This window comes from Chenopodium album, chromosome 5 (genome assembly GCF_948465745.1).
Source record: "Chenopodium album chromosome 5, dcCheAlbu1.1, whole genome shotgun sequence".
Classification (NCBI taxonomy): Eukaryota; Viridiplantae; Streptophyta; class Magnoliopsida; order Caryophyllales; family Amaranthaceae; genus Chenopodium; species Chenopodium album.
Window position 1 is genome coordinate 25,400,600 of NC_137838.1, and position 72,089 is coordinate 25,472,688.

At 41.8% G+C, this 72,089-nt stretch overlaps 1 protein-coding gene and 1 non-coding gene across 2 annotated transcripts; one reads left to right on the top strand and one right to left on the bottom strand.

Moving 5' to 3' along the window:
• Positions 1–10,484: 10,484 nt before the first annotated feature.
• LOC145630615 (uncharacterized) lies at positions 10,485–18,874 on the top strand. Its single transcript, XM_081682842.1, has 5 exons — positions 10,485–10,638; positions 16,543–16,697; positions 18,286–18,344; positions 18,422–18,514; positions 18,637–18,874. Exons 1-5 carry the CDS (start codon positions 10,526–10,528, stop codon positions 18,649–18,651), a joined length of 435 nt encoding a protein of 144 aa, XP_081538968.1. The 5' UTR covers positions 10,485–10,525; the 3' UTR covers positions 18,652–18,874.
• Positions 18,875–48,894: 30,020 nt separating this feature from the next.
• On the bottom strand, positions 48,895–49,000 carry LOC145633563 (small nucleolar RNA R71). Its single transcript, XR_014112875.1, has one exon. It is a non-coding gene; the product is annotated as a small nucleolar RNA R71 (small nucleolar RNA).
• Positions 49,001–72,089: the final 23,089 nt, after the last annotated feature.

A 72,089-nucleotide genomic window follows, 5' to 3' on the forward strand; every position in this document is an offset into this window, starting at 1 on the left:
ACCCTCGTGCCTTAGTTTTCCTCACACTCTCTAAGTGTTTGAAGGAAAGAGATTGAGTTGCAAGAGAACACAAGTGCTTTGGAATGCTTTTTGTATTGCTCTCAACTTAAATGTACAAATGATGCCTTGGAGCCTATTTATAGTGCTCCTCCCTACTTACAAGCTATCTCTAGAACGTTCCTAACCTCCTCAAATGGAGGGTTCTAGACTACAACAATCTGGAAAGTTCCCACCTCCAAAGGAACATAGATACATGGAGGTTTCTACATACATCTAAGCCTAGAATGCTAAAGACTAACCTAGAACATTCTAGAACTTTACATACATAGAAGACCCTAGAGACTTATAAGATGCACTATATGAACCTTGAATATTCTAGATACATCCCCTCTAGAATACTCCGCCAAAAGAACCTCGTAGATAGCTCCGGAACCTTCTAGAAGCTTCCCGCGTTTTCCGGGCTACCTGCTGCACAATCTTGTATTTTGGGACCTCATCTCGAAAAACCGACACCACCATCGTCTTCCTTGGCCCAAAATACGGTGGACCCCCAAATTTGGGCCCATTTGGACTTCATTTGTGTCTCCAAACGACCCATTATTGTGTTACTGTCAAGTTGGTGTTCACAAGGATTTTAAGCAAGGTGCAATATAAAGCTCTTTAGGGGGAAGTGCTTACCTGAGCACCAAGGCAGGCCCCCAGCCCCGAATGTTGCCTTGCTGCCTAGTGACCCTCTTGACGCCCATCCTTGGTGTGGGAGTTGACCCGTGACATTCTCCCCCACCCAAATTCTTGCCGACCTCGGCAAGATTGCCCGATGGGGTACGTGCCCGCGATCCGGTCTAGCGCACCACTCGTCCCTTGGATGCTTCCGTGCGCCGCTACCCCGTCCCTTATATTGACTCCACACTTGAGCCTTGTTGTCCCATCCCTTGGAACACCATGATGCCTTGTCCCTAGCATCTTCGTTGCCTTGATCCTCCCATGGACCGCCCCTTGACGCCTTTGCCTCGGCGCCCACCAAGCTTTCAAGGCCGAGACCCTCACGTCTCGCTCCTTGAGTTGAGCGAGCTTGATCCCTATCTCGCTCCCCTTTAATGTGATGGTTATCATGCCATCACTTACTCGAAAAGGTAGGACCTTCTGCAAGAACTCCATGCCTAGCACCACGTCCTCATCATCAATGTCGACCACCAAGAAGTCGACTTTTCCCTTCCACTTCCCCAAGCGGACTGGAACTCCCCACGCCCTTCCATACACCGACGTGGCCTTTGAATTGATGGCCTTCATCTCGCCATCGACCCTTGTGAATTTCACCCCTAAGGCTTTGGCTTCCTCTTTAGCCAAGAGATTGTGCGACGCTCTCGTGTCCACAAGCAGCCTTGTCGGTACCTCGTTCACTTCCCCATCTATGGCCATCAAGCTGCTCCTTTGCTTGACGCCCGTTCCTTCATTTGCTGAGGATGCCTTACCCTTCAGCACATCTTCATCATTGAGAAGCCTTATGCGAGCAAAATGGGCCCTCTCACCCATGGCCATTGCCCCCATACTCATCTCCGGAGCTGGCTCCTCCTCACTTGCGACCATGGCATTCAACTTTTGTCGTACCGGGCAATTCCTTGCTAAATGAGGACCCTCACAAAGGAAACACTTTAAAGGATTTGAGGGCTTACCTCCATCTCGATCTTCCCCTTTGGACTCCCACTTGGACTTGGCCTTGTCCTTGCCATGATCCGCATGCTTGGCCTTTGGATGCGATGCCTCCTCAACCTCCTGGTCGCCTTCCTCGACCCTTTTGCCCCTGTCCCTTCTCGATTCCTTCGGTATCTCGATCAAGGACTCCACCATGGCTATTGCCTCAGCAAGTGTCTTCACGTTCCTTCGTTCCACCTCTTGCTGAGCCCATCGTTGTAAACCTCCGGTGAAGTAAATGAGTTGGTTCTCCTCCGATAAATCATCGATCTCAAGCATGAGGGATGTAAATTACCTGATGTACTCCTTGATTGTGCTAGTGTGCTTCAAGTCACGTAGCTTCATCATGGAGACCTTCTTGGCATTCTCCGGGTAGAACTGACGCTTGAAATCTTTCTTGAACTCGTCCCATGTGCTGATGGAACAAGTCCCCTTCTTGATATCCAACTCCCGACGCTTCCACCAAAGGACAACATCCTCGCCCAAGTACATTGTGGCGGTGTTGATCTTTGATGCATCGTCATCCACCTTCATTGCGTCGAAGTACCTCTTGACGCCCCATAGGAAGTTGTCAATTTCTCGAGCGTCCCGCTTCCCATGGTATTTCTGTGGCTTTGGGACCTCCATCTTTGGCCCCCGTTGGATGGTGACACTCCCAGTCACTGCTGCCTTCTTACATAAAATGACATCCTCCTTCACCGACTCCACCTCGGCTCGGATGTCCCTTAGTTGCCCCAGCAACTCTTCCTTGAGTTTCGCGACCTCCTCGCGAATGGTTGCTAACGCGCTATTGACGAGCCCAAGAGTCTCGTCCCTCAAGTCTTGGGTAGCAGTGTGTGCGGCCTCCACGTTTCCTTTGAGCCCCTCCACGGAGTCCGAGAGTAGTGTGATATCATCGTGCATGTCCGCCATAGTACACTCTACCCTCATGAGGCGGGGTTCCAACTCAGAGGGCAAGGTTCTGGGCACCGATGGTTCCCTCGACGGGTCCCTCGTTCCCTTCTTCTTGGGCCTCCTCGTTGGTTCCTCTTCCCCTTGAAAAACTTGGCTCACCGGAACTTCTTTGTCACCAGCCATACTTATATCCACAATAAGAATGTAGTGACTTACCTTGTTGCCTAGCTACCGTCCTTCGTAGCTCCGAACAGCAACGCCTTGGATTTACGACGTCGATCCCACACGACAATCGTAGCCTTGCTCTGATACCACCTGTCACATGCCGACTACTTTACCCTATTCATGCACCGTGCGCCACCCGCTTATAGTCCGTCGTAAGACGAGTCAGGCTTTCTCCTTGGCACTAACTCCTTGTGCCCACGTAGCACAACCCTTTGTGCTGCTAGAATAAGTTTGCTAGCACGATCCCTTGGTGCTAACAAGTCCCTTAGTTGAACTAAGCACTCTCCCTTAGTGCCTTAGTCCGAATTTACAACTAAGTGTCGTAGACAATTGAGCACCCAAGCTATCACCCTTGCTGGTATCCCCGATCACTCACTTGGCACCCTCGTGCCTTAGTTTTCCTCACACTCTCTAAGTGTTTGAAGGAAAGAGATTGAGTTGCAAGAGAACACAAGTGCTTTGGAATGCTTTTTGTATTGCTCTCAACTTAAATGTACAAATGATGCCTTGGAGCCTATTTATAGTGCTCCTCCCTACTTACAAGCTATCTCTAGAACTTTCCTAACCTCCTCAAATGGAGGGTTCTAGACTACAACAATCTGGAAAGTTCCCACCTCCAAAGAAACATAGATACATGGAGGTTTCTACATACATCTAAGCCTAGAATACTAAAGACTAACCTAGAACATTCTAGAACTTTACATACAAAATGTACATACATAGAAGACCCTAGAGACTTCTAAGATGCACTAGATGAACCTTGAATATTCTAGAGACATCCCCTCTAGAATACTCCGCCAAAAGAACCCCGTAGATAGCTCCGGAACCTTCTAGAAGCTTCCCGCGTTTTTCGGGCTACCTGCTGCAAATTTTGTATTTTGGGACCTCGTCTCGATAAACCGACAACACCATCGTCTTCCTTGGCCCAAAATACGGTGGACCCCCAAATTTGGGCCCATTTGGACTTCATTTGGGTCTCCAAACGACCCAGTATTGTGTTATTGTCAAGTTGGTGTTCACTAGGATTTTAAGCAAGGTGCAATATAAAGCTCTTTAGGGGGAAGTGCTTACCTGAGCACCAAGGCACGCCCCCTAGCCCAGAATGTTGCCTTGCTCCTAGTGACCCTCTTGACGCCCATCCTTGATGTGGGAGATGACCCGTGACAAGCCGCTCTTCACCTCTAACACCACCCTTTTTCAATTAACTTCGCCAGCTCGCTATCAGCCATACTAAGCAGTAGCCATCGCACAAATCAGCCACCTTCCCCTTCTCCAGCCGCAACAAACACAAGACCAGCACCACCCTTATCCCGCAACAATTGCGCCACCATATAAGCAACCAATTTTAGCAATCAACTAGAGCAGCCCAACACCACCGATTTCACCACGCAACAGCCACTCACCAACATCAATTTCCGGCAGCAGCTTCAAACGCATCTCACGCATACGCACTTCAATTCGATCCCAACTTATCGCGACCGTGCTCACATTCATCGCGGTCGCGCGTATCTGGGTGTGAGGAGATGCGAAGCAAGGGATTAATTCCCATCCTTCAAGAGCAGCTAATTTCGAGTCTATGACTTGAATTGGGAATTTTCATTCCTTTAATTTCCTTTTAATTTTCTATCTTCCTTTTTACTTTCGTTTTCTTTTCTTATTTTATTTTATTTTTCATTTCATTTATTTTTCTTTTGTTTTCTTTTCTCTTTTATTATCTCTTATTCTTGTTATTATAAATACCCGTTTTTGGGTTAGAGAGAGAACAAGAAAAAGTAGAAATAAAATTAGAATTAGATCATATTTTTCTATCTTAGCTTAATTGTGAGCTTCTCTCTCTAGATTTAGGGTTAGTTTTAGGAGTAGATTTTTTAGAGAAAGTGAGGAATTTCAATGGTTATTTGAGAGGTTGAAGATTCAAGATGACAATTGTATTGAAGATCTTCATTATCAATCAATGAGGATTTCTCACTCTCTCCCCTCTTTATTGCTTTGTTTGATTTCATACTTGTTTGGTTTGATTTTGATGTTTCATTGTTGATTAGTGTAATTATTCTCCATATTTTGTTGATTCTTAATTCCTTTAGTTGTTAATTGATTAGATGATGATATTTGAGTAGTTGTTTGGCTAGGAATTGGGTAAATCTTTTATGATTGATTTATTGTGCTTAATTTGGGGATTATATTGATCTATTGTTGAGATTAAAGTGATTAATGGAAATTGTGCATGTGTGTGATTCGATATGCCTTGAGAATGATGCTATTTTGCATTGTAAGTCTACATTGATATGGACCATTGATTTGTAGCTTGTAATTATCGATTGAGTTTGATTTGTGATGTTCCTAGTTAGTGTCTCTCGTAGTTGGCGCTAGTTAGACCTCTAGGAGATAGCTTGTCAAGGTCTTTTGATTGCTCTTACTATTAGTCTTCACAACCATTGATTTGCATATTGTTCTCGAGTTGCTACAATTGTCATGATTACTTGTTGATCCCAGTTCATGGTGTTTTATTTGATTGGTTCTTGTTTGTTAGTTGTTAGTGTTCTCCTTTTATCCTTAGACTTCGACCTAGCTTAGACACATAATTGAGAGCGCTTTAACAATATAGTTCCTTTGGGTTCGACCCTTGACTTGCCTCTATACTAGTATTTAGGTTGGTTAATTCTTTATAAATTTAGTTTGACCGAGGGAGGATTAGTTTCAACGACCTAGTTCACCCCTTGTCATTTAGTTTATTATGATGGTTAGTTTCTCTTTCCTAGGCTATGTTTTTAGCTAGGGGAAGGGGGTTGAAAACATGTGATAATATTGATGATTGATGATGATTTGATTGAACTCATGCTATAAATTGATGAAAGATATGATTTTTGATAGCTTAAGATTATTAGTAGCACATTATTTGATGTTCTCTAATTTAAATGCATGAGAATGGTTTGAGTTAGATTAAGATCACCTTTACTTTGATGATTGCATGAAAATGAATTATTTCAGTAGAGTTTTATGTATTGTGCACTCTTAATCTTTTGCATGATTAGTGACAATTGGATGCATGGAAGTGATTCAATTAGGACAAGACTTAATTCGTTGATTTGCTTGAGAAATTTCATAAAAGTGAGTTGTTTGAGTAGAAATTAGCATTTTATGGCATGTTCTTCATGATAATCATCATTGTCCATCTTTGTTTGATCATGTTTGACGCACTTGTACCCCTAGCGTTGTTTATCTTTTGTTTAATCCTTTTTATCTTTCTTTCTTTATTGCTTTATTTTACTTAATCAAGAAAACCGTACCAACAAAAATATTCTCCTATTTACTCTTGCATTAGTGGATTTGATGTTTAACTTGTGTGCTTCCTCGTGGTTCGACCCTATACTTGCCACTAACTAGTTTAGTGAGAGGTCTAGGTTTATAAATAATTAATTTGATTAGGGTAGTAGTCCCAACGACCTACTCCACCTTGATCAGTCCAGACTTGGGTCTATGCCTGACATCTCATGTACTCGAATGCAAAAACATCATTGAATTCTCTCAGAAGCTTTATCAGGCCATCTCCAAGCAAGCTCACAACCATAGTACCAGACCATCCAATCATGCTGATCCGGGTCGAGCACTATGTCCGTGTGATCGCCAGCCGACGGTGGCCTTAACTCTTCTGGTTGGCCGACGACCATTAGTTGGTATGCCTGATCTTTCTTAATGCGCTTCTGGCATATTTGATGTGCATGGAGTAACCCTTCATCCAAATTTGGCTTAGACGATCGTGGTTGTCCTCTAGTTGTTGGCTTAACGGCAAGCTGATTACACTCTTTCGCCATTTTCTGATTACCATGAATTGTACCAATTTTCCCGTCCGTCTGTCCGCTCAAACTTCATCAACATCAAATGAGGGACTATTACCGTCTCGGTAGCTGTTAGAGTAGGACGATCGAGAATGACATTATATCCTATAAGTTCTTTGACTACCAGGAAGCGGACAACCATGTCCTTTCCCTGTCCATTCTTCCCGAATTAAACGGGCAAATTAATTCGTCTAACCGGGTGCGTGATACTCCCAACAAATCCAACAAGTGGATGGGAGATTTCTTGGAAGGCATCCTCTAGGAACTTCAAATTTTTTCAGACATCCTAAGCTGATTATGTCGATTGAGCTGCCAGTATCAACTAGCACCAGGCCAACCTTCATGATGAACATCATGGGGTCATTGTTAGGGGCTCTTATCTTGCCTCGTTCTGATTTACAGACCGTCACTTCCAAGAAGGGCTCGTCCTTCACCCCCTCGGCGTGCATAACATTTTCCTACTTCCAAGAATCCTGCTTGATTCCCTTCATGGTCAGGCCACCTGTAGCAAAGTCGTCGGATATTACGGCGACAAACCCTAAGTCAGTGCTATTTCCATCATCTTCCTTGTCATTTTGCTTTTTCTTCTCGGATTTGTTATTTGTCCGAGTGTACGTGAATTTTAACTTCAAGACTTGCGAATTCAACATGCCCTTCTCGGCTAGTTTATCATGCAATCTTTTTAAATTGATGCCTTTATTCGTGTCCTGTCCCACGTCCTTGTGGTAATGGCAGTATTTGTTTTTGGTTGCGGTACTAGGCCGAGCCTCTCAGTGGTTAGGGCTTCCAGAACTCAAATTTATCTTTGATTTCCATCAGGATTGAGAAATAATCCTTGTTGAACTCATACTGGGGTTCATACGTCTTAGCCTTCTTTGATTTTGTCTGCTGGCAATCGGCCACCTAGACTTCTTTTCGCTTGTTGTTTCCTTGTTTTTTCTTCCCGGACGAGTCTTGCTGAGAAGGTTGCTTCTTCTCAGCCCCTTTTTCCAGTTGTTCTGCTTTAGTGAGGGAACAAAAATCAAATGCTTCGATATAGGCTTCGGCCTCCCGCAACACACCTGCGAACGTCCGAACCTTTCTCATGACTAGATCAAACTTGAAACCATAATGCCTTAATCCCCGGAGATATTCAGAGTAGGCCATTTCATCCGACAAAAATGGTTGAATCTTTTCCCATATGAACGCAATCCTTCGTTCTTCCCTTGAACAATAGTGGCCAAGTTAATACTAGTCTTGCGAGGAGGTATGTTGTATGAAAAGTTTCCCACAAATAACAGACTAAGTGTAGTGAAACAGTTGATGCACCTGACCAAAAGGCTGTTAAACTAATCCTGCGCCACGCCCTTCAGGGTGGCCGGGAAGCATCGACACCACATGAAATCATCCACACTTTGATGATACATTAAGTTCCTGTACAAGGTGACATGCTCTTCTAGGTTTCCCGTACCATCATAGGTATCCACCAGTACACTCTTCACCTTAGCTAGTTGAGGAGAGTTGGGAATTTCTTGAGAAAATGGAGGCGGCTTGTGTTTTGGGTGGTTTTGTCCCTCGGGAGAGCTACAGCTCGCTGACTAATCTGACTGTGCCTGTATCTGCAAAACAACGGAGACTCCGGGTGTTTGGAGCTCCGCCTCTGACGATCAAGTTAGTACTTGAATATGAGTGGGAGAAAGTGCGAAAAATAAAGTGAGATCTTCTCGGATTTCGAGATTAGGTGTTTCTCTGATGTGAGAGAATGTAGGTTAGGTGTAATAAATGATTGAATGTAATGTGTCCCCAAATTTGGGGAATATCTCCCTATTTATAGGGTCATTGTTGGACGTGCCCTTTTCTAGGTCATTTGACCTAGATTTGGTGGGCTGCGCCGTTTTACGACGTTCTTGGGAATTGGGCCTTGAAGGCCGCAATTCAGGAAGCATCTGAGGTTGACACGTGTCAGCTAGAAATTGGCCCTAATGGACCTGCCTAGGCTTGACACGTGGCCCTCTCTGATTGGTCCACGTGGACAGGGTAATTTTTCCCAAAACAGCTTGTCATCAAGATTTAACAGAAGCATTTGCCAATCAATGGGCTAAGGTTGTGCGGCCGGTCCGTCCAGGTAATAAGCCTGGTCGAACGGCTGGCCATAATGCCTGTATTGTCCGAAGATAGGAAGGTTAGGCGGCAAAATTGCATTAAAATTCTAGGGGTCTGATACTGAAAAGGTTAAACTTGAATTAGAGTTTGAGTACGATGAGTTTGACTTATGCTGGTCCTGGCCAGACTAGTATGCTTGGAGGGGTATGGTTTGAGAAATCATCCAGCATGGTTGGTATAGAGGCGGTGTCCGAACAGGCTATTCGTTCACGCTGCTCATGCCGTATGTACTCCCTTGCATCCTTCTAACGTCGAGACGACTCAGTTATCTCCTTCTGAGGCTGTTTGGTCTCCCCCCTCCCCAACCGACTGCGTTTTCTCGAGGAGCCTAGACATATCCGTCCGTGGCATCCTCGGTGAACGTTCATGTCGACGAAATGGGGTATTCCCGGCATCTTCAGCACTGGTCGCCTTGTCTATGTCTTCTTTTTAGTGCCCTCTCTTCCTCTTATGGGTGGCGTCCTAGAAGAAGAAGGCATCTTACCTTCAAGCTCCCTTTGGAGCTTGCTTAAGGCTAGCTTAAGTGAACCAACTGTTACCGGAGGATCCTCGGCCTCATGAAATAAAGCGGTATGAGGATCACTATAATTGATTGTTGTGATTATATCTTCTACATGTCCGTCCTCATCAAGACCAAGACCTGTGTTAGGTGTCTGACCATCTATTGCCATAACAGACGAGTAAACCCACAGACGGCGCCAAATGTTTCAGAGTTTTTTGGAATCCCTAAGGATACTGGTTGCGTTCCTCGGATAGAGTGGCTTGGACACCTGCAAAAGAATGAATGTTCTGTTGCCGGAATATTCGCCTTCGACAGTTAAGTTAGTAAACGGAAATCGAAAATCTAGAGAGAGAAAGTAAAGAGAAGTCGGAGCTGTTTTTATGCTATATTGAATGTTATGTCATAATCCTCCCCTCCCATCATAAATGATTGGGGTATTTATAGGGGTGGGAAATTGTGCCCCTTTAGGGTTAGTGACCTAGGATAACATGCTCTGATTGGCGGCGTAATCAGGAGAGGGGACGTGTCCCTCGGGGAGCGCTGTTTTGCGACTGTCTAAGATCTTGGGCCTCCTGATGTAAGGAGGTATTCATTCTCTCTTTTCAGGTGCTCTTATGCTTGATACGTGTCACCTTCCTATAGGAACACGTGTTGCTATTTAATTTGAGTCGCGTGTCACTATGGGGTTGGACTACGTTCTTGAGGTATTTTTACCCTAAATAGTAATCATGCTCAAAAGTGGTCTAAAATTGCAGAAACATAAAGGAAAGAACCAAACACATAATCACAATTAATATGTCATTAAGATTTAAGGTTTAAAAGATTTAAAAAATTTCGTCGAAATGAAAAATCTCTTGAAACAGGCATTTCTGGGCAGTATTTGGAATTTTCACAATTCTTTAAGGGTAAGAATATTTCCATAACATCAATTCCAACCAAAATTCACTAATCATGGGTAAAAATCTGGATTCGGGAGCCAAAATTCTAATTAAATTGAGATTAAAATTAATAAAATCGAGCTACTAACTAATCTAATTCTTGACAATTTCCCTTTAAAGTAAACCATAATAGAATTGTCGCTTAAAACGACGTCCTCCTTGCCCGTTTTTTCATTTTGTTGTCTAACCAGCGTAAAACACACAATATTTTCTCATTACTAAATATCCCGCAATTTAAAAAATCCTTAACCGAAAGAGACGAGTAAAAAGGACAGAAAAAAAAAAAAAAAAGAAAAATGGTGAAAGAAATTCAGCGACTCAGTGAAGAGGAAAGAAAAGCTCTCAGACGCAGCAAATTCGCTCCACTTCCTCCTAAACCTTCTTCCTCTTCGTCGTCTTCTCTTCCCAGGTACGCAAACTTCTCAATTTATCTGTTCATTCATTTATTGAAATAATGTTATTGCTGATTTGTTGATTGATTTCTTGTGTGCGTGTTTGATTTTTTTTTTTTTTTTATTTTTTTTTTATTTTTTTATTTTTATTTTTTTATATTTGTAATCGGTATTTTTCTAATTGACAGTCGTAGTTTTAGTCTCAGAAATTTTGTATTTTGATGGTGAGATCTTAGTTTTGATTTCGGGTTGATGAGATTTGATATATTGTTTAATTATACTGATATGAGTTGTTCTACTTATGTTTATGTCAATAGAATTCTAATTACTACCTCTGTTTTATACTATTTGTAACAATTAGACACTTTCTACTCACACTGTAGTCAAATCTGTGCAAATTATATGAAATGGAGGTAGTATTTTGATGAGAATTGTCCGAACTAGTTGGTGTTTCTATGTTTTCAAGTTGCTGAAGGCTTATTTATCTGAAAATATGGAGTTTATGTTGGACCATATATTATGTATATAGCTAATGGGCCGGTGTAATGTTCCGCCCTACTCTCTTAGGTTGTATATATATTCGTGTATACATTAATACGAGATACAACACTCTATTCACTCTATTCTCTCTAAATTGACATGGTATCGGAGCCTAAACAACACTAAACCCTACGAACCCTAAATTTTTCTCTAAAATTTCTCTAATTGACAATGGTGGACGACTCAAAAATCGATTCTTTATCTCACTTTTATCTCGGCTCAGGTGATCAACCTGGAAATTTGATCACCCACGTGATTTTGAAGGGTGAAAACTATCTCTCATGGTCGAGGGCTATCTCCTTGTCCTTGAAATCTAGGCGCAAATTCGGCTTCATCGATGGCACAATTTCAAAACCCACCGAGAAGAAGAAGATGCTCGACTGGAAACAGTCAACTCTATGTTGGTGTCGTGGGTTTTGCGGGCTGTCGATCCGAAACTCGCTGCATCGATTCCCTACTTTGATGAGGCAAAGAAGCTTTGGGATTATTTGGAGAAGCGTTTTTGTGAAGCAAGCGGACCTCGGCTACAACAATTGAGGGCTGCTATCACTAATTGTAAGCAAACCAAGAACATGTCCGTTGAAGAATATTACACTACGCTACTACGATGACCTTCTTCGATTGCAACCACCACATGGCTGCGAGTGTGGCAATTGTTCATGTAACGTGGCTGCCAAGTATGAATTAGACAAGGGAAGTGGAGAAATTACATCAGTTTTGGGTCGGGATTGATGATGAAAAATATGCGGTTGTGCGCACCAACCTTCTCTCTCAACAACCCCCTGCCAATCTTGACCGTGCCTACCAAGCTCTGCTGCAGGAGGAACGATCTCGTGCAATTGCTGCCTCGAAATCGCAGAAGGATGAAGCCCATGTATTTGCGCTACCCCCTGATCGAAGGTCTTCTCAATCCACATACCGAGTGGATAAATCGAAACTCTATTGTACCCACTGTAAGCGTGCGGGTCATGATAACGTGGGGTGTTTTATGCTTCACGGATATCCCGACTGGTGGCTCGAGAAATATGGAAAAAAGGGGGGGGGGTCTGCTACGGGACAGCAGGGGTCCCCTGCTTCGAGCAGAACCGCTGCTGCTGTTGCTGCCCCGTCTTCTGTGGCTGATGAGGTCAAGCCCACGGCTAGAGCTAATGCCGTGGGTGCTTCACTCACTGCTGTTGCCGCATCTCTGCCTTCACAAGACACCCTCTCGACTTTGGCCGAACTCCAACCCGAGCATGTTCGTCTTCTCTTAACCATGGCTAATAATCGTCAACAAGATAAGATGACGGGTGAGTCTCCTACATTGTCTTGGATCATCGGCGCTTCTCATCATGTTACCCGTGTCGAATCTTGTTTACTGGATGTGAAATTCATATCTCCTTGTCCTGTCGGTCTTCCGGATGGTACTCAAGCCATGGCAACAAAGGAGGGTCGAGTGGTTTTAGATGATGGAATTATTCTTGATAACGTGTTATACGTTCCCAAATTAAATTGCAATTTAATTTCCATCTCTAAAATGATTGATGATTCTACATGTTATGTACAATTCACTAACTCTTTATGTGCTATACAGGACGAACTCTCGGGGAGCCTGATTGGTGGCGGTGAACGGATAGATGGGCTCTACTATTTCCGGCAACTTCCTAAAGTGTGTGCGGTGTCAAGTTCGGCGGTTTCGACATTCGAGTTATGGCATCGTCGTATGGGGCATCCGTCGGATAAGATTGTCAAGTTAGTTCCTGCTGTTAGTTCTAGTTCTAGTAGCAAATTTTTGAATAAAGCATGTGATGTTTGTCCTCAAGCTAAACAATTTAGAGATAGCTTTCCTAATAGTGATAGTAGAGCTAGTCGAATTTTTGAATTGATTCATTGTGATTTATGGGGGTCATATAAGACACCTTCTACTTGTGGAGCTCACTATTTCTTAACTATTGTTGATGATTATTCGAGAGGTGTTTGGGTTTATTTATTAAATGACAAAACTGAAGTTTATTCTTCTTTTTGTTCATTCTTTGCTATGGTAAAATGTCAATTTGATGTTACTGTTAAATGTGTACGGAGTGATAATGGAACCGAATTCAAACACATGTTTCCGTATTTTAATGACAATGGCATTTTTTTTCAAACCTCTTGTGTTGGCACCCCTCAACAAAATGGGCGGGTAGAGCGTAAACATCTAACATATTTTAAATGTGAGTCGTGCACTTATGTTCCAAGGTAACTTGCCGATTGATCTTTGGGGTGAATGTGTGCTTGGAGCGGTTTATTTAATTAATCGCACTCCCTCTAGTTTATTAGCCAACAAAACTCCATTTGAACTTCTCTTTGGCAAAGCCCTTAATTTTGATGAATTGCCTGTTTTTGGGTGTCTTTGCTTTGCTCATAATAAAAAAGCAAAGGGTGATAAATTTGCTCCAAGAAGTAGAAAGTGTGTATTTGTGGGCTATCCTCATGGCAAGAAGAGTTGGAAATTGTATGATTTAGATACCGGTGAAATATTTGTCTCACGTGATGTTAAATTTTTTGAGAATGAATTTCCGTTTGTGAAAGGGGATGAGCCGGTTTCTAGTCTTGAAAATGTTGCGGATATGTCTCACGAAAATGTTAGGGTTGATCATGATTTTTTAGAGGACTTGGAATATATTTTGGAGGTGGGTGAGGGGTCACTTGTCCCCGAAAATCAACCCCCCACCCCTGCCCATGCTGCCACACCTACGGCTGCCAGGACAGCAGCCCACACCGCAGGCCACCTGCAGCTACTGCCCGGGACAGCAGCCCCCACCGCAGGCCACCTGCGGCTGCTGCTGACGCTGCTCACACAGCAGCAGATGGCGCTGCTCCCACTGCCACTGCTTCTTGCAGTTCGGACAGCAGCTCCACGGACCCAAACGTGGCTGCTCCAAGCACTTCTACTACTCCTACACCTGACCTAGGCCGTGGTCAAAGGTCTAGGCAAGCTCCGGGTTGGCATCGAGACTACGTCGCACATACTATTTCTCTTGACAGTCCATCTATCTCCCCTTGTTCACCGTCTACTCCAAGCTCCTCAGGTACTCCTTATCCCTTAGCACATTTTGTGAATTGTAATAACTTTTCTGTGCCACATCGTGTGTTTATTGCAGCTGTGGATTCGATTGTTGAGCCTCGTAATTTTAATGAGGCTATGAAGCACGAGGGTTGGAGGGAGGCAATGCAAAAGGAGATTTCGGCTCTTGAAAATAATAAAACATGGGTGATGGAAGAGTTGCCTCCGGGAAAGAAAGCATTAGGGTGTCGTTGGGTATACAAGGTCAAGCTTAATTTCGATGGCACAATTGAAATATTGAAGGCTCGTCTCGTTATATTTGGTAATCATCAGGTTAAGGGTATCGATTATAACGAGACGTTTGCTCCCGTGGCAAAAATGATTACTGTTCGTGCCTTTCTTGCGGTGGCTTCTGCGAAAAATTGGGAATTACACCAAATGGATGTTCATAATGCCTTTCTACACGGTGATCTTGATGAGGAAGTTTATATGAAGCTTCCACCTGGTTTTCATGGTTCTCAGTCCGGGTTAGTTTGTCGTCTTCTCAAGTCCTTATATAGGTTACGGCAAGCGCCTCGCTGTTGGTTTTCTAAGTTGGCCTCCTCTCTGAAAAGGTACGGTTTAATACAATCGTACTCTGATTACTCTCTTTTTACTCTGCAATCTGGGGCTATTCAACTTAGTGTTCTGGTGTATGTTGATGATTTGATTATTTCTGGGAATGATTCTTTAGCAATTTCCTCATTCAAATCTTATTTGAGTGACTGTTTTCATATGAAAGATTTGGGTGTGTTGAAATATTTTCTTGGTATTGAGGTTGCGCGTAGTCCGGAGGGCATATTTTTATGTTAACGGAAATATACTCTTGATATTATTGCAGACACTGGTTTGCTAGGGGCACGACCTGCAGGTACTCCTATTGAGCAGAATCATACTCTGGCCAAATCAGAGTCTTCTTTCTTTTCTGATCCTGAAATGTATCGTCGTCTTGTGGGTCGCTTGATCTATTTATCCTTCACGAGATCTGATTTGGCTTATGTGGTTCATATCCTGTCTCAATTTATGCAACAACCGCGTCAGGATCATTGGGAGGCCGTTCTTCGTACAGTGCGTTACTTGAAAGGATGTCCGGGACTGGGAATCCTTTTGAGCTCTGATTGTGATCTGCATATTACAGGTTGGTGTGACTCGGATTGGGCTAGCTGTCCTCTCATGAGACGATCTATTTCTGGTTGGTTGGTGTTTCTTGGTGCTTCCCCTATATCCTGGAAGACTAAGAAGCAGGACACTGTGGCTAAGTCTTCCGCTGAGGTTGAATTTCGTTCAATGTCTAAAACCACTCATGAGTTGAAGTGGTTGAAGGCTCTCCTTCTGAGTCTAGGTGTTACGCATCCCCGTGCAATGAGTTTATTTTGTGATAGTCAATCCGCATTGTATATTGCGCGGAATCCGGTCTTCCATGAGCGTACTAAACACATTGAGGTTGATTGCTATTATCTCCGTGATGCGATTCAGGATGGAATTATTAGTCCGTCGTATGTGAAAACGACGGAACAACTTGCGGATATTTTTACTAAGGCATTGAACAAGCAACAATTCATGTACTTACTGGGCAAGTTGGGCATTTGTGATTTGCATGCTCCAACTTGAGGGGGGGTGTTGGACCATATATTATGTATATAGCTAATGGGCCGGTGTAATGTTCCGCCCTACTCTCTTAGGTTGTATATATATTCGTGTATACGTTAATACGAGATACAACACTCTATTCACTCTATTCTCTCTAAATTGACAGTTTAACCACTGGAATCAGCCTAGTTCTTTATCAAAGGAAATAAAATGTAATTTTCTGTGTCTTAATCATGCATTGGCTTGTTGGGAGTATTAAAGATTTGTAACAAAATCTTTTTCTCGGGCTTTGTGATTAATGCTCCATTGTCGCCATTACGCGTGGTTTTTATTGTGAAATGTTCTTGATCAAGGTATACAATTACAGTTACAATTAGAAATTGTAGAAAAACTGGTGTTTAATCTATGCAACATCATGATCATTTGACCTACTTGAATGAAAAAACTACACTTTTTTGGGTCTTACTATATATTAGGGGGTTAGATTTTAGGATACATATTGTTTTTCCGAAAACCCAAAACCCAATTGAAAAATGAATTAATTGTATAATTCAGATGAGCTTTCTGTTGAATAATCAGTAGACAAATAGAGATTACTTGTATATGATTTCTATCCTAATTGTTACTAGTGATGTATTTTAGTTTGTTGAAAAGTTTTTGCAATGGTTTTTAAATACGTGTTAGCCAAATACTTTTGATGATTAGAACATGAATAAATTTGAATCAGGCTTGCTCATCCTGGTGGACCTGTAACGACAAATAAGGCAGCTGCATTGGCGAAGTTTCTTGAGAGGAAACTGCAGGAACCTGGTGGATTGGATACCTTAAAACCTGAACTCATTGAGCTTGCTGTCAAGAATGCAAAGGAGACTGTGAATGCTAGTGAGTATTCTGCACCAAATATTTTATATGCTATTGATAGCATAATTTTACATTGTTGGGTCAATATCAGTTTGAAACGCATTCTAAACCACAGAGTTTGTTCAATATCAATTGAAAGTCGAAGTTTCACTTTTCTTCTCTCTGCTGTCTTCCACATTATGGCTGGTACACGCTATCAATTTCTCCATATGCTCTGTTGGTTGAGATGGGGCGCAATACTGATATGCTCCTCGCCTCCTCCCATGAGTTCTCCTTTTCCACAACTTTTTTCTCATTTACTTGTTAAGCTGTAAGTGTCATGCTATTATCCAATATATCGGCCTTTTTTTCCCATCAGTTCATCTCTTGCTACATAAGCCAGTATTTAATATCTGTTGATTATATCTAAGTCGTAAATCTTGTTTGCTATAATTTAGCTACCCCATTGCTATACAGTATTAGTGATTTAGTTACCTTAACCTTTTCGGAATGGGTACATCAGTCAATAGTATTTCTGGATTTTAATGTTTTCTAAACATTTTTTGAGGATAATGGTTCAATCTTAAATTTTTCTAAACCTATGTAAGTATGTATTTGTTAGTTGAGATGCGTGAAGGTCAGATAGGAACATTATTTAGTGCATCAATAAATTTTTAATATCTTTCCCATCATTATTCTATAATATATCTGCACCGAATCCATGCACTTTATAATGATTTTACATAAACTACTTGTCCACACCTATCTTGTGTAGATCAGTAAGATCACAGGGGACAAAGAATCTAAGATACTTGTGTTTATCAAGCTATAGTCTGCTTTTCTGGCAAATCTTTGGTGTCTGGGTAGAATAAGAGCTCACGCTTTTTAGGTGACTGGTTTATTAAGTGATTGACTGGTATAAGAATACATCTTGTTGTATAAGAATATGTCTTGTGCAGTTGGGACTATGGAGCCTTTAACCGTTTACACAGATGATGAGATTAAAAGAAACTGCAGAGACTTGGATTTGGGTGTCATGTCTGACACTCCAGATTTTATTAAATTTTATACAAGGCCACTACATATTTAGGTGTCATGTCGTGTCAGAGTGTCAAAGGTTCCGACACCTGACGTACAGCAAGGTATCAAAGTAACATAGGTTTTTTTTTTCAACATTTTTCTCTCCATGTGCTCCTAATCTTGAAACCATTATTTTTTCTCATTTTAAAGAATGAAGAAAGAACAGGACTAAAACACTTCTTCCCTAGCTAGAGAGTGAGAGGGTCAAACCCACAAGATGGAAGTGCTATTTCTGTTTAAAAAAAACCTGTCAAGCTGTATGCTGAGGCTGATAGAATGTTTCTGCTAATCTATTGAGTCTTCTTCCAGAAAAATGCCTTTTTTTTCTATACATTTTTATATCAGTTGGACTGTTAGTTGCATACATAGTAATTTATTTTGTTGCTTCACTTATTTCTTCTTGACCTGTAATTTTTATTTACCTATTCATATTGTCCTCATATATTATCATTGTCAATTGGGATGATGAAACTGTATGGTGCATTCATATTTTAATTATTTGTCCAAAGATACCATATAAGCTGAACTGAAGACTGTTATTTATATACAGGTGGAACTTCAAAACATGGGAAGATCATACGACATGTCACTTCGTTTGATGATGATGAGGTCCATATTCATTCTTTGAGCTGTCTGCACTTGTTGTGCGTTTTTAGTTTTTCCTCACTACATGAAAATTTTGGCAGGATCATTCATCCAAAGATGGATCAACATTTGAGCCGAAGAAGAAAAAATTGAAAAAAGAAAAGAAAGATAAGAAGAAGAACAAAAAGAAAAAGGTTATCCCTCTTAGCTGGTTTTCCTCCCCTCAAACCTCTATGTTCCAACTTTTGATTATGAGAAGTAAATATTAATATTTTTTTTAACCCTATCTTGCTTTTTTCTTTTTTCCCCTCTTCAGGTCGAAGATCAATAATGTTCAAGGAAGTGTTTTAAAGAGATCTTACAACGTGGATAGTTTAGGTTTTTATGTTACTGATCAACTCATTTTTGTAGAAACAGTTAACAGAAACTTGTGGATAGATTTGAGAATACTTATAATTTTTTTATTATGTAAGGATAAATTTACATGTGATGGATTGAAAGGCTTCCTTAGTACTCCCTCTACCCCATAATATAATAATTGACATTAACCTCTACACGGTACACATGTCAATATGTTATTTGATCTTATTATTAGACAATTAAATATTAATGAAAATTATAATGAAAGTTATATTATAAATCTATTTCCAATACCTATCTTACAACATATTTTTTGACAAATGTTTTTATTATGTTAGTAAAAAATTATGGTCAAAATTAATAAGGGAAATTCTCAATGATACTCTTGAGCTTCCTTCTTTTCTCAATGGTAAACACTAACTTTTAAAATTATCTATGGTAATCAATAATTAGTTAAACTAATTCAATGGTAATTTGAGTACATTAATCCTTTAATGTTAGCCTAATTGTAGTTAACTTAACTTTTACCTACAAATCAGATTGCCCTTAAAAATCAATTTTAACTCCAAATCAGATTGCCCTTTTCCCTCCTAAACCAAAATCCCCAATTCTTGTCTTTATAAACCCTCGAAACGGAAATCCCTATCCCCAATTCCCCTGTAGTTCAATTATTTGCAAGTAAGCTAAGTTTCTCAATGAAATTCTCTCGTTCTTCTACTGTTAGGGGTATCACCATTGATGAGAAGCTTGATTAGGTGAAGCATGCCCATTGCTAATGCAAACCATCGCAGGCTGTTTTACAAGTGCAGGGCTTGCGATTTTTTTTGCGTGGCTGAAAGAGGAAGATGTAATTAGGTCGGGGGAAGAATTAGAGGTTGAACAAAGTCCCATTGTTGTTTTGAATGAAAAGGTGGATGGATTGGTGAAGTATATTAAGGGAATTGTTAAAATTGCTCTGATTATGTACTTTATTCTGCTAGTTGTTGTTGCAAATCGAAATTAGGAAGATGTATTTAGGGAGAATTGTGGTAGCCCAAGTTTCAGTCAATTTCAAGTTTATGTATTCCCTTATTATGTACTACTTTCTAATTGAATGAAAGTTTATGAATTTCCTTTATTTTGCATTCTACTTGTTTAGTATCAACAACATTAAAAGTACAAATATTGCATGCATATAAGACATATATAAATGATCTGATTTGATTAAAGTCAAAGTATCAGAGAGATACAAAAAACAATTCAGCATAAAGCTTACATCATTGCAGATTGTGTATCCAAAAACATCAAAATGTGATACAACAATGAAATCATTAACTAAAGTTGTCCAAAAACATTTCAGTATATAAAATCTGACATCATTAACTAAGTTTGTCCAAAAAAAACCCAACAACTAAAACATGACATCATGATTTGATTTGATTAGGCTGGAACTAAGGAGTAGGCTGGGATGCAGACACAACAGTCTTAGCCTTCTTTGCTCTTGGGGATCTTCTTAATGGTTGAGAAGAAGATGCAGGTGCTGGATCTGGTTGGCTGAGAGATACTCCTTGTCTCTTAGAGGCTTGTTTTTTCTTTGATTCTGTTGCTGTTGCTTCCAAACTAGCCTTCTCTTTGCCTGTCATTCCACCTTGACTTGTTTGTGCATTATGCCAAAGGTTTCGCATTTGCTTCACCTGATAGTTTTAGACTTTTTCCCCTTGTCTTGCTCACCCTCTTCCCTCCTTCTGTTTCTTGCAGGTCTGCCTATTCCTCTCTTCATCTTGGGTGGGGTTATCTCAGGTTAATTGACTTTGTGGCCACTGCTCCACAACAGGGTTTGCCTTGATAGTGTTGCCATAAGTTAGTTTGTACTTGGTGATTAAGTACTAGTCATTGACATACTTATGAGGGTTATCATTTGAGTGTAAGATGGCCCTCATGGCATGCTTACATGGCAAGCCAACCAACTACCATGCATTATAAACACAAGTCCCTTCCCTCAAATTTATAGGTAGGACTGATCTCCCATCCAACACCTCATATTTACCTTCCCCACTCACCAAACACTTGCATGATCTTGATTCTTGGCTAAGGACTTGGAGTCTTTTGATTATGTTTGGAAAAATTTCACCTCTCCATTTTTCACATGCCTCTCTTCTAGTAGCCACCCTCCCCATGGTGAGCCTCCTTACACCTGTTATAGAAACTAAGGATAGGTTATTATGTAACTAAAATACAAGTAAATGCATAACATGTTTGGCAAGTGAGTATATATCACCTTCTAGCAATGTCATAACAGGTTTACACCTATCAAGGCCTAATGTGGAGTTGAAACTCTCAACAAAATTTGTTTTGTTAACATATGACTTTATGGCTGGATTAAATGCATTTTTAAACCACATTGATTGTAGTCCAAGTTTAGAAAACCACTCCAAAGCCAATGGATTAGCCTTTTTCAAACGTTCCATAGCCTTTTTAAAGCTAAAGGGGTTATATGCCCCACAAGCTAACCAAAATAATGAGAACATTAGCAAGCCAGGGAATTGTGGTTTGAAATTTTTCACCAAATGTTTACAGCAGTACTTCCTTCTCACTTTAGGCCACAAGTCTTGAATTGCAGCCTCAATACCCTACCAATGACATATAGTAGTTATAAGTCAATTTACAATAGTATATATGAAATATATGCATAAAATGAACATTAATGCTAGAAAATCATTACCTTATCAGATTATACACCATTCATCCCCTCTTCTACTATCTTTTAAAGCATTCTTCAAATGCCATAAGAAGAACTTCCATATTTCAGCATCCTCTCCTCCCACAATTTCCCAAGCAATTGGAAAGATCTGATTATTATCATCAAGAGCAATAACTGATAGTAGCACTCCACCATAATGACCCTTGAGATGAGCTCCATCCACCCTTATGAGACTTCTACAACCAACTTTGAGCTCGTCTAATGAAGCTTTGAATGCAATGAATAAACTACTAAAAGCCAAAGGTCTTTAAGGATGGTTTGTATCATCCCATGCACAAAATTCCAAAGACCCTGGGTTTAACTCTCAGATCACATCACAATACATAGGCATATCTGTGTAAGATACACCATGCCTGCCATAGATCTCCTCCAGTGCTTGTGTTCTGACTCTGTACAAATTGGACTGAGCCATATTGACCCCATATCTCTGAAACAGTATATCATTCAATGACTTTGCAGGGATGTCATTGTTTACTCTAATGTCATCCAACAAGACTCTCTTTTCCCATTTGCAATTCATCATGGAATTTATGAGCTCAACTCCCTTGCAAGTGTGTTCAGAATTCTCAATGGACTTAATAGATCATGTTGTACCATCTGGAAGAAGGGAGGTGATAAGTCTATTTTATATATATTTTTATTCCCCGTCTCATGGTCATATTTGTGCTTATTTGAGCTCTTCGGAGCTATTTTTATTACTAATATACGTTTTCTAGGGTTTTTGTAGAGTAAGTATTATTTTGTAGGAATTTGCAGTTTTGTGACAATTTCTGAGTTTATTAAGTCACTACAAAGATATTAGAGTTTGATAATATTTTATGACCGAATATTTAAAGCTCAAGACCGAGTTAAAGAAATTTCGTTCGGTGAATAAGGACTTGATATAGTAAAAGAGGTCCAAAGTTCCCATACGAAAAACGAACCAAACAAGTGAAGGAACTTGGGCTAATGCACTATAAAAGACCAATTCCAAGAACAAAAGGGAGGTAGAGCATTGAAGCCCAACTCGCTGCTCAAGCTGACTGGGCCCGATCGAGCAAGGTCTGCCCCGGTCAGGCAGATATCTTCGGCTATTTAGGCTTATTTGGTTTGGGCTTATTATTTTACATATAATTCTTGGACGAGGCTTCTAATTGATTTCTTGTTTTAGTGGGAGTAGGATTAGAAGTTGACTTATTATCAAACTTCCTTTTCTTTTCCTATTTAAGTGGAGTAGTAGTACTTAGCTTAAGTAGTTTTGAAGGTAGTTTTTAGTTTTATTAGATTTAGGTAGTTTAAGTTTTGTTTTCTTTTTCTACTTTTCACATCAAGATTTATTATTTTGTTTTCTTATTACTTTAATACTATTATTCTCTTTCTCTTAATTCTAGCTTTTTATTATGCTTTATTTAATTAGTTTGATTAGTTTAGATTTAATTATGTGTGAGTAGTTTTCTTTCTAGGGTTTGTAGGGATCCATAAATAATATGAAGGGGTAATTTATTATTGTTGATTGTCAATGCTTGATTAATTTCCTATTGATTGATTTAATGCTATATATGCAATTAGATTTGGCCAGATTTAATTTGTATGAGTTAAGAAATATTGATTCGAGAAATGAAATTGATGTTTAGGCTTAGTTTCAATAGGCATGTTAATTTATGAATGGTTAAGTAAAGATTCGAGAGATGAGATTTAATAACGGTAGACTAATTCTATGATAGTAATACGTAGTGAAAGCCCTTTATGATCTGACTAATTGATGCATTGATGATTGATTGTTATGTTTTACCCTAGAGTATTATTTATTGGTGAACCTATGCCCTAGGATTTTATTAATTGATTACTCCTTACTTTTATTCTTCTCTACTTTTATTATCCTTAGTTTAATTCCTTTTACAACAACAAATTTGGTTAAGTGATAATCTAGATTATATTAATTAAATAGGAATAGAAAGACTCGTTTCCTTGTGGATTCGACCATACTTCCCTATCTATTATTAATTAGTGGTTTTAGGAATTACTTTTGATTAGGTGATACAACTTTAGCCTGTCAGGAGGCATATAATCTCCAATTACAGCTCATATTTGAGCATGAAACTGAGTACCTGAAGTTGCTTGCATAGTCAACAATGATAGAAAATCAACATTGTATGCAATAGTCCCTCACAACATCTCTCAAATGTTGCTTATTTGTGAACAACTGTCATGGCTTCAAAACAATTTTACCAAAGCCCTCATCCTTGTACACTTCACCATTGTTCTATAATTTTGCAAAATAATTTTAGCTCATTTTCACACTCAAATTGAGGTTCCTCAAATGGATCAAAGTCATCCTTAATCAAAGGACCATAATCATCTCCCTGGATCTCATGTTCTGTATCCACACTCTTTTTAGTGTCTTCATTATCATACTTAGTTGGGTTGTACCCTTCATCTTCTACATCATCATCTTCCACACTTAGTGTCTAGTCACTATCATCTCTAAGGCTAATAGACAAACTCCTTCTAGTACTACCTACCCAAAAGATGCATTATGTTCACTGCTACAAGTAACAACTCCATGTCTCTTTGCAGTAGTCCTAGGAATTCTCCTTTTATAGAAGACTCACTAGAATCTCTTTCATGTGAAGTTTTACTAAGTCTAGCAAACTCTCCTATGTTTTTAATAGGTTGTAACAGTGATTGGGTTGATGGATGAGGGGGTTGTGTTTGTAACCCAGATGGTATTTGGATGTCATGTTCTTCAGTAGGGTGATCAAGAGGATGGTTTGGATCCCATGGAGTGGGAGAAATTTTAAACCAATAGTCAATTGTATCACCCCTCCCTCTACTTCTTCCTCTTCCTCTCCCTCTCCCTCTCTCATTCCCTCTACCTGTCTCATTGACAACCCCTTTGCCTCTGATTCTCCCAGTTCCCCTGCCTCTCCCTCTACCATTGCCCCCGCCTCTCCCTCAACCAAAGTACCAGTTCCCCTACCCCTCATTTTCCCTCTTCTAGTTGCAGTCCCTATTGGAGTATTAGGTACCCTATCACTCTCAGTCCCTCTATTAGGTGAATCTAGAATGTCAGCCCATGTCTCATCTATACATTGATTAATAACATGGTTAGTGTGCTCCAAATCATGTTCATCTATTGGATGATTACCTACTACAATCATATGCCTTTGAAAGTCTTCTTTAGTTACACCCTCAGCTTCCACTAACTCAGGCACACTAGACTATTTTTTCCTAGGTGTGAGTTTAGATCTCTTGATAGTCACTTCAGGTTCAACAACAACAAACTTGCCTATACTAATAGGTTCAATGGTTGATGGTGTCATAGCAGTTGGTGTCTTCCCTAACATTAGTGACCTAGCATCTTGGACCGCTTTACAATCCTTACCTACTGCTCCTACCCATATGTATATCTCCTTCTTCTCAGGCAAATTACTAAACATTTTCATTAAGTCAGCATCACTTTGAAGACTAATATGCTTCATTTTAAACACATATGAAAATGTAGGGTGTTCTGGAGTTTCCAAATTGTCCTTAGTTGCTTTCTCCCAATACTCTATAATAAGATCTATTAAATTTGCCTTATCAATGTCCTCAATAACAACAGCCACATCTTTACCCTATATTGAAACTGTAAGACAACATTATCACCCATTCTGCAAAAAATATAAGAAACACATATAAGCATAATGCCTTAGATCATAAAGTATAATATTCAAGTATTTTTAAGAATACAACACCAAATGCTTAACTCCATACACAACACAACATTATTTTTCATTGGCTAAACAACAAAAATAACAGCAGTAGTAAGAATTGTTTTAGGTGTTTTTGTCCCTTGGGAGAGTTACAGCTTGAAGACTGGTTGCACGCGGCCTATACCTGCAAAACAACGGAGACTCCGGGTGGTTGGAGCTCCGCCTCCGAGGATCAAGTTTGTACTTGAATGTAAGTAGGAAAAGGTGCGGAAACTAAAGTGAGATCTTCTCGGAATTTGAGATCAGGTTTTCTCTGATGTAAGAGAATGTAGGGTAGGTGTCATAAATGATTAGATGTCCCAAAAAATGAGGGATATCTCCCTATTTATAGGGTCATTGGGAGAAGTGCCCTCTCTTAGGTCATTTGACCTAGATTTGGTGGGCTGCGCCGTTCTGCGGCATTTCTTGGGAATTGGGCCCTTAAGGCCGCAATTCCAGGAAGAATTTGAGGCTGACACGTGTAAGCTGGATATTGGCCTAAATGGACCTGCCTGGGCTGGATATGTGGCCCTCTCTGATTGGTCCACATGAATAGGGTATTTTAACCCAAAAACATTTGCCCCTCACAGGTAGCACGTGGCAGGCCACGTGGTGCTTGTGACACGTGGCATTCTGGGAGTGTTAAACAGTAAAAATTGTTCACCTTCTGGGGTATGACGGGGATGCCCTCGTTTTACCCTTCTATAAATAGAGATTTTACCCTATCACTTCTCATTTTTAACAGAGCTTTTGAATTTTTAGAGAGAGAAAGAGAGAATTTCTAGAGAGAGAGACTTTGCATCCGTCTTCTGCAAATTTTGAGACTTCCGTCTGCATTTCAAGGAGCACATCCGGTCCCCGCGTATAGTAGTTTTCAGATTTTCCAGGACTAAGTTAAAGGTAATTGCCTCTACTCCCTTCAAGATTTTTATACTTTTCCGCTTGTATAGTTAAGCTTCCAAAATAAAATTCACTCTCCATCGACACACACGGATCCGTCTTCTGCAATTTTTGAGACTTCCGTCTGCATTTCAAGGAGCACATCTGGTCCCCGCGTATAGTAGTTTTCAGATTTTCCAAGACTAAGTTAAAGGTAATTGCCTCTACTCCCTTCAAGATTTTTATACTTTTCCGCTTGTATAGTTAAGCTTCTAAAATAAAATTCACTCTCCATCGACACACACGGATCCATCTTCTGCAAATTTTGAGACTTTCGTCTGCATTTCAAGGAGCACATCTGGTCCCCGCGTATAGTAGTTTTCAGATTTTCCAGGACTAAGTTAAAGGTAATTGCCTCTACTCCCTTCAAGATTTTTATACTTTTCCGCTGTATAGTTAAGCTTCCAAAATAAAATTCACTCTCCATCGACACACACGGCACCGCCTAGGTCTTTCAACCGGTCTCTTGGTACGACTGAATCTAGAATCGTGGGTGCCTTTTTGGACATTCGGACCTGCTTTGCTCATTCCCAAACTTCTTCGTCTCTATGTCTATGCAGGACACAACAACCAGAGTAAAGCAAACGACTATCAAGCCTAGGAAGCGGCGCGCTAGGAAAGTGCCCGCTAATGAAGTTATTCCTGATGAGGAATACGAGGGTTCGGAGGATGAGCAGGTGAGTTCTTCCCCGGATGGCACCCCCTCAACCCCAAGTGATACAATCTTAGAAGAGGCAGACGACGAGGATGATACCTCTTCCCTAGGTTCTGATAAAGGGGAGTTAAGTGGTGAGGAAATCGCCGAGAGGTCCGGATCAGAGGCATTAGGCTCTAGTCGAGAGAACATGGGGGCTGACTACCAGCAGCCACTTAAAGGGCTAGATTAGCCTAATCCCTTGGAAACTACGATGCTTCTAAGAGACTTGCGGTTATAAGAAGCAGCTTTCGAGCCTTTGCGGAGGCACATCCAGTTAGGGAAGGCTGGAGAATAGAGGTTCCACCTCTTGAGGCAACAACTGCTTGGGAGGACGATCTTGAAAATGTCGACAATTGTTTCGGCTACTACGAAGCCGTGATCAAAGCCAACCTCCGCTTTCCCCTCCAGAAGGGGATTAAGAAAATTTTGAAGGGGTATACCCTGGGAGTCTGGCAGCTTACCCCCAACTCGTGGAAAAACATATTGAGCTACATCGCCGCCTTCGAGTTTCAAAACATAGAACCAAGTTTTGCGGCATTTGCTCACATGCATTACATGAACCAGGCTCCAGGCGGGTATAGGGCGTGGTACACTCTAACCACACACCCCCAATACCTAATGTCTTTGGACAAGCCGTCCAAGTGGTCCGGTTGGAAGGAGAAGTTTTACTTGATATCCTCTCCAACGTTGGGACACAACCGTTTTCTAAGCCGGTACAATCAGGACCCAGCGTTACTTGGGAAAAAATGCGCCCTTCCCCGAATTCCGTCTAGGGCCTACGAGCAAATACTGGGGCCCGACTCCTTTGAGACCACGACTGAATCCTCAAAGGATGGGACCCAAATAATAGTCCCAAAGAACTGGATACCCCATCCGGGTTTTTTTGAAGGATGATGCATTCCTTTCCGCATTTGGGCTTAGCACATGTTCCCACAGGGTAGACTTACTATACATTCAACAATTTGACGTGTATATTAATGCCTTTATTGCCTTTGTTGATCTTTTTAACCAACTGTTTCCTTTCTTTTTACAGAAGACGCAAAGAACATGGTGGCTCCAGGGAAGACGCCTGCTAAATCGGCTGCTCAGGTGAGAAAGGAGCAGCTGCTTGAGAGGAGAGCCGCCTTGGCGGCCAAGGAGGCTAATAAAGGAGGGTTAAGCCCGCCTGCCATGCTTGCCAGCGTTTTTGTAGCAAATTAAGTTTTTACCGGCTTTACCCCTTTCCCTTAATCTGAAAAATGACCGACTGTATCTTGATTCTCATTTGCAAGGTAGTATCAAGTCAATTCCCTGCTCCGTTACAAAGCTATTCAAGCGGCCAGGGCATGAGCTGGCCAAGACCCACTCTAAAACAGCAAGGAAGGACCCTCCTCGCTCAACTTCTTCGGCCAACCCTGACAGAACCATTACCGGGGGCAAAAGCCTGACTGTGATGAAAGCTCTAAGTGAAATCTCGGAGCAAGGGAAAAAGCTAGATGCTTCTGAAGCATCGAAGAGTGACGAGCCACTCACTGCTGCAGTCGGCTCTCCAGCGGCTGAAGCGGAGTCTTCTCAGCTTCGAGTCCAAGATAAGACACGAATTAAACATCGCTGGCCGATTGACTGTATGCAAGTCAAGACTCAAGTCAACCCGTTTGAAGGTTCGATGAGCAATCGGTATGAGTCGGGTGCCGCCTATGTTGCTTTCTCACCAAGTACTTCTTTTGGTGCAGATAACCCCTCAGGGCCGCCTGACATGCGGGCATTTTCCAAGAGGATAGACCCTTATCAGGATAGAGAAACACTTTGTGCCTTATGTGCAGGCGGGGGATTTCGACCGAATCCAAGGCCTGCTGGATGAGGTAACTTAGCACCTACTTCACACTTTATACTTTTTACTTTAAAATTTTCAAGTGTGCAGCTAACCGTCTGACCCTACCTTTTCAGGTGATGCTGAGGATAGACGGGCTGAGGGTCCTCTTCAGGCGGAATCAAGAAGAGGTAAATGATGCCAAAAAGAGGGCCACCCAAGCTCTCAACTATACTGAATACAGTAAAATAAAGTGTGATGTTGAAATTAAAGCAGTATAGTTGAAACAGGAGGAGCTGATAAAGAATTTAACGGCTGCTAACGACGCCACTAACGACCGGGTCGATAAGCTTGAGCTGGATCTGAAGAATGCCCAATCTAACCTCAAGGCCTTAGAGGGAGCTGATAAGGAGAACGCCCAACTAAGGGGAGACGTTAGCCGCCTGGGTGTCGAGCTGGTTCAGCAAAGGAACTAGCACCAAGATGAGATTGCTAAGGATAAAAACCGGCTGTAGAGGTGATCATTTGCGGGCTTGGGTGGGTAGCGGGCCAGGTTTATGCTTATTTTTTTGTCCAACGGGCTTCATGTATCAAACCCGAACCCTTTTATACGGGCTTGATATTTTTTCCATGCCCGCTTACTAAACGGGCCGGGCTTGCCCGCGGGCTAACATGCCTTAAATTTTTGTTTTATTTTTTATAACAATAATTAATCTATTTATTATTTACATGTGCTAAAATTATTTGGTAGAGTTGTCTTATAATTTTTTATTCACAAGTAATGATAATAGAAATTAAAAACACACAAAATATGTCATAATATAAAATTAAAATAAATAATTGTAACCAATAAAAACTTATAGTTCATTATAGTCTCTCTATATTGATTATTTTATTTTCTTAAATACACAAAGTATTATTTTTATTATTAAATATAACACTAACTAAATAAAAATTATTAAAATAGTATTATTATAAACGGGTCAGGCGGGCTAGCCCACGACACATATTTTCTTGTCCATATTCGCCCATTTACATTAACGGGCCGGGCCTCCTAGGGTGAATCAGGGAGCGTGCCGTCTGTTAGATATTCCCGGATGCCATCCATCTAGGTAGAACTTTGGTCCAGTACTCCAATGGGCTAGTCATCTGATATGCTTCGTTTTCCATTACTTCCCAGAAGACTAACCGAGGCGTATCATAAGAGGCGGAAGATGCCAATTTTGACAACACATCCGCCTGATTGTTTTCAGACCTGGGCACTTGACTTAGATGAAATTGTTCAAGTGTCCGAGCTTCAACTTTGACCTCCTATAAATATTTGATCATAGGCAGATGGGTGGCTTCATACTCACCGTAGTATTGGCTAACGACCAACTGTGAGTCTAAGCAAGCGTCAATCTTGGTTGCCCTTGCTGCCTTACACATACGGATGCCGACTAGCTAGACTTCATATTCTGCCTCATTGTTCGAGGCTTAGAACTTGAACCGTAGTGCATATTCATATTTGTCTCTTTTCGGAGATTAACAGATTATACCTGCACCACAACCGTTCATAGTAGAGCTCCCGTCTACATGCACCTTCCAAACCCGATCAAGGTTGTCCAGAGTAACCGACCTTGTCATTTCAACAGTGAAGTCGGAAAACGCCTTACCCTTCACTACCTTTCTTGGTTCGTACGTGATTTTAAGAGACTGCATTTCAATAGCCCATTCGAGCATTTTATCGGATGACTCCAGGGTTATCATTGGCCACTTGAGGGGTTGACTTGTATAAATTACCACCAGATGTGCCAAGAAGTATGGTTTTAACTTCTTGACAACCATGTAAAGAGAAAGGCCAAAATTTTCAACCATGGGGTATCGGAAGTCAGCATTTCTGAGAACATGGCTAATGAAATAGACCGGGAGCTGAATACCGTCTCTCTCATCAAGGAGAACGACATTGAGGGCATGATCTGAGACTGTTGAGATCTATGTAATCAACACACATGCGCCAGGTTCCATTCGGCTTCTTTACAAGCACAACATTTGCCACCCAATTAGGGAAGTTACATGGCCAAATGAACCCAGGGTCTAGCAGCTTTTTAACTTCGACAGCTGCCGCCTGACTTCTTTCCTCGCCGTGATTTCTTTTCTTTTGCCGAATGTGCTTCTTTTTTGGATCAACGGCGAGTTTGTGGACAACGAGATCCGGGCTGGTGCCTAACATCTCTTTCACTTCAAAGGCAAAGATGTCTTTAAATTTTTTCAGCAGAAGATGCAAGTCTGCACCCAAACTTTCAAAAGCAGCCGTCCCCATCTTAACAGTTCGCTCTGGACGGCTGTTGTCCAGTGGAATATCAATGTGCTCACCAGCCGACTGGGGACGAAGATCATCTGACCATCCCCGATAAGTGATTGCTATTTCTTTTCCTTCTTCACCTCCACCAGCTAATCAATTTTTTCTTCTTTGCGACTGGAGGGGGGAATCAGGGTCCTTGACATCGTCAAGGTCTATTGGCTCTTTCAGCTAACCGGCTGCATCAGTCGTTGGTTTGACGTTTGAGAGATAACACTTTCTTGCTGCCTTCTAATCCCCGTTGAGAAAGCCAACAGAGCCATCATCCTTTTCATACTTAAGAAGCATGAGAGTTGGGATGATGACGGCCTTACACTCGTTCAGAGTGGGTCGACCAAGAATAATGTTGTAGGCGGTCAGCTCTTTAACCACCAGGAGCCGAACGACCATATGTCGCCGTTTCCCCTTCTGCCCCAACCGGATGGATAGATTGATTTGTCCGACTGGGTGCACGACCCCTCCACCAAAGCCAACTAATGGATGGGAGACGTCACTCAAATTGTCCACCTTATAGTTAAGCTTGGACATACACTTGTAGCTGATGATATTGGAGGAGCTACCCGTGTGTATAAGGATCCGACCACCCATTTGGTTGGCGACCTTACATTCAATGACGACAGGGTCGTCATGCGATTGGCAGACTTTTCCCTGACCCTTCTCAATGTTGAGGACGTCTGGGAATGTCCCTCTTGTAGACACCTATCAATCATCAATTGAATGGATCATCTTGTTCAGATGATCCTTGGTGCTCCGAATGGTTGGGCCACCGCATGCGAATCCGCCTGCTATAGTTTAGACCGGACGCTTGTCCGTATCCGAGCTACTAGTAGGCTGGATAGTCTTTGAAGGTTGTCCCAAATTCGTCTTAGAAGCCACTTTGGACTTCTTTTCTCTTTTTTTGCTCTTCATGAGCCGACTGAGCAGACCGATTCTCCTTTTGCTTGTCGGACTTCTTGGAGTCCGACTGATGGCTGGACGAGCAAAGGTCGGTGGCTTGAATAAAGCTCTCCGCCTATATCAACACCTCTTGAAGGGTGAAAACCCTTTTTCAGACAAGGTCAAACTTAAAAGTTGACCCGTCCTTCAGACCCTTGAAGAAGTCTGTATAGTATAGGCTACCTTGTCAGATGATACGTGTCGTTTACCGTATTAAATTAATAATTTATTTACCTAACTAGACCTTCAAAAATATTTACAAGTAGTAAAAAGGACAAGAAAGGGTCGATCTCACGGAGAGATTGTTAATCTACTATACTCGAGTAACTCGTAAAATACAATAACTATTTACACTATTTACATGTGATTGGGGGTTTAAATGATAATAATCAACTAGTACTATAATGAAAAATAGAATTTAAACTACTATATACAATTGACGACATACTTAACCAACTCCATTAATAAAATTTACTCAAATTAAACTATTGGTGATTATAATAAACCAGACTCGCATAATTAATCAATTTAATTACTAGACTAACTGTAGAGACTTTAGTAACAAAGACTCCCTGCCTTCCCTTATTTTAAACCAATTTTGAACTAAGCCGAAATTAACTCTAAACCAATCTAATTAACACAAATATGGTTGCAACTTGCATGAATTAGTCTTGGCAGCATTAATATCTAGGAGACCTCATTATTCCTAACTAATCCGATCACATAAATGTCAGATTATTTAGATTGAAATTGATCTCTAACTTAAACCAAACCATAATCGCAGACTCGATTTAAAATTAGGGACTACTCTTCTATACAATTTAAACTAAGCTCAACCATATAGATAGCAATACTTTAGAATCCAACAATAGAAAGATAACAATCATAGCTGAACTGCAAAATTAATAATTAATACCTAGCAAATTCAAATAGTCGTAAATTGAAATAAACCATGCAAATAGATTATAAAATCAATAATCAAATCATCACACCAATAATCCAATAAAAGTAATTAATCAATCTTAGCAAAAACAATCCAAAATAACAGTAAATGAAACAATTGAGTAAGAAGACTTATGAACTATACTCCTAAGAACAATCGTACAAGACCCGAATTCGACCCCGCGAATTGTCGTCGTTCTCGTTCAACCTTGGACTCGAGACTAAGATTCCCTCCAATGGCTACCTTCTCTGCTCCAATTGCCCAATTATGAGTCACTCGGACTACCTCACTCGTATATTTTCTGGTTAAGTTGTGTGTATTGAGAGGGAATAATTGGGAGTTTTTATAAGCAAAAACAACCTAGGTTTTCCGGGATCAAAGAGATAAATTAGGGAAAACAGATAGAGATTCATCTTATCTATATCTTGCCTTGAATTTCGGAGGATAATTTGTTGAGGAAGAAGAACAACTCGGTATTTTTGGGGTTTTGGCTATCACGCCCTTTTTCTTTACCTTCCCTTCTTATCTCTCTTTTTTTATTCTCTTTCTTTGGCTCTTAAATCTTGGTGATTTGATGACCCGTGACTTTGATGATGAGTCTTTGGGTTTCAACAATTTTATTATATTTTCCAAGTCCACTAATTTCTTTCCCTCCTCTTGATATATCATGGTTGCAAGTGGTTTTTGATACAAGTAGACCTTGTATAATCTTGGCCTACTAATTTTCCTCTTGTTTTCCTACCAAAAACACACAACATAATTTTAAGTACCACTTATTATAAAAATAGCAATAAAATAAAATACTAAATAAAATAGAATCTAAAATAATTAAAATCGATAATTTCATAAATTAACTAAAATAACGAGGCTGTGAGACTAATATTAGGGACTAAAAATACGATATATTATGCACTTATCATCAGACAACCCCTGGATTCGGATTCTCACCAGGTTGAACCGCCTGACATAGGAGCAAAGTCCTTCTCTCTCCCTGCCAGATGGTGTTTAAGTCAAGACTTGTTTTCTTGGCAGGGATGTTCATTGAGAAGTTAGAGGCAAACAGGAAGGCGAGCTTCCTGAAGCTATCAATGCATCTGGCTGGCAGGTTGCCAAACCATTGTTGGGCGACGCCCTTCAATGTAGCCAGGAATCACTAACACCAAATTGCATCCTCCAACCCCTACATGTGCATGAAGTTGGAGTAGGCCATGAGGTGGTCCTCCGAGTTGGTGGTACCGTCATAGGCACCTACCAACACATTCTTAACCTTGGCCGGCTGTGTCGCCTCGGTTATCTCCTTGGTGAACGCCAAAGTTTGTTCACCAAGTTTGAGCAGACGGAGCTGCCAGTCCAAAGGTTGGACATTGTATACCGCCTGACCCCCAAAGAGGGTCGACTGCATGAAATAAGGAGAACATAGGCTGTAGACCATAAGGGGTATGTACGGTGAATTCCCAATCACATGAGGGCTAGAATGGACAATATTATCGCCTATATGGCTCTCATGCAAGGATTGAGTATTCCTTGCAAATGTATTTCTAAAGTTGTCTTGAAAACTCGAGGCAGAGGCTGACTCAGACAGCTGCTGGCTCTGATTTTTCTTGATGACATGCCGAGCGTCGGTGTAAGTCTTCTTACTGCCATCCGACTCAACAACACTGATGACCTTTCTTATGCCCGTCTAGGGTAGAAGGATCTTCGACTAGTTAAAGGTAGGCACATTCTTCTCCTTAAGGTTTAGAGTAGGCTGGCTGTCCTTGACTGACTTCTTCCTCCCAGTCCGAGGAGACTTTTTTGGCTGGCTGACTCTTGCTAGTGCCAGCTGTTTTCTTTTCGATCAGATCCTTGATCTCACCCTTGAAACTGGTAATGAATTTCATGAGCTCGTATCTAGTGACTAGAGCCTGACCTCTTGCCGAGTGGGTTTCCCCTTCCAGCTGACCAAGAGGCCTGCTTGTACCCGCCTGGCTATCACCTCGTTCTAGAGTATCTCTGGGACGGATACGCCTAGAAATGAATGACCCATTTCTAGCCATGTATGTTTTGACCTAAGGATCATCATCCTCCTAGTCTGTAAAGACTTCCGGCTGATGAGCCTTAAGGTCAGGAGGCGGTATAGACTCTTGAACCATCCTTGAGGTACTCTCCCCACGGACGGTGTTTTGGGGTTTTTTGTACGTACCCGAATGGAGGGTATGTACGTCCCTCGGGAGACAGATCCGCAATGCAACACCCGAACGGCCCGATCACCTGCAAAACAACGGACCCCGGGGGGCCGGAGGTCCGCCTCCGACGATCAAGTTAGTGATCGATATAATGTATTTTTAGAGAGAGAAAATAGAGAGAAGGGAGAGTGATTGTGGGGGGCATGGCCCTTGGAGAATGAATTAACTCTCTTTGAACTGATGTGAAGATCATTATTTATAGAGCATTGGGATATGTGCCTTTTAGGTCATTTAACCTAAAAGGCTCTAGGTTTATGGGCTTAGAGCCCATTATCACTCTTCTATCATTGAGTGACACGTGTCATGCTCTAATTGGCTCATAGAGAGCTGAGATTGCGGACACGTGTCGCGGTGGCATTGGTCCACATATAGAGGGTAATTTTACCCCAAACATTAGCCCCTCGGAAGGGGTAATTTCTCTTTCAAGAGGAATTGCTCCTTTTAAAATCAAGGCTTTGCCGCTTGTTCAAAAGCTCTTTGGTCGACATGTATCTAGGTCAATACAAGAGAGATTTGATTAACTTGGAAAATTTGATACCTTATATGGTATGACATTTTCTAAGTTAATCAATCATAATAATGATTGCCGCTTGAACTAGACAGATGACGACTTTCATTTCTTTATGCCCCACTATGGTAGGATATTTTCGAGACGTTTGATATCTCATAAGGCAGGAGGCGAATGGCCGCCTGACAAGACAGGAGGCAAATGGTCGCCTGAAAAGTTTTGTAATTATACTTTCAATGTCCTTTTACCCCATTGGGAGGACTTGTATAATTTCTGAAGGTAATCTAGGTAAGAACTTCGGCCGGTCACCTGATGATGTCTTTTAGACATTCGGTTCCCGAAAACTTAGTCGTTCTTTAGATTACCCAGGTCAGGCGACTATGAGTTGACCAATTAGGTCGTTCAATCTTTGCCGTCTGCATGTGTTCGTAGAGCAATGTGCCACCCAAATGGGAGATGCTTCTCCTCGACGAATTCGCCCGAATGGACGTCGCCGGTTATCTGACTCATGTTGGAGCAGACGGCCTTACTCATGTTGGAGCAGACAAATTTATAGGAAAACAGATAACCATCCGGCCATTAGCCTCATGTCTTTTTAAGACGGTTTGTATAGCCACTAAGTTTTTAGCTTAGTTTATTATCCGGCCATTGGCCTCGATAGCCTCTAATCATGAAACAGTAGCCGTTTTCCATTTGTACTAGAACAGTTGGAAAACTCTATGCTTTTTAGATTTCACTTTAGATTTAATCAAACAACTGCGAGTGCTGCCTTAGCATTCGGTAAGGCCGCTTGATGTTTTAGTAGAGCAATGTGCCACCCAAATGGGAGATGCTTCTCCTCAACGAATTCGCCCAAATGGACGTCGCCGGTTATCTGACTTATGCTGGAGCAGACGGTCATACTTCTGTTGGAGCAGACTGTGGTCGTCGGCCTCTAATAATAATAATATCCGGCCATTGGCCTCACGTCACTTGGACGTTAGTTTAGCTACTAAGTTTTCAACTTAGTTTATCATCCGGCCATTGGCCTCACGTCACTTGGACGTTAGTTTAGCTACTAAGTTTTCAACTTAGTTTATCATCCGGCCATTGGCCTCACGTCACTTGGACGTTAGTTTAGCTACTAAGTTTTTAACTTAGTTTATTTAATTAATGAATCAATATTCAATAATAATAATAATAATAATATTCAAATAAGCTTTAACCGTCTTACTTGAAGGACCATGAAAGGCCGGTTGCCGAGCTTAACCGAATACGAAGGTTGCTTGACATTTATGCCGCTTGACCATAATACTCCCAAAGAGTCGATCTCACAAATATACATGCGGCTTCTTACATATACATGCGGCTTCTCATGCTCACATCGGTGAGAGTAAGATACATACTCTTGAGGTGATGTTGCTCCACTTATATGAGAGAGCAGCTTCACATATAAACATATGGCTCCACGCCACTTAGGTGAACTTGCAGCTCATAATAATGCTGCTAGCCCACTGAACTCCTTAAGGTGAGTCGACGTATTTTCTGCCTGGAGCATATGCAATGACAGCCGGATTTGGACGGAGTTGCCTCGAGCATATGCAATCACAGCCGGATTTGTAGTTGCTTTAAATGCTTAAAAATCGGAGTCGGAGATATTTCAACTCCTTGCTAGAGTGCCATGCGGCATCTGCCGCTTGCTTTCAATTTAGTTTGCCTCCTATGCTAACTCATACAAGATAGGACGCAAGTTCTCGAAATCCGGCTGCTCTTTCCCATTTGCGGCTGCTTGAGTAAGCTTGCAAAGTGCCGAATGTAAAAAAATAACACAATGGCTTCATGTTTTAGTGTTACAAACGGTCTAGAGCTGTTGTCAGACGGTAGTAGCCAGATGCTCTGCTTCTTTGACATGTATTCCTTGATAGCACTAATTTATATAAAAGAAAGCCCCTGCTATCGGTAATGGGAGCTAAGCAGCCCCTGCTCACACAGATGAACACATCCAACTTGGCATTAGAGCCGCTTGTGTATAGCCGAGATTCAATACCGTCTGACCCTTGTATAATATATACTCAAGTAATATGCTACCCATGTATAATATATACTTAAGTAGTGCCGCATGCTTTTTTTTTTTTTTTTTTTTTTTTTTTTTTTTTTTTTAAATCATAATAATGATAATTATTGATTTGCATAATACTCATGCGGCCTTTCAACCAAGTAGCTGTCTAGCCATGTCACACATGTTTGAGCAAACTCTCGGCATCACACTCGGCTCCATGGCCGGGTGCCTTGCACAACGTATCGAACTCTCGGCTTTTAAGCTAAGAGATGACTATGTATGTATGTTGCTGCTCGGATACAAGAGATTGAGGTTTCCCTCACATTAAGGGGAGCTTGCTCATTTCACTCGGCTCTTATGCCGCCTGTATTTGAGTTTAGATTGGCACTTAGTTGCCACTTGACAATCATGTCACTAAGTTTGCAACTTATTTGGCTTAGTAGCCATTAGACTAAGCTCACAATGATGATAATGATGATCAGAGCATCCGGATGTGTAGGGGAACAAAGCAGCCCCAGTCATCGAGCTTAATGAGCCAATGAAACATCCGGTCTTTATGAAGAACAAAGTAGCCCCTACGGCTGTGCTTATTTATTGAGCGAAGCATCCATGCAGCCGCCTTGATTGTGATCACCAGCCGTCACCTTTTATAGTGATAACCGCCTGCTTTAATACGAGTCGGCATTTTTTCCACTTGGATTGGAGCAACTTGGGCTGGTTGTGTGATGAGTGGCATTTATGCCACTCTTTTATCCTTTTTCTCTAAGGATTCCCCCCTCATTTGCACTTGTTTGGCCCTTTTTCTAAGCATTTTTACTTAGTTTTGCTTCCTCTTTTCTTTCTCCTTTATCCTCCCTTTTCTTAGTCTTCCCGCTTTGTTCTTATTGTGATTTTCATGCTTATGCTTTGTAGGAACCATCGGGATTTTCAAGAGGAGGAAGCTAAGCTCAAGGGAAGCTAGAGGAAGCATGATTCAGAAGAGGTTCGGCCGAACCTCCTGAAGGTGTGGCCGAACCTGCTCAGTGGTTCGGCCGAACGTTGAGGTAGGGGCAAGATGAAAATTGGCAGTTTTGCAGGAGTGGCCGAACCACAGGAGTTCGACCAGACCAGGATCAGGGAGGTTCGACCGAACCTACCCATGGTTCGGCCGAACCTACCCTGTAGTCCGGCCGAACCTACCCTGTAGTCCGGCCGAACCTTCCCATTTGTTCGGTCGGACCTCTCCTTTTATCAGCTGGCTCTGTACGGACTATATAAGTCCCATCTTAGAACGTTTTGAAGATTAGATTAACTTAGTTTTAATTTTTCTACATTTTAGCTTAATCTAGAGAGAGAAACACTATTAGTCTTCATTGGTAGAGAGAGAAAGTGTGGTTTTCTTCATTGATGAACTTAGATTTTGAAGAAGGAGTTTTGTTCAATCCTTTGTAGACCTTCATCTTCAATTAATGAGCAATCTCTTACTCTTTCTCTTTACCTTTGTTTTTTGATTTTGCTTATATGCTTTGATTTTTCTTCTTTGCTTATTAATCATGTTGATGCTTTTTGATTTGATGATTGATATTGTTTTCAATATGATTTGTGAGTAGTCACCTAGCCATGGGTGTGGGGATGGTGTAGTTGCTAATTGTTAATGCTTATAATGTTGGGGTTATGTTAATGGTGATTAAAGTCTTTGCATGCTTGATATTCTTTGGTCTTTCTTGCAAGTGCACATTGTTAGTTGATCAAAGATGAGTCTTTACTAACAAGTAACGGAAGTTGACTTAGTTGAGATTCATTACTATCGATAATTCTTTGTTTGCACCTTCTAATATATGGTTCTAATGTGGAAACATAGAGGCTATGTTAGGAGAAACCAATTAACCCCGGAAGACGGTTAGATTGGACCCCTTTACTTCGGTATTCGTGCATGTTTAGTTTACCATTGATATGCTACTTTGTTATTGCATGATCAAGCGTCAACTTCACCTACCCATTTCCCTTGGTGCCTAGCTATATTAATTTTAATCCATTTCGTTCTTAGTTTAACCTTCTAGTTATTCACACTTCTTGTTCCGAGATAGCTTAGACCCTAGGTAATGAATGCAGTGCTTAAGCATTTCTCCCTGTGGTTCGACCCCTCTATTTACCCTATACACATATTAGGTCGGTAGAGCGTTATAAATTCATTTGATTTAGGTGTAGTCACTCAACGACACGATTATTCCCTTGTCAGTGTGCTTCAATTGAGAATAGTACAAGGGGTAGCAATATATACATATGGCATTTTTGCCACACACCTCTTGCCGCTTGTACCGCACTTCTTACATGAGTACATGTTTGAAAGATAATTGCATTATTAGTGTTTACGATAGTATCAATCATAATGCCACCATTCTCATTATGCTATCAGGTTGAATTTGAGTCGGCATATTGCCGCTTGTATAAGAGTAAGCTTGGGCTCCTGACTAATGGAGAAGCTACTTTGCTGTATAATGCCGCTTGGCTACTATCACAAGGTGATTTAAGTTGCTCATCCTTTATGGTCATCCGGGTACCAAGTGCCGGCTGCCTCAATGATCAAGTGCCGACTGTCGCATTGATAATACATCTTAAAATATGATAATACCAATCATCATGCTTGGCAATTCAAGCAAGCTTTTTGCTGCATGTATATTATTGTCATCCACGTGAATAACAAAAGACAAATTCAATCATTGGTAATGATTGATTGAATAATGATAGTGATGAACTCAATGGTGCCGCTTGATGATTAACAAGGGCGGCTGTAATCAGTAATTCACTAATTCATGCTATTACATGCGGTTTATATATACTTAGATACATGAAGATTAATGCCGTATGTATAGCCTTGTAAATATGATATTACTCTTCAAAAGCTTTGTCATAAATAAATATGAAAAATAACAAATGGGAAGAGTAGGTTGTTTGAGAACGAACAACCATGCACTTGGCTTATTTCATTCGTCTACCGCCTCTATTAATCAAGCAACCAAACGTCCGGCTTTGAGGTTGAATGAGGCAACCATGGCAGCCAGCTTTGAACAGAGCAGCCGCATAATTGATGACGGTGACCGGCTGCCACCATTGATGAAGTTGATACATTTGATAAAGTTGTCGGCTGCCGTTTGATTGATCGGTGCAAAGGCCGGTAATGAATACCACCTGATCACCATCTTTACTATATGGAGATGAAGCTCCACTTTGCATGAATGAGCGGCTCTCGCTCTTTCCCACAAATGCCATATGCATGCGGCTCTTCATATATCAATATGAATTCCGTTGCAAATGGAAGAGGAATAAAATAATACTTGTACATGCGGCATTCCCATCATTCATGGAGAATTGATGCTTAAGTTTGGCCGCATGTCCCCCACTAATTCCAAGAGTTTATTCTTGAAAAAACAATTTGTATAATACAATGATTGGTCGCATGCCGCCTGCTTTATTGCATCGGATTCCGCTTGTTCTATCTTCAAGCAAAAATCTTGGATAGGCTTGAATTAATTTTGCTAGATGTCATGGTCTCATGGTGGAGTACGAATGTTGCATCTAGCTGGCTCAATAAATGAGCAATGATTAAAATAGCATGCGGCTACCGCTTGTATGCATCCGGCTGGTTGAGGTGGCCTGAGCATGCGGCCGACTCATAAAATGAGTCAGATTAAAATAGTGGAATTGGCCAATTTAGCCGTCTCACCCCTAATGTACCATCCTCCAACTTAGATCAAATGGCATTGCCTTTTAACCTTACATTAAGAGAATAAAAGATGCATGACTTAGTCTGACAGGCCTTCTTGACCGTCTGACTCTTGGCATTCGGCCTCATGACAGCTGATGTACTCCCCACAGACACCTAAAGGAGGCTCCCCCTATTAACTCGGTGATCCACCGTTGTGCCATTACAAATGTGCCTCCCCACAGACGGCGCCAAATGTTTTGGGGTTTTTGTACGTACCCGAATGGAGGGTATGTACGTCCCTTGGGAGACAGATCCGCAATGCAACACCCGAACGGCCCAATCACCTGCAAAACAACGGACCCCGGGGGGCCGGAGGTCCGCCTCCGACGATCAAGTTAGTGATCGATATAATGTATTTTTAGAGAGAGAAAATAGAGAGAAGGGAGAGTGATTGTGGGGGGCATGGCCCTTGGAGAATGAATTAACTCTCTTTGAACTGATGTGAAGATCAGTATTTATAGAGCATTGGGATATGTGCCTTTTAGGTCATTTAACCTAAAAGGCTCTAGGTTTATGGGCTTAGAGCCCATTATCACTCTTCTATCATTGAGTGACACGTGTCATGTTCTAATTGGCTCATAAAGAGCTGAGATTGCGGACACGTGTCGCGGTGGCATTGGTCCACATATAGAGGGTAATTTTACCCCAAACAGACGGTGCCAAATGTTTTCGGTGTTTTTGTCCCTCGGGAGAGTTACAGATCAAAGCCTGGTTGCACGTGGCCTGAACCTGCAAAACAACAGAGACTCCGAGTGGTTGGAGATCTGCCTCCGACGAACAAGTTAGTACTTGTATGCAAGTAGGAAAAGGTGCGGAAACTGAAGTGAGATCTTCTCGAATTCCGAGATCAGGTGATATCTGATGTAAGAGAATGTAGGGTATGTAATACCTCGTATTTTTATACGTATTTTAAGTAAAATAAGTATTTTAAGAAGTATTTAATTAAATTGAATTACTTTATTTAAAGTATTTTAATTATTTATTTTTAAATAAGTTTGGAAATATTTCAAAAAGGTAAGGTTATTGAATTAATTAATTTAATTAAGTTGGGGTTTAATTTAAGAAAAGTTTTAATTTAGTAAAGTTTTATTAGGGATGGGATTAGGAAAATTATAAGAGGAAAGTTAGGGAAAAAGGGTTTGTAGAAAAGAGGTATAAATATCCCACATATCAGGCAAATCAAACTTTGCCTAGAGTGGAGATAACCCAAGGTAAACTTCTCTCTCCTTTCTTCTTATTTTTCTTTCTTTTTCTTTTTCTTTTCTCCTTTTCCCCCTTCCCCTTTCTTTTTTTTCAACTGCTCTCCCCTCCACCACTGCCGACCACCGGCAGCAAGTGGCCGCCCCCGCCAGCAGGAAGCCACCGGCGCTGGTAGCCGACGTGGTGTCTGCCGCTGCACCCTCTCCCCCCTTTTCGATTATAAAAAAAATTGAATCTTTATTACTTAAAACTAATTTATTCCTAAATCTAATTGTTAATTATGAATTTGGGATTTGATTTTGATGTTTGATTATGAGTATTATGTTAATTAATTTTCAGATTATGTTTTTAATTAAAAAGCCCCAATTTTTGAAATTCTAGGTTCTTGATTTGTAAATTATTGAAGGGTTATGATGTATAATGCTTTGGACCTTTGATTAAAGTGTTTTAAGGCTTAATTACAGCAAGTTTTAATCAAAATTTAGTGTTGAAATTTTAGTAGAGCACTTAAAATCAAGTTTCTTTTAGGAATTTTAATTACCCATTAATGGGGACTAAATTATGATGTTTTAAATATAATTTCAGCATGTTTCAATTAAATTATGAGGGGTTTTATAATAGTATATTGCTGGAAATTTGTGTAAAGTGGATTTTAATACTCTTCTATAATTTTAAATTGTAGGAGACTTTGAAGTGAGTGATTTTTACTAGTCGTGGTGATTCTAAGATCGTGTACAAGGTACGTTCGCGAACTTAGCATAATTATGCTGATAAAATAGCATCCTAAATGTGTTTGGTTGATTACAAGCAGTATCATGCTAGGTTTGGATTGGAAATCATGCTTTGGATATTATTGGTGATTGGATTATGAAACATGATTTATTTGTGATGGATTATTGAATGGAAAATAATAGTTTGAACTATTATTTTTGAACCACATATTTATTTATGGTGTTTTGGGTGCTTTTGTCCCTCGAGAGAGTTACGTCGCAAAGATTGGTCCGGCTGAGCTATACCTGCAAAACAACGGAGACTCCGGATGGTGGAGCTCCGCCTCCAACGATCAAGTTTATAACTTGAAAGAGAATAAAGAGTACGGAAATTTAGGTGGGGATCTGCTTGGATTCCAAGCTCAGGTGTTTCTCTGATGAGAGAGAAAGTAGGTGTAATAAATTATTCAATGTGTCCCTAAAATGGGGAAATATCTCCCTATTTATAGGGTCGTTGGTAGATGTGCCCCTATCTAGGTCACTTGACCTAGATTTTTAGTGGGTTGCGCCGAATTACGGCGCTTCTTGGGATTTTGGCCCTTGAAGGTCGCCATTTCAGGAGCTTATCTGAAGGGGACACGTGTCAAGAGGGCATTGGGCCACTTGGGCCATCTTGAACTTGACACGTGGCCTCCTCTCATTGGTCCACATGTCTAGGGTATTTTTACCCAAAACATTTGCCCCTCACAGGGGTCACGTGCATGTCACGTGACGCCTGTGACACGTGTCCACCTATCAAAGGTGAACAGTTACAACGGATAGTAGAATTTGAAATTCAAACGGGGATGCCCCCGTTTTCACCTTCTATAAATAGAAGTTTACCCCCCCCCCTTTTCTCTCACTTCATTTTCATTTGACTTTTCTAGAGAGAGAAAAAGGAGATTTTTAGAGAGAGATTCTCTGCTTCCGTCTGCATCAGAGTTTTCAGGATTTATGTGTGCTAACCTTGCAACACCCGGTCACCGTCTGTAGCTGTTTTTAGAATTTTCAGAGTTAAAAGTAAGGTAACCTCCTGTACCATTTTTATTTTTTCTTTTCCAACTTGTATATATTCTTTTTCCGCATGTATACATAGTTTTAGAAATAAAATGAGTTCTCAATGCACACACTCGACACTGCCTAGGACACTCAGCCGGTCTCCTGGAACAACCGAGTCTAGAACAAGGGGTGCCTTTTCTGGACTGTCGAAACTGCTGTGCTCATCTCCGAATTCCTCCCTCTATGTGTCTGTGCAGGACACAATGGCCAGAGTCAAACAGACGGCCAGGAAATCTAAGAGCCGGCGCACTATGGAAGTGCCAGCCGATGAGGTTATTCCGGATGGGGAACATGAGGATTTGGAGGAGAGCGGCAACTCTGATGAAGAGGCTCCTTTCTTCTTCCGAGAGCTCTAGCGTGCGGGAGGTATCCGGAGAAGAGGTCGCCTCCTCTAATGGATCCGGGGAAGGATCCGGTGGTACTGAGGCCGCTGAAAGATCGGGGGCCGAGACTTCTGGCTCCGATCAAGATAATTTCATAGCTAGTACCAGCAACCGGCGAAAGTTGCTGACAACCCCAACCCAAAGAAAATTAGGATGCTTCCGGGTGACATTACCCTGCTGAAAAGTGGCTTTAGGGCTTTTAAGGAAAAGTACCCCTTTGGATAGGGGTGGGATATTATCATCCCGCCTGCTGATGCAGTGATGGTGTGGGATGCCAAGATAGAGAATGAAGACAATTATTTTGTCTGCTACAAGGCAGTAATAAAAGCCGGCCTCCGGTTCCCCCTCCATACCGGGATTAGGAAAATCCTAAAGGGATATGATCTGGGAGTTTGGCAGCTCACCCCCAAATCATGGGTGAACATTCTGAGCTACATTGCCGCCTGCGAGCTCCAACTTAGCTCCCAGCTTCTCCGCCTTCGCTCATATGCATTACTTAAGCAAGGCACCAGGCAGTCATGGGGCTTGATACACTTTCTCCACCTTGCCCCGGTACTTAATGAGTTTGGACAAGGTGTCCAAGTGGTAAGGGTGGAAAGACAAATTTTATTTGATTTCTTCTCCAACCCAGAGACACAACCAGACACTGCGCCGGTACAATCAAGAACCGGTTCTTCTGGGCAGGAAATGTCCCCTCCCGACACTCTCTACTAGGGCCAGGGAGCAAATAATGGAGCCGGGTTTCTTTGAAACCTCTACTGAGCCCATGTGGGATGGGACTCACATCACTGTTCCAAAAAACTGGATCCCCCACCCGGACTACTTCAAAGATGAATGCTTTCTGTCCGCCTGTGGGTTAAGTCCAATGTTTCCCAAGGGTAGATGCACTTGCATCCGACATGGTTGTAATTTTTATTTGTACCACAAACTTTTCATGATTTTTTCTAACTTTTTTTTTCTTCTTGCAGCCAACGCCTTGAAAATGGTTGACCCAGCTAAAAATCTGGCTAAGTCAGCAGCGTTGCTGCGCAAAGAAGCTGCTCTCGCAAAGAGAGCAGCCATCGAAGCCAAGGAGTCCAAGAAAGGCGGGGTAAGACCGCTTGACTTTAGCTTTTTCTTTACATTTCTTGCAAAAGCATTTCGCCGGTTGGGTACATTTAACTTCTTAATTTGCAGGACTCTGTTAAACGCGTTCCACGCTATTTCTCCAAGCTTTTCAAAAGGCAAGGGGAGGATCTAGAAAAGGCCCCGGCTGCTAAGGCCGCCAGGAGGGACCCCCCAGTCAACTTCTACTGCCAGAACTGATCGTCCCACGACCGGTGGCAAGTCGCCTTCTGCAATGAAAATTCTGAGCGAAAGCTCAGAACGCTCGTAGAAGAATGCGCCACCAAAAATTTTCAAATTAATTCCCAACCTTAACCCCTAGCCATTACATTACAACCCAAGTTAAGACCCTTGGACTTGGAGAAGTGCGGTCAAAGAACGGTGGAGGGAAATAGATTTCAACCCTATGGAAAGAGTGAGCATAGTTGAGATGTCGGGATAACCTTATGACTCCACAATAAATTTCTTTTTCCGGTTCCCTCGAGGAATCATGATGAGCTAACTTGGGGATGATTTGAAGCTAGTGGAGAGAACGCGGACTGTCTTGGTTGGAGCTAGGGAAGAGGATGCAATCATTAGTTTTCTACGCTTAGCTTAGGTTTGTCTCCTTCAACCATGAGCATCTTAGAACGTGTTCCCCCTCTTTGAGTTGAGAAAAGTAAGCATTCTTTGATTCATGTCTCTATGTTAGAGTCCCTTTGGAGCATTTCCCATCGTGAAACTTGATTGATTTTCTTAACCCTTGTCATATTATGCTTGTTGTGTGTGTTGTCTTTTTTGTTTTAGTATTCCTTGCTTGAGGACAAGCAAAAGGCAAGTGTGGGGGATTTTGATGAGTGGCATTTATGCCACTCTTTTATCCTTTTTCTCTAAGGATTCCCCCCTCATTAGCACTTGTTTGACCCTTTTTCTAAGCATTTTTACTTAGTTTTGCTTCCTCTTTTATTTCTCCTTTATCCTCCCTTTTCTTAGTCTTCCCGCTTTGTTCTTATTGTGATTTTCATGCTTATGCTTTGTAGGAACCATCGGGATTTTCAAGAGGAGGAAGCTAAGCTCAAGGGAAGCTAGAGGAAGCATGATTCAGAAGACGTTCGGCCGAACCTCCTAAAGGTGTGGCCGAACCAAGGTGTGGCCGAACCTGCTCAGTGGTTCGGCCGAACGTTGAGGTAGGGGCAAGATGAAAATTGGCAATTTTGCAGGAGTGGCCGAACCACAGGAGTTCGACCAGACCAGGATCAGGGAGGTTTGACCGAACCTACCCATGGTTCGGCCGAACCTACCCTGTAGTCCGGCCGAACCTACCCTGTAGTCCGGCCGAACCTTCCCATTTGTTCGGTCGGACCTCTCCTTTTATCAGCTGGCTCTGTACGGACTATATAAGTCTCATCTTAGAACGTTTTGAAGATTAGATTAACTTAGTTTTAATTTTTCTACATTTTAGCTTAATCTAGAGAGAGAAACACTATTAGTCTTCATTGGTAGAGAGAGAAAGTGTGGTTTTCTTCATTGATGAACTTGGATTTTGAAGAAGGAGTTTTGTTCAATCCTTTGTAGACCTTCATCTTCAATTAATGAGCAATCTATTACTCTTTCTCTTTACCTTTGTTTTTTTATTTTGCTTATTTGCTTTGATTTTTCTTCTTTGCTTATTAATCATGTTGATGCTTATTGATTTGATGATTGATATTGTTTTCAATATGATTTTTGAGTAGTCACCTAGCCATGGGTGTGGGGATGGTGTAGTTGCTAATTGTTCATGCTTATAATGTTGGGGTTATGTTAATGGTGATTAAAGTCTTTGCATGCTTGATATTCTTTGGTCTTTCTTGCAAGTGCACATTGTTAGTTGATCAAAGATGAGTCTTTACTAACAAGTAACGGAAGTTGACTTAGTTGAGATTCATTACTATCGATAATTCTTTGTTTGCACCTTCTAATATATGGTTCTAATGTGGAAACATAGAGGCTATGTTAGGAGAAACCAATTAACCCCGGAAGACGGTTAGATTGGACCCCTTTACTTCGGTATTCGTGCATGTTTAGTTTACCATTGATATGCTACTTTGTTATTGCATGATCAAGCGTCAACTTCACCTACCCATTTCCCTTGGTGCCTAGCTATATTAATTTTAATCTATTTCGTTCTTAGTTTAACCTTCTAGTTATTCACACTTCTTGTTCCGAGATAGCTTAGACCCTAGGTAATGAATGCAGTGCTTAAGCATTTCTCCCTGTGGTTCGACCCCTCTATTTACCCTATACACGTATTAGGTCGGTAGAGCGTTATAAATTCATTTGATTTAGGTGTAGTCACTTAACGACACGATTATTCCCTTGTCAAATTGGCGCCGTTGCCGGGGAGACGGTTTCCATTGCTATTTCATTGCTTGTTTGAGACTATCTCATCTTTATTTGTTAGTTTTTGCTACTTTTGTTACTTGTCAGTGCTTACGTTCTTCTTAGCTTTATTGTATGAACAGAGGACGAACCCACTCAAGATCTTTGATTCCCATCAATCCAGAGCTAGAGAGGTCTTTGTCCCTACTTCGAAGAGAAGCAAGAGCAAGGAGTAGAAATTCCCACACTCCAACGAGAGGAGTAAGAGAATTAGAAGATACTCCACCCTCTTCACCCTCAAGTGAAGAATTAGATAGCCCTAAATCATCTTCGAGTTCCGAAATCAACCCTTTCTCAACCTATAAGTTTGAGAGTAAAGAAGGTTCTAAAATGGGAGAGAATACGCCTTTGAGTCGTCTTGGGGCCCCGAAGCTTTTAGAGCGCAAAGTGGGATCCTAACTCCTACTACTCAAGCCAACAATTTCGAGATCAAGCCTAATTTGATTGCCTTGATTGAGAGGAAACAATTCTCGGGTGGAAAGTTTGAGAGTCCTCATGAGCACCTAAAAGAGTTTGAGAAATATTGTGACACAATAAAGGCCAATGGAGTGACTCAAGAATATATTCGCCTCAAAATGTTTCCATTTTCGCTAATTGGGAGAGGTCTAGAATGGCTAGAGAAGGAGGTGCCCCCTAATTCTCTCACGACATGGGACCAAGTGACTACGGCTTTCTTGAGGAGGTTTTATAACCATAGGAAGACCGCCGAGGCTCGGTCTTTGATTCAAGGTTTTCGCCAAAAGAGTGGTGAGTCTCTAAGTGCGGCATGGGAACGATACAAAGAGCTTCAACGTCAATTCCCACACCATGGGATACCCAAGTATCAACTCATTCACACTTTCTATGGAGGTCTCACACCTCAAGGAAGAAAAAGCCTAGACGCCGCGGCCGGTGGTCCAATCATGAACAAAGGAGAGCATGAAGTGGAGTGTATTATGGAGGAAGCCGCAAAGCACTATGATGATTGGTACGAAGGAGAAAGGGATGCTACTTCTAGCAAGGGTGTTTATGCATTGGAGCAAGCCAACGCAATCAACAACCTTTCTACCCAAATCTCCAAAATGACCAAGCAAATGGATGAATTGATGAAAGAAAGGTCCAACCCTCATGGTAATACCTCCCCTTCAACCAAGGGAGGCAATGGTATGGATACTTCCTCCCCCTCTTCTTACAATACAATGCCCCAAGGATGCATATTTTGTTCTAATTGTGAAACCTATGATCATGATACCTCTCATTGTGTCTATGCTTGTGAAGTTCAACCCCCTTCCCATGAACATGATGGTAATATGGAAAATGTCAATGCTATGAATTTTGCTCCTAGAATGGGAAATGTAGGAAACTTGAGGCCAAACTCCAATCAAATGGGGAATTGGAATCAAGGTGGAAACCGTGGTTGGAACCAAAGTGGTGGTGGTTATGATAACTAATACCATAGTGGGGGAGGCCCTTCCAATTTCAATGGAAGAGGCTACTCTAACCAAAGAGGGTATGGTAATCAAAACCAACAACCTAATTCTCGATACCATGACCATCAAAATCAAAATTTTGGTGACCAAGGTAACATGGGAAATAATCAACAAAGCAATGTTCCTAACCAAGGCACCGGAGGCAATAGGGGCCAATTTGTTTCTAACTATGCCCAAACTAATAGGCCTCCAGGTTTCCATCAACCCCAACTTCCTCCACCTCAACAACCTCTTCAACTTGAATCCCCTCCAATAGATCCCGTGATGGCTAAATTAGATGCTCTTTTAAAAATGCGTGAGGAGGATCAAAAGAAACATGAAGAGGCCCAAAAACGAACCAATGCTCATATGAAAATGCTTGAGACCCAAATTACTCAACTTGCATCTAATTCATCCCCTTCTTCTTCTTCTTCTTCTTCTTCTTCTTCTTCTTCTTCTTCTTCTTCTCACATCCCAATTCAAGGAGTCAACCCAAAACCTTTGTATGCCGTGACAACAAGGAGTGGGAAGGTAGTAGGGAGTGACCCTTTAATTGAGGAAGAACCCCAAGAAGAGGTGGAGTTAGAGAATGAGGGTGAAAAACCCAATGAGCCATTGAGTGTTGAAAAGGAAAAACATGTTGAGGTGCCCAAGGAAAAAGAAGCCACCCCGTTGCCCCTAAATCGCCAACCTAGAGAGGAGAAGCTACCCTTTCCACAACGATTTGTGAGAGCTAAACTTGATGCCCGATTTGGGAAGATTTTGGAAGTCATTAAGAATTTGCATATCTCCGTCCCTTTTGTTGATGCTATGAAGCAAATGCCCCACTATTCCAAATTTTTGAAAGATCTTTTGAGTGGGAGAAGGGAGTGTGAGACGGTGAGTTTGACCGCCAATTGTAGTGCAATTCTTTCCAACAAACTACCTACCAAATTGAAAGATCCGGGTAACTTCTCCATCCCTTGTTCTATCAATGGAATTGAATTTGATAAAGCCTTGTGTGATTTAGGAGCAAGTGTGAGTCTCATGCCCTATTCCGTCTACCAAAAGCTTAGTGTAGGAACCCTCTCTCCCACTAACATTACTCTCCAACTAGCGGACCGTTCCGTTAAGTTCCCCATGGGCAAAGTTGAGGACATTCCCCTTAAGGTAGGAAAGTTCACGTTCCCCGTGGATTTCTATGTGCTAGAGATGGATGAGGATGAGAGGATTGCTATAATTTTGGGTAGGCCATTTCTAGCCACTTCTAGAGCTATCATCGATGTGAAGGAGGGGAAGATATCCTTGAAAATTGACAATGATTCTATTGAGTTTGATTTGAAAAATGTCATGCAACAACCCTCCTCAAGTGGTGAATGCTTTAGGGTAGATGTTCTTGATACGGTTCTTGATGAATTTTCTCGCTCCCACTTGCATGCTACTAATGATCCTCTTGAAAGTGTGTTGTTGAATGAATCAAAGATAGGTACTCACAAAGAAGACATACAATTCTATGAGGATTTGCTTGAGGAAAGCAAGAAGGAGTGTAAGGGCGCGAGCATGGAAGAAGAGGCTCCTTACATTCATGACCTCTTTCAAGTTGAAGAAAGAGAAGAGAGCCCCAATGGTAAGGGAGCACCAAAGGTAGACTTGAAACCTCTACCTTTGGGCTTGAGGTATGCATTTCTTGGTCGCGATGAGTCTTTCCCCGTGATTGTAAATTCTAACCTACCGGAGGAGCAAACCTCCCTCTTGATCAATGTTTTGAGAAAACACAAAAAAGCTTTGGGTTATACCATTGATGATATCAAAGGTATTAGTCAATCTTTATGTATGCACAAAATTGATCTAGAGGGAGATGCCAAACCCGTTAGGCAAAGGCAAAGAAAGCTTAACCCTTCCATGCTAGAGGTTGTGCGGAAGGAAGTGGCTAAGCTTCTTGATGCGGGAATTATTTACCCAATTGCTCATAGTGATTGGGTATCTCCCGTGCAAGTTGTGCCTAAGAAAGGGGGCATGACGGTAGTGAAAAATGATCATGATCAACTAGTACCCACTAGACTTGTTACCGGTTGGCGCATGTGTATTGACTATCTCCAACTTAACACAAGTACATGCAAAGATCATTTTCCACTACCGTTCATTGATCAAATGTTGGAAAGGCTTACAAAGCATTCCTTCTATTGTTTCCTTGATGGTTACTCGGGATTTTTCCAAATCCCGATTGACCCCAAGGATCAAGAGAAGACGACTTTCACATGCCCCTACGGTACTTATGCGTATCGTAGGATGCCTTTCGGGCTTTGTAATGCCCCCGCAACATTCCAACGTTGCATGATGTCCATTTTTAGTGATATGATTGAGGATGAGATAGAAGTCTTCATGGATGACTTCTCCGTTGGAGGAGCCACCTATGAAGATTGTCTATCTAATTTATCTCGTTGCTTAGAAAGGTGTGAGAGGGCTAACCTCGTGTTGAATTGGGAAAAGTGCCACTTTATGGTTAAAAGTGGGATTGTTCTTGGGCACAAAATTTCCCATGCCGGCATTGAGGTTGATAGAGCCAAGGTTGAGGTCATCGAAAAACTTCCTCCCCCCACCAACCTGAGGGAAGTGAGGTCTTTTCTTGGCCATGCCGGGTTCTATCGGCGCTTTATTAAAGATTTTTCAATGATCGCTAAGCCTCTCACATCCCTATTGCAACAAGATAAGGAGTTTGTGTTTGATGATGCTTGTCATAAGTCCTTTTGTAGGTTGAAAGAAGCCCTTTGCACCGCTCCTATTGTCCAAGGTCTGGATTGGTCTCTTTCATTTGAGCTCATGTGCGATGCAAGCGACGAGGCCATTGGATCGGTTCTTGGACAACGAAAGAATGGGAAACTTCATGTCATACATTATTTGTCTAAAACTCTCAATGATGCCCAACGAAACTACACAACTACCGAGAAGGAGTTCCTAGCGGTTATCAATTCATTCGAGAAGTTTAGAACCTACCTCATTGGTTCTAAGACAATTGTGTATACCGACCACTCGGCTCTCAAATATTTGATAGGGAAGAAGGAAGCTAAACCAAGGTTGTTGAGATGGGTTTTAGTCCTCCAAGACTTCGATTATGAGATGAGAGACAAGAAGGGAGCCGAGAATGTGGTGGCGGATCACCTCTCAAGGTTGGGCGGTGCAAGGTTTGAAGATGATGGCTTGCCAATAGAGGGCGCTCTAAGAGATGATGTGCTTTATGTCCTTGAAGTGAAATCGGAGCCTTGGTATGCGGATATTGTGAATTACTTAGCTTGTAGTGCCATACCGCCCGATTTCACTTCGCAACAACGTCGAAAACTCAAGCACGAGGCCAAGAGATACATTTGGGATGATCCCATTTTATTGAAAAGAGGGGTCGATGGTTTGTTGAGGAGATGCGTCCCCAACGACGAGGTTCAAAGTGTTCTCCATATGTGCCACTCTTCTCCTTGTGGTGGGCATATGAGTGCTCAAAAGACCGCCTCAAAGGTCCTTCAATCTATGCTCTTTTGGCCTTCTCTATTCAAGGATGCGTGGATATTTGTCAAAACTTGTGATAGATGTTAACGGATGGGGAATATTTCTAGGAGGGATGAAATGCCGCAAAACCCCATCCTTGAGCTTGAAGTTTTTGATGTGTGGGCTATAGACTTCATGGGCCCTTTCATTTCTTCACATGGGAACAAGTATATTTTGGTCACCGTTGACTATGTGTCTAAGTGGGCGGAGGCCGTGGCTTCTCCAATGAATGACTCTAAGGTGGTGGTCAATCTTTTCAAGAAAGTGATCTTCCCGAGATTTGGTGTTCCAAGAGCAATAATTAGTGATGGGGGATCGCATTTCAAGCACCACACCTTTGTTCGACTACTTGATAAATATGGGGTGTCTTACAAGCGAGGGCTTGCGTACCACCCTCAAACGAGTGGTCAAGCGGAGGTCACCAATAGGGAGCTCAAGGTGATTTTGGAGAAGACAGTTGCTAGGACAAGGAAGGATTGGTCCTCCAAACTTATTGATTCACTATGGGCTTATAGGACCGCCTTCAAAACTCCAATAGGGACCACTCCCTACAAGCTTGTCTATGGGAAAAATTGTCATTTGCCCGTGGAGATGGAGCATCGAACGCATTGGGCAATCAAGCAAATCAACTTTGATCTCCATAGTGCGGGTGAGCAAAGGCTTCTAGAGCTACATGAGTTAGAGGAGTTGAGGATGAATGCCTACGATAGCGCAAGCATGTATAAGGCGCGAACTAAGGCTTGGCACGATGCTCAAATTGTCAAGAAGGAATTCGTCAAAAGCCAAAAAGTCCTCCTATTCAACTCCCGCTTGAAGCTTTTCCCGGGCAAACTTAGGTCATGATGGAGTGGGCCGTACATTGTCACGGAAGTGTTCCCATATGGAGCCTACGAAATTTCCCAAGATGGCCACTCTCCTTTCAAAGTCAACGGTCACCGTCTCAAGCCCTATTATGAAGGATTCCCAAGTGATGAACCGGTTTCTGTGACACTTCTTGATGTGCATCGTCAATTTGACCCTCCTTGATCAACTCAAGGAACGTCGAGCTAACGACGTTAACCAAAAGCGCTTCCGGGAGGCAACCCAAGTTTCTAACCCTTTTATACTTTCTCTTTTCATGTTGGTTCTATTTTTCCATCTACAACTTTGGATTGTTGGGATTTTTGAGTTTTGATTGTGCTTGGGTTTTAGATATGCTTTGCATCTAGCATGATTGTAATGTGTTTAGATGTGTGTTAAGGACTATCTTTACTTGCGTGATTCTTTATGGGAGTTTGGCCGAACCACTTCATGTTCGGCCACTACAGCAATTTCAAGGATTTCTGGCAACATTCTGCCAAAAACAAAAATATTGCATTCTGGCAGAAGGTTCGACCGAACCCCTGGGAGGTTCGACCGAACTTATACAGTAGTGCGGCTGAACCTTCTTGGGTTCGGTCACTCCTTAATTTTTAGAAATTTTTAGCAACTTTCTGCCAGAATTTGCAAATTTGCAGTTCTAGCACAGGTTCAACCGAACCCCAGGATGGTTCGACCGAACTTAATTTGTAGTGCGGCCGAACTTTCCTGGGTTCGGTCACTCCTCTCTTTTTGCGATTTTGCTGGAACTTTCTGCCCGGATTTCATAAAGTAAAGTTTTGGCAATGGTTCGACCGAACCAAAGGGGAGTTCGGCCGAACTTCTACTGTGGTTCGACCGAAGATACCCTTGGTTCGGCCGAACCTCTCTTCAGATTCGAAAAAAAATGCTGCCTTAAGTTCTATTTTGCTGCACTTTTGTGACCACAACTCCCATATTCGTCACCTACCTCTTTCTTCTCCTTCTCACTCTAAACCTCCATTGCACCTCCCCTTACAACCTCAAATCTCCATCAAAATCACTCCAATCTTCACCCTTTCTCACTTATTTTCCATCCTTTACTCAATTTCTACAATCTCCACCAAAAATTCCACAAAAAAAAAAAAATCCATCTTTCCATTTTCTCCAATTTCAAGGGTTTAAGTGCTTCGGTGTTTTTGGGTTTTTACTTCCTTCCAATCAATTGTGGTATGTTTGTCCTAGCTTTTGCAAGTTTATTTCTTTAATTTTTTTTTATAGTTTTACCATGTTTTACATATTTAAGTGTGAATTATGGTATTCTTGAAATTGTTAGTAATAACTTGTTTGATTTATGTTGTCCTTTGGATTGACTTGTTGCAATTGATTGGTTGTTGATAGTAGAACATGTTGTTATGATGATTATGCATGTTTACCTTGGTTTTATTTTGATCTCAATGTCTTTGAGTGTTGATTTCATACTAGGGTATTCATGTTACCATTTTATGATTGAGAAATGCATGAGTTGGATGTTGTTGGAGATTGTTATTCATTGTTTTGGTTTGATTTTGATGGTTTGATGAATGGATATCATGAAAATTAGGGGACATCATGCCAAATTTCACCTAGACCTTGCTAGGACTAATTTAGGAATGACATAGGAATTCTTATTCAAACCTTGGTTCAAATGTATTCATGCATGCCTTGAATTGTATGCTCTCATGCATACACTTTTACCTTGGCTAAGTACTTGGCTTCTTATGTCATTTCTTATCAATTTGTTCTAATGATATGCTCTTGGTGAATTTGTAGAATCAAGATATTCGGCAAGGGAAAAGGAAAGTCAAAGAGGAAGAGGGTGGGAGAATCCTCAGCACTACAATTCCCAACTCCTCCCGGCATCAATGATCATGGCATTATTGCTCTGGACGAGCAGTTTTAGCCTATATATGCATCACTCATCAAGCGTCCGATTAGGTCTACAAGGTTCTTTTGCCCTCAAACTTTGAGGAAGCTGGGAATATTGGATGAGGTGACAAGGTTGGCTCAAAACTTTTGATGGGGCGACTTCATTCACCTCCACGCTCACACTTACGAGCGTGTGACTTTGGAATTCCTTGCCTCTCTCCGCAAGGAAGTTTTTGAGCCGGAAGATGTCGATGAGGATCCTCAACTCATGATACACTTCAGGATGTTCAACGAGGATCACTCTCTAATAGAAAGTGATCTAAATGAAATCTTCTTTTTGCACGCCACCGGCTTTGATCACCCGTCTGAAATGACCTCCTCCCATCGCATTCCTTACAACGAGCAAGAGTGGTGGAGGAGCATCACAAACAAGGATAGGTTCCAAACCAATACCTCAATGGTCAACAACATCATTCATATAGCCTTGAGGTATTTTGTACGGCTTCTCCAATATGCCGTGTTCTTCAAAGCCAACCTCGGCTCCATGGTAAAAGACGAGGTTGCTTGCCTATTCTTGGCCGATAATCCTCAACGGCTAAAATTTCAATGCTCCTCCACCTTCATCCAACGGCTCTTGGATACTAGGGACAACCGTCTCGGTGATGAGATATTTATGGGTGGCATGATTACTATCATTGCTCTTTCTTTGAAGGATGGAGCATACAAAGACCAAATTGAATTGCTCCCACCCGTGCACCAAACCCGAGAAGAGCTCACCGATGAGTTCCCTCCCTATGCTCTATCCATAAGCGCCCTCCGTCACAGCCGCTTCCTCAATTACACTACTAGCAAGCGCCGTTTCATCCTCTTGGTCGATAGGGAGATCGAATGGTGTGTCCTCCCGGACCCCGACCTCACTACGGTGGACCACTCCGATCCTCTCAAATGGAAGATCCCTCAGCAAATCATCCCCAATGAGCTGAGGCGAACTAGAGCCTGTGGTGGAGCTCCTTAACCTCCACCGGTCCTCCATCAAGAGCAAATCATTCCCCCCCCCTTAGCGGGGGAGGTGAGGCATCTTCTTCTTCTTCTTCCATTCCTCCTTTTGATTTCAATGCCCTTCGTAGTACCCTCGATGATATCCGTCGAGACAATTAAGCTTCCATTGAGCGATGGGGGTACTACGCGAGGGCAAATTATGACAATCTTGTGCAAGCGGGCATTCAAGCGCCCTATGTGAACTACCCTTACCACCCTCCTCAAGAGGGTCTGGTCAATCATTAGGGACCCTATGACCCTCAACACCCCACACCCCCTTGCTACGCCTATTGGGAAGGTCCCATCGACCCTACCCAACGCGTTGGCACCCCCCCATACGACTTATGACCCGACATCCACATCCACCCCCGCTCCTTTTGATGGTGGTTGGGGTGCCCAAGGGTGGCCCTATGAGCACTTTAACCAACCCTTCCACCCTTTAATGGACACTCCCGGGTTTGATCCTAACAACCCCCTTCAACCTAGGGGGCGAGGAGATGATAACCAGTGATGAGGGATCTTTTCCCTCCCCCCCGATCTTCTCACTTGTCACTTTTGCTCGGGACGAGCAAAAGAATAGTGTGGGGGAGGATGTCCTTTTGGTTGGTTGAAGTGTACATAGGAAAGTAGAGTGGTAGGGTAGTTGCTTGCACATAAGGAGGATAGTGAGGATAGTGGCCTTGTGGTATTGATGTGGCGTTGTGACGGTGGTGATGATGTTGGTGATGTTGTGATGGTGATGTGATGAGATGGTGATGTTGTGATGATAATGATGTGATGATGATGATGATGTTTTATGATTATTTTTGCTGATTTCTGTTGATTTTCTTTGATGATTCCTGAGTTTTTGTAGGTGGAGATGCTCCCGAGAAGAAAAATCCAAATTTCCCGAAACTTCAAATCCCCTTAATCCAAACTTTGTAGATAGCTTTTTATTTATTTTTTTCTTCTTTTTGTTTATTTCTTTAGTATTTTTCTTTGTTTTCTAACCTTTTCTTGTTTTGTTGTAGTTTTTTTTGTTTGGCTCATCTTTATTGAAGCTTGAAGCGGAGATGTAGGACGTTAAGGAGCAACACTAGCTCCCTTGGTGAGATTGGATATATTACCTTGTCTTATATTTCAAGCGGCATTCGGTGAGACCTTTCCTCCCTTTCTTTTTCTTTTTCGTTGAGTGCTTAGTTTAGGTCTAGTTTAGGAAGAGTTTAATGGTTAGAGGTTGATTGATTTTGGTTCCAAGGAACCTGGGATCGTTGATGTTGATATCAACGATCACTTGTATGTCGATTGGGATTTATTTGATTTACATGCCTCGATTATGAACCTTTTTAATTTCTTCCTCCTTTTTGTGTGTTTTTCTTGTTCTCTTTTGTGTAACGAGCATGACTATGGCAAGTTGAAATATTTTTGATGTGGATTTGCTCATTCATTTAGATTCAAGAATTTGTGTGCCTTTTTGATGACATGGCTTTGAATGCTTACCTTCCTAGTTGATAAGGGTTTACACGGTTTAAGAATGCTTAAGGTTGAATTAGACACATTATAAGCTAAGGTAGCCCGGTTTAGAACTCTTGATGACGTTTGAACCCCCTAGTTCACGGGAAAGTGGTAAGATGGTGTTGCTCTCCGTAGTGAATAGGATTCCCTTGGTTGGTATTTGCTTATTTTTATCCCGTGTGAGCGTCATTTGTTCTAGCCTTCATCACTCTTGTGAGCGGCGCTTTGGATCCTTAACTATGCATGTCTTAATCTTTGTGTTGGTATTTAGCTCCCGAGATCGTGACCAAACAACTTTAAAGGAGGAAGAGGGCATTTCTTCTCATTTTTCTTTGTTTTCTTTGTGTTTTGTTACAAATTTGGTTTTCATTTTTACATCCACCCTCTTGCTAACCAATTTGGGCCTCATTCCCCTTTCTTGATCTAGCCATATTACAAACCTATCGGCCTATGTTCTACCAACCCTTGTAGTTAGTGAAGCATTGGCTTTTGAGGTTCGAATTCGAGAGTGTTGGTTTTAGGGCAAGAAAGTTGTGAATATTGGTTCAAGTAAGATTTTAAAAGTTGTTCATGAAAGAAAATATTTGCAAAAAAGTTGTGAGGAAGGATGCAACGTATGAAGTCCAAAAGAAAAAAAAAGAAAAAAGAAAAAAAAAGAAGAGAATATAAAAAAAAAAAAAGAGAAAGAGAAGTTGAAAAAAAAAAAAAGAAAAGGAAGAGAAAACGATGAGAGAAATGAAGTAATGTTGTGAAATTTTGTATTGAAGATTGTAATTTGAATTTAGGTTAAATTCTTAGGTGGTTCTTGAGAGATGGCCACTCTTTTGCTTCACTTAGGATTTGCCACCAAAAATTTTCAAATTAATTCCCAACCTTAACCCCTAGCCATTACATTACAACCCAAGTTAAGACCCTTGGACTTGGAGAAGTGCGGTCAAAGAACGGTGGAGGGAAATAGATTTCAACCCTATGGAAAGAGTGAGCATAGTTGAGATGTCGGGATAACCTTATGACTCCACAATAAATTTCTTTTTCCGGTTCCCTCGAGGAATCATGAGGAGCTAACTTGGGGATGATTTGAAGCTAGTGGAGAGAACGCGGACCGTCTTGGTTGGAGCTAGGGCAGAGGATGAAATCATTAGTTCTCTACGCTTAGCTTAGGTTTGTCTCCTTCAACCATGAGCATCTTAGAACGTGTTCCCCCTCTTTGAGTTGAGAAAAGTAAGCATTCTTTGATTCATGTCCCTATGTTAGAGTCCATTTAGAGCATTTCCCATCGTGAAACTTGATTGATTTTCTTAACCCTTGTCATATTATGCTTGTTGTGTGTGTTGTCTTTTTTGTTTTAATATTCCTTGCTTGAGGACAAGCAAAAGGCAAGTGTGGGGGATTTTGATGAGTGGCATTTATGCCACTCTTTTATCCTTTTTCTCTAAGGATTCCCCCCTCATTTGCACTTGTTTGGCCCTTTTTCTAAGCATTTTTACTTAGTTTTGCTTCTTCTTTTCTTTCTCCTTTATCCTCCCTTTTCTTAGTCTTCCCGCTTTGTTCTTATTGTGATTTTCATGCTTATGCTTTGTAGGAACCATCGGGATTTTCAAGAGGAGGAAGCTAAGCTCAAGGGAAGCTAGAGGAAGCATGATTCAGAAGACGTTCGGCCGAACCTCCTAAAGGTGTGGCCGAACCAAGGTGTGGCCGAACCTGCTCAGTGGTTCGGCCGAACGTTGAGGTAGGGGCAAGATGAAAATTGGCAATTTTGCAGGAGTGGCCGAACCACAGGAGTTCGACCAGACCAGGATCAGGGAGGTTCGACCGAACCTACCCATGGTTCGGCCGAACCTACCCTGTAGTCCGGCCGAACCTACCCTGTAGTCCGGCCGAACCTTCCCATTTGTTCGGTCGGACCTCTCCTTTTATCAGCTGGCTCTGTACGGACTATATAAGTCTCATCTTAGAACGTTTTGAAGATTAGATTAACTTAGTTTTAATTTTTCTACATTTTAGCTTAATCTAGAGAGAGAAACACTATTAGTCTTCATTGGTAGAGAGAGAAAGTGTGGTTTTCTTCATTGATGAACTTGGATTTTGAAGAAGGAGTTTTGTTCAATCCTTTGTAGACCTTCATCTTCAATTAATGAGCAATCTCTTACTCTTTCTCTTTACCTTTGTTTTTTAATTTTGCTTATTTGCTTTGATTTTTCTTCTTTGCTTATTAATCATGTTGATGCTTATTGATTTGATGATTGATATTGTTGTCAATATGATTTGTGAGTAGTCACCTAGCCATGGGTGTGGGGATGGTGTAGTTGCTAATTGTTCATGCTTATAATGTTGGGGTTATGTTAATGGTGATTAAAGTCTTTGCATGCTTGATATTCTTTGGTCTTTCTTGCAAGTGCACATTGTTAGTTGATCAAAGATGAGTCTTTACTAACAAGTAACGGAAGTTGACTTAGTTGAGATTCATTACTATCGATAATTCTTTGTTTGCACCTTCTAATATATGGTTCTAATGTGGAAACATAGAGGCTATGTTAGGAGAAACCAATTAACCCCGGAAGACGGTTAGATTGGACCCCTTTACTTCGGTATTCGTGCATGTTTAGTTTACCATTGATATGCTACTTTGTTATTGCATGATCAAGCGTCAACTTCACCTACCCATTTCCCTTGGTGCCTAGCTATATTAATTTTAATCCATTTTGTTCTTAGTTTAACCTTCTAGTTATTCACACTTCTTGTTCCGAGATAGCTTAGACCCTAGGTAATGAATGCAGTGCTTAAGCATTTCTCCCTGTGGTTCGACCCCTCTATTTAACCTATACAGGTATTAGGTCGGTAGAGCGTTATAAATTCATTTGATTTAGGTGTAGTCACTCAACGACACGATTATTCCCTTGTCAGTGTGCTTCAATTGAGAATAGTACAACGGGTAACAATATATACATACGGCATTTTTGCCACACACCCCTTGCCACTTGTATCGCACTTCTTACATGAGTACATGTTTGAAAGATAATTGCATTATTAGTGTTTATGATAGTATCAATCATAATGCCACCATTCTCATTATGCTATCAGGTTGAATTTGAGTCGGCATATTGCCGCTTGTATAAGAGTAAGCTTGGGCTCCTGACTAATGGAGAAGCTACTTGGCTGTATAATGCCGCTTGGCTACTATCACAAGGTGATTTAAGTTGCTCATCCTTTATGGTCATCCGGGTACCAAGTGCCGGCTGCCTCAATGATCAAGTGCCGACTGTCGCATTGATAATACATCTTAAAATATGATAATACAAATCATCATGCTTGGGAATTCAAGCAAGCTTTTTGCTGCATGTATATTATTGTCATCCACGTGAATAACAAAAGACAAATTCAATCATTGGTAATGATTGATTGAATAATGATAGTGATGAACTCAATGGTGCCGCTTGATGATTAACAAGGGCGGCTGTAATCAGTAATTCACTAATTCATGCTATTACATGCGGTTTATATATACTTAGATACATGAAGATTAATGTCGTATGTATAGCCTTGTAAATACGATATTACTCTTCAAAAGCTTTGTCATAAATAAATATGAAAAATAACAAATGGGAAGAGTAGGCTGTTTGAGAACGAACAACCAGGCACTTGGCTTATTTCATTCGTCTACCGCCTCTATTAATCAAGCAACCAAACGTCCGGCTTTGAGGTTGAACGAGGCAACCATGGCAGCCAGCTTTGAACAGAGCAGCCGCATAATTGATGACGGTGACCGGCTGCCACCATTGATGAAGTTGATACATTTGATAAAGTTGTCGGCTGCCGTTTGATTGATCGGTGCAAAGGCCGGTAATGAATACCACCTGATCACCATCTTTGCTATATGGAGATGAAGCTCCACTTTGCATGAATGAGCGGCTCTCGCTCTTTCCCACAAATGCCATATGCATGCGGCTCTTCATATATCAATATGAATTGTGTTGCAAATTGAAGAGGAATAAAATAATACTTGTACATGCGGCATTCCCATCATTCATGGAGAATTGATGCTTAAGTTTGGCCGCATGTCCCCCACTAATTCCAAGAGTTTATTCTTGAAAAAAACAATTTGTATAATACAATTATTAACATATATATATGTTAATATATGTGATATTGATAGTATCAAATTATCAATCACAATGATTGGCCGCATGTCGCCTGCTTTATTGCATCGGATGCCGCTTGTTCTATCTTCAAGCAAAAAGCTTGGATAGGCTTGAATTAATTTTGCTAGATGTCATGGTCTCATGGTGGAGTACGAATGTTGCATCTAGCTGGCTCAATAAATGAGCAATGATTAAAATAGCATGCGGCTACCGCTTGTATGCATCCGGCTGGTTGAGGTGGCCTGAGCATGCGGCCGACTCATAAAATGAGTCAGATTAAAATAGTGGAGTTGGCCAATTTAGCCGTCTCATCCCTAATGTACCATCCTCCAACTTAGATCAAATGGCATTGCCTTTTAACCTTACATTGAGAGAATAAAAGATGCATGACTTAGTCTGACGGGCCTTCTTGACCGTCTGACTCTAGGCATTCGGCCTCATGACACCTGATGTACTCAGCATCCAGCCTTAGGACGCCTGGCGCCTCCTAAAGGAGGCTCCCCCTATTAAGTCGGTGATCCACCGTTGTGCCATTACAGATGTGCCTCCCCACAAACGGCGCCAAATGTTTTGGGGTTTTTTGTACGTACCCGAATGGAGGGTATGTACGTCCCTCGGGAGACAGATCCGCAATGCAACACCCGAGCGGCCCGATCACCTGCAAAACAACGAACCCCGGGGGGCCGGAGGTCCGCCTCCGACGATCAAGTTAGTGATCGATATAATGTATTTTTAGAGAGAGAAAATAGAGAGAAGGGAGAGTGATTGTGGGGGGCATGGCCCTTGGAGAATGAATTAACTCTCTTTGAACTGATGTGAAGATCAGTATTTATAGAGCATTGGGATATGTGCCTTTTAGGTCATTTAACCTAAAAGGCTCTAGGTTTATGGGCTTAGAGCCCATTATCACTCTTCTATCATTGAGTGACACGTGTCATGCTCTAATTGGCTCATAAAGAGCTGAGATTGCGGACACGTGTCGCGGTGGCATTGGTCCACATATAGAGGGTAATTTTACCCCAAACAGACGGTGCCAAATTTTTTCGGTGTTTTTGTCCCTCGGGAGAGTTACAGATCAAAGCCTGGTTGCACGTGGCTTGAACCTGCAAAACAACAGAGACTCCGAGTGGTTGGAGCTCTGCCTCCGACGAACAAGTTAGTACTTGTATGCAAGTAGGAAAAGGTGCGGAAACTGAAGTGAGATCTTCTCGAATTCCGAGATCAGGTGATATCTGATGTAAGAGAATGTAGGGTATGTAATACCTCGTATTTTTATACGCATTTTAAGTAAAATAAGTATTTTAAGAAGTATTTAATTAAATTGAATTACTTTATTTAAAGTATTTTAATTATTTATTTTTAAATAAGTTTGGAAATATTTCAAAAAGGTAAGGTTATTGAATTAATTATTTTAATTAAATTGGGGTTTAATTTAAGAAAAGTTTTAATTTAGTAAAGTTTTATAGGGATGGGATTAGGAAAATTATAAGAGGAAAGTTAGGGAAAAAGGGTTTGTAGAAAAGAGGTATAAATATCCCACATATCAGGCAAATCAAACTTTGCCTAGAGTGGAGATAACCCAAGGTAAACTTCTCTCTCCTTTCTCCTTATTTTTCTTTCTTTTTCTTTTCTCCTTTTCCCCCTTCCCCTTTCTTTTTTTTCAACTGCTCTCCCCTCCACCACTGCCGACCACCGGCAGCAAGTGGCCGCCGCCGCCAGCAGGAAGCCACCGGCGCTGGTAGCCGACGTGGTGTCTGCCGCTGCACCCTCTCCCCCCTTTTCGATTATAAAAAAAATTGAATCTTTATTACTTAAAACTAATTTATTCCTAAATCTAATTGTTAATTATGAATTTGGGATTTGATTTTGATGTTTGATTATGAGTATTATGTTAATTAATTTTCAGATTATGTTTTTAATTAAAAAGCCCCAATTTTTGAAATTCTAGGTTCTTGATTTGTAAATTATTGAAGGGTTATGATGTATAATGCTTTGGACCTTTGATTAAAGTGTTTTAAGGCTTAATTACAGCAAGTTTTAATCAAAATTTAGTGTTGAAATTTTAGTAGAGCACTTAAAATCAAGTTTCTTTTAGGAATTTTAATTACCCATTAATGGGGACTAAATTATGATGTTTTAAATATAATTTCAGCATGTTTCAATTAAATTATGAGGGGTTTTATAATAGTATATTGCTGGAAATTTGTGTAAAGTGGATTTTAATACTCTTCTATAATTTTAAATTGTAGGAGACTTTGAAGTGAGTGATTTTTACTAGTTGTGGTGATTCTAAGATCGTGTACAAGGTACGTTCGCGAACTTAGCATAATTATGCTGATAAAATAGCATCCTAAATGTGTTTGGTTGATTACAAGCAGTATCATGCTAGGTTTGGATTGGAAATCATGCTTTGGATATTATTGGTGATTGGATTATGAAACATGATTTATTTGTGATGGATTATTGAATGGAAAATAATAGTTTGAAATATTATTTTTGAACCACATATTTATTTATGGTGTTTTGGGTGCTTTTGTCCCTCGAGAGAGTTACGTCGCAAAGATTGGTCCGGCTGAGCTATACCTGCAAAAACAACGGAGACTCCGGATGGTGGAGCTCCGCCTCCAACGATCAAGTTTATAACTTGAAAGAGAATAAAGAGTACGGAAATTTAGGTGGGGATCTGCTTGGATTCCAAGCTCAGGTGTTTCTCTGATGAGAGAGAAAGTAGGTGTAATAAATGATTCAATGTGTCCCTAAAATGGGGAAATATCTCCCTATTTATAGGGTCGTTGGTAGATGTGCCCCTATCTAGGTCTCTTGACCTAGATTTTTAGTGGGTTGCGCCGAATTACGGCGCTTCTTGGGGTTTTGGCCCTTGAAGGCCGCCATTTCAGGAGCTTATCTGAAGGGGACACGTGTCAAGAGGGCAGTGGGCCACTTGGGCCATCTTGAACTTGACACGTGGCCTCCTCTCATTGGTCCACATGTCTAGGGTATTTTTACCCTAAACATTTGCCCCTCACAGGGGTCACGTGCATGTCACGTGACGCCTGTGACACGTGTCCACCTATCAAAGGTGAACAGTTACAACGGATAGTAGAGTTTGAAATTTAAACGGGGATGCCCCCGTTTTCACCTTCTATAAATAGAAGTTTACCCCCCCTCCCCCCCTCTTTTCTCTCACTTCATTTTCATTTCACTTTTCTAGAGAGAGAAAAAGGAGATTTTTAGAGAGATATTCTCTGCTTCCGTCTGCATCAGAGTTTTCAGGATTTATGTGTGCTAACCTTGCAACACCCGGTCACCGTCTGTAGCTGTTTTTAGATTTTTCAGAGTTAAAAGTAAGGTAACCTCCTGTACCATTTTTAGTTTTTCTTTTCCAACTTGTATATATTCTTTTTCCGCATGTATGCATAGTTTTAGAAATAAAATGAGTTCTCAATGCACACACTCGGCACTGCCTAGGACACTCAATCGGTCTCTTGGAACAGCCGAGTCTAGAACAAGGGGTGCCTTTTCTGGACTGTCGGTACTGCTGTGCTCATCTCCGAATTCCTCCCTCTATGTGTCTGTGCAGGACACAATGGCCAGAGTCAAACAGACGAACAGGAAATCTAAGAGCCGGCGCACTATGGAAGTGCCAGCCGATGAGGTTATTCCGGATGGGGAACATGAGGATTTGGAGGAGAGCGGCAACTCTGATGAAGAGGCTCCTTTCTTCTTCTGGGAGCTCTAGCGTGCGGGAGGTATCCGGAGAAGAGGTCGCCTCCTCTAATGGATCCGGGGAAGGATCCGGTGGTACTGAGGTCGCTGAAAGATCGAGGGCCGAGACTTCTGGCTCCGATCAAGATAATTTCACGGCTAGTACCAGCAACCGGCTAAAGTTGCTGACAACCCCAACCCAAAGAAAATTAGGATGCTTCCGGGTGACATTACCCTGCTGAAAAGTGGCTTTAGGGCTTTTAAGGAAAAGTACCCCTTTGGATAGGGGTGGGATATTATCATCCCGCCTGCTGATGCAGTGATGGCGTGGGATGCCAAGATAGAGAATGAAGACAATTATTTTGTCTGCTACAAGGCAGTAATAAAAGTCGGCCTCCGGTTCCCCCTCCATACCGGGATTAGGAAAATCCTAAAGGGATATGATCTGGGAGTTTGGCAGCTCACCCCCAAATCATGGGTGAACATTCTGAGCTACATTGCCGCCTGCGAGCTCCAACTTAGCTCCCAGCTTCTCCGCCTTCGCTCATATGCATTACTTGAGCAAGGCACCAGGCAGTCATAGGGCTTGATACACTTTCTCCACCTTGCCCCGGTACTTAATGAGTTTGGACAAGGTGTCCAAGTGGTAAGGGTGGAAAGACAAGTTTTATTTGATTTCTTCTCTAACCCAGAGACACAACCAGACACTGCACCGGTACAATCAAGAACCGGTTCTTCTGGGCAGGAAATGTCCCCTCCCAACACTCTCTACTAGGGCCCGGGAGCAAATAATGGAGTCGGGTTTCTTTGAAACCTCTACTGAGCCCATGGGGGATGGGACTCACATCACTGTTCCAAAAAACTGGATCCCCCACCCGGACTACTTCAAAGATGAATGCTTTCTGTCCGTCTGTGGGTTAAGTCCAATGTTTCCCAAGGGTAGATCCACTTGCATCCGACATGGTTGTAATTTTTATTTGTACTACAAACTTTTCATGATTTTTTCAACTTTTATTTTCTTCTTGCAGCCAACGCCTTGAAAATGGTTGATCAGCTAAAAATCTGGCTAAGTCAGCAGCGCTGCTGCGCAAAGAAGCTGCTCTTGCAAAGAAGCTGCTCTTGCAAAGAGAGCAGCCATCGAAGCCAAGGAGTCCAAGAAAGGCGGGGTAAGACCGTCTGACTTTAGCTTTTTCTTTACATTTCTTGCAAAAGCATTTCGCCGGTTGGGTGCATTTAACTTCTTAATTTGCAGGACTCTGTTAAATGCGTTCCACGCTATTTCTCCAAGCTTTTCAAAAGGCAAGGGGAGGATCTGAAAAAGGCCCCGGCTGCTAAGGCCGCCAGGAGGGACCCCCCAGTCAACTTCTACTGCCAGAACCGATCGTCCCACGACCGATGGCAAGTCGCCTTCTGCAATGAAAATTCTGAGCGAAAGCTCAGAACGCTCGTAGAAGAATGCACCGGATGTCTCTACGGCATCGAAGGGTGGCCAGCCACCTAATGTTGCAGCCGATGCGGCAACAACTGGGGAGGAGATTCCTACTCCCCATCCGGACACCCAAGGTAAGGGCAAGATTGAAATACCTTGGCCACTTGGTGCCGATCCTTCCGGGGGTTCAGTCAGCAGGCGGCAACAGATGATTGCCAACTATGCTGCTTCCTTCTCACTAAGTACTTCTACTTCTTTTGGTGCAGATCTTACATCTGACAAGCCGGATCTTGTTGGGTTTGCCAAACGGATTGTGAGGACTCTCACTCGGTCGGAGAAAAATTCCATACCTGATATGCAGGTAGTGGACTTTGACCGGATAATGGGCCAACTGGCTGAAGTAAAGAATACTCAACTTAATTCTAATCTTCTCTTCATTTTTACTATGTCATAATCCGGCTGCTCTTTTCTCAGGTAATGCTGAGGGTAGACGGGCTCCGAGGCCCCTTCAGGCGGAAGCAAGAAGAGGTAAATGACGTCAAACGGAGGGCCCTTGAAAACCTTAACTCTGCTGAATATGCTAAGTATATGTGTGATTTAGAGATTAAAGCAGAAGAGTTGAAACAGGAGGAGCTGATCCGGAGCTTGACGGCTGCAAATGATGAAGCCACCAGCCAGGCTAATGACCTTGAGAAAAAACTGAAGGATGCTCAATCTGAACTCAAGGCATTAGAGGATGCTGACAAGGAGAACACAAAACTCCGGGCAGACATCTCCCGACTGGGGGTGGAGATCGTCAATCTGCAGAACAAGCAGTCAGATAAGATTGCCCAAGAGCAGAAGCGGCTGATAGAAGAGAATGAGCGAGACAATGCATCCCGCCTGAAGATAGCATGGGGGCTCCTCTACGCGGATGTGGACTTTGAAGTCTACAAACTTAGGTATGATTACGCCACTGCGGTGTATGATGCCTAAGTGTTGGGAGAGGAAGCTCCGCCTCGCTTCAAGGATTGGGCTGCAGAGTTGGGATATGAAGTCTCACATAATGAGGAGCCAGCGGTGGAAGAACAAAATGAAGGCAACCAGCCTCAATCAGAAGCCCTCCCAGCCGAAGCAGCAGCTTCCTTCTCAGCCTTTGATCAGCTTCCCCGAATTCAGCGGTAGTATGCCAACTTCTTTCTTTTCCGACTTGTATGCCGAGTAATGTTGTATCTTTACCAACTGTGGAAGTGGTTACCAATCATTTTCTTTTGCTTCTTCTCCGGATGTTATTTTGTTTAACAATTATTCTGGCCTTTGTGCCATTTTTAATATAAAGTATTCCGACTCAGTCGGTTATTTATATATATTTGTGGTGTTTGGATTTTTTCAATTTGAATTTTGCGTATATACTACAATTCTTTAATATTTTGCCTAACTTAAAAAAGCGTGCGGCAACTTGCAATCCGGCTACTCTTGCCCCTAGACGGCTGTGTGGTTGGTTTTATTTCAAATTGATTGATTGGCTTGAAAACACTTGATACTTGGAGAAGTATGAGGTGTTTTTAGACCAATCAATCACAATGGTGATTGCCCCAAACCAAGTGCACAGCTGACCATTAGAACGGGTGCTTCTAGCCTCTTACCCAGGCGGTAATATTCCATCTGGGATTATTTCATAGCCACTATAAAAACTCTTTTGCCCCAATTGGGAGATAGAGTGCAACTTTGGAATAAATAATCTAAGTGAAAACTTCAGTCGGTAACTGATTGATGCCCCAGGGCATTCGGTATTCGAAAACTTAATCGTCCTCGTAGATTATTCTGGTCAGGCGGCTATGAGTTGACCAATTTGGTCGTTCAATCTTTGTTGTCTACATAGGTACGTAGAAATGACGAAGAGTCTGCTCTCTGCGACGATTGCACTCGGAGGGGTGTCGCCGGACGCTATCGTCCATGTTGGGACAGGCGGTTTTAAAAAATAAGCAACCATCCGGCCATTGGCCTTTGGTCTTGTTTGAGACCGGTTGTATAGCCACTAAGCGTTTTTTTGCTTAGTTTTTTTTTAATCTGGCCATTGGCCACGCGTTATTATAACATTGAATTTACACTAAATGTCGAATTTAGTTGGTTAAGCAATTAGTCCGTCTAGGTATTACCCAGGTGGACAGGTGATCATTAAATTACACTAAGTATCAAACTTAGTTGGTTAAACAAGTAGTCCGTCTGTGTATTACCCAGGAGGACAAGTAATTATAACATTACGTTAAGTATCAAACTTAGTGGGTTAAACAAATAGTCCGTCTGAGTATTACCCAGGCGGACAAGTAATTATATCATTGAATTTACACTAAGTATCAAACTTAGATAGTTAAGAAAAAGTTTTGTCTGAGTATAACCCAGAAGGATAAGTAATTACAAAGATAACAAAACAATTTTGCAAACAAAGCCTGATTTCTCATTGATAGACTCGTTGTTTACAAAATATTTACATTTCTCAGAAGTAGTACTTTTTTAAGTTACCTACATTCCAAGTTCGAGGTAGGCATCTGCCGTCTGGAGTTTCTAGACGGTAGGTTCCATCCCTGACTTCTTCATAGATCCGGTAGGGGCCTTCCCAATTAGGGGTTAGCTTTCCAGCCTCATTGGCCCTACCGGTTGCCTCCATTTTTCGTAACACAAAGTTGCCAACTTTCAAAGGACGCTTGTGTACTTTCTTGTTGTAGGCTCTCGTCATTCTCAGACGGTATATCTCATGGCGCAGGGCAGCATTGCCCCTACGTTCTGGGAGGGAGTCTAATGCCAGCCGCATGGCCTCCCAATTTGCCTCTTCATCATAGAGCATGACTCTGAGAGTCGGCTCGTAATGTTCAATGGGCAAGATGGCTTCAGCACCGTATACCATAAGAAATGGGGTTTCACCGGTTGCCCCTTTGGCAGTTGTTCGGATTGCCCATAGGACATGAATAAGCTCTTCTGCCCATAAGCCACCGGCTCTTTCAATTTTCTTTTTTATGCCGTCTAAGATAAGCTTGTTGAAGGCGTCAACTTGGTCATTTGCTGGGGGTCGGCCGACTGATGCAAAACAATGTGAGATACCCTGATCTCCTAACCAAGTCTTAACGTGAGGCGTTTCAAACTGAGGGCCATTATCAAACACCATAGACATAGGTACCCCAAACCGGGTGATAATGTTCTTCCAAATGAAAGAGATGACATCCTTTGTCTTGATGTTCTTGACCGGCTAAGCCTCTACCCATTTGGTAAAGTAATCCACAGCCATCAAAATATAACGTTTTTCGCCTGGAGCAGGAGTATAAGGACCCAGGATATCCATGCCCCACTTAGCAAACGAGACTGGGTTGTGGATTGCCGTCAGATCAGTAGTCGGGCGGTAGATAAGTTTGCCAAACCTTTGGCATTTGTCACACCTCTTCACCAACTCTTTAGCGTCTGCTTCAAGAGTAGGCCAAAAGTAATGTCGCCTGGCTCTGATGGATAGGGACCTGCCACCTATATGAGAGGCGCGGTATCCAGCATGCAATTCTTCAAGAACTTCTTTCCCCTTTTCCGGGATAACACACTTCAATAGAGGTTTAAGGAAACCCGCCTTGAAGAGCTCTTTGTTTCTCATCTCGAAGTTTGCTGCTCGCTTCTTCATGACGGCTGCCTCCTGTGGTGAATCTGGAAGTGTGCCGTATGTTAAATATGCCCGGATTCCATACATCCAGGTAGAGCTTTGGTCTAGGATTCCAATGGGCTCTTTATATATACTTCTCTTTTCAAGAACTTCCCAAAAGATTGACCAAGGCGTATCACAGCAGGCGAAAGATGCCAATTTGGACAATGCATCCGCTTGTTTGTTATCTGACCTGGGCACTTGACTCAGACGGAATTCCTCAAGTGCCCCGGCCTCTTCTTTGACTTCCTTAAGATACTTGACCATAGCCGGATGAGTTGCCTCATATTTTCCCTCATATTGTCTTACGACCAAGTGTGAATCAGAGTAGGCGTCAATTTTTGTAGCCCCTGCTGCCTTACACATGCGAATTCCAGCTAGCAGGGCTTCATATTCCGCCTCGTTAATTGAGGCTTAAAACTTAAATCGCAGAGCATATTCAAATTTGTCCCCCTCAGGGGACTCATATATAATTCCTACACCGCAGCCGTTCATCGTTGAGCTCCCGTCTACGTACACTTTCCAAACCTGATCAATGTTATCCTATGGTACCGGTCGTGTTATTTCAATAATGAAGTCGGCAAACGCCTGACCTTTCACTGCCTTTCTGGGTTCGAAAGTGATTTCAAGACTTTGCATTTCAATAGCCCATTTCAGCATTTTGCTGGATGACTCCAAGGTAGACATTGGCCGCTTGAGGGGCTGATCGGTGTAAATTACCACCGGATGAGCCAGAAAGTACGACTTCAATT

What these genes read in the sequence shown, in the direction of transcription:
- LOC145630615 (XM_081682842.1), top strand. Translation starts at nt 10,526, where the DNA reads ATGGTGAAAGAAATTCAGCGACTCAGTGAAGAGGAAAGAAAAGCTCTC. An exon ending in TCGTCGTCTTCTCTTCCCAG is followed by an intron (nt 10,639 to 16,542) that starts GTACGCAAACTT and finishes AATTTGAATCAG; the next exon opens with GCTTGCTCATCCTGGTGGAC. An exon ending in CTTCGTTTGATGATGATGAG is followed by an intron (nt 18,345 to 18,421) that starts GTCCATATTCAT and finishes AAATTTTGGCAG; the next exon opens with GATCATTCATCCAAAGATGG.